This window comes from Physcomitrium patens, chromosome 11, assembly GCF_059467195.1.
Source record: "Physcomitrium patens ecotype Gransden chromosome 11, ASM5946719v1, whole genome shotgun sequence".
Classification (NCBI taxonomy): domain Eukaryota; kingdom Viridiplantae; phylum Streptophyta; class Bryopsida; order Funariales; family Funariaceae; genus Physcomitrium; species Physcomitrium patens.
This window is the reverse complement of record NC_143420.1, coordinates 4,498,695-4,570,783: the sequence shown is the minus strand read 5'-3', so window position 1 is coordinate 4,570,783 and position 72,089 is coordinate 4,498,695. Positions and strand designations below refer to the sequence as shown.

The 72,089-nt window shown below is 35.3% G+C and overlaps 3 protein-coding genes across 8 annotated transcripts in view; 1 reads left to right on the top strand and 2 right to left on the bottom strand.

The window, feature by feature from the left end:
- Positions 1 to 5,823, top strand: part of LOC112288542 (kinesin-like protein KIN-12F) — a 14,404-nt gene extending 8,581 nt beyond the window's left edge. For all 3 annotated transcript variants that reach the window (XM_090254167.1, XM_090254168.1, XM_024532804.3), the window contains 11 exons: positions 1 to 2,651; positions 2,787 to 2,861; positions 3,106 to 3,351; positions 3,680 to 3,778; positions 3,863 to 4,008; positions 4,128 to 4,239; positions 4,376 to 4,486; positions 4,594 to 4,764; positions 4,908 to 4,973; positions 5,060 to 5,179; positions 5,456 to 5,823. The exon at positions 1 to 2,651 is cut by the window's left edge and continues 712 nt beyond it. In XM_090254167.1, coding sequence (XP_090110293.1) covers positions 1 to 2,651; positions 2,787 to 2,861; positions 3,106 to 3,351; positions 3,680 to 3,778; positions 3,863 to 4,008; positions 4,128 to 4,239; positions 4,376 to 4,486; positions 4,594 to 4,764; positions 4,908 to 4,973; positions 5,060 to 5,179; positions 5,456 to 5,566 — 3,908 coding nt within the window. In that variant the 3' untranslated portion in view covers positions 5,567 to 5,823. The remainder of the gene's footprint in view (positions 2,652 to 2,786; positions 2,862 to 3,105; positions 3,352 to 3,679; positions 3,779 to 3,862; positions 4,009 to 4,127; positions 4,240 to 4,375; positions 4,487 to 4,593; positions 4,765 to 4,907; positions 4,974 to 5,059; positions 5,180 to 5,455) is intronic.
- Positions 5,824 to 27,895: 22,072 nt separating this feature from the next.
- Positions 27,896 to 32,376, bottom strand: LOC112288541 (receptor-like protein kinase HERK 1). Its single transcript, XM_024532803.3, has 4 exons — positions 31,701 to 32,376; positions 31,446 to 31,569; positions 31,238 to 31,297; positions 27,896 to 31,035 (listed from the first exon to the last, which is right to left on the bottom strand). The coding sequence occupies exons 1-4, from the start codon at positions 32,193 to 32,195 to the stop codon at positions 30,797 to 30,799; spliced, it is 918 nt and encodes a 305-aa protein (XP_024388571.1). The 5' UTR covers positions 32,196 to 32,376; the 3' UTR covers positions 27,896 to 30,796.
- On the bottom strand, positions 32,376 to 43,210 carry LOC112288540 (uncharacterized). 4 transcript variants are annotated; one of them, XM_090254164.1, is made up of 14 exons: positions 42,104 to 43,210; positions 41,376 to 41,506; positions 40,949 to 41,016; positions 40,606 to 40,756; positions 40,150 to 40,336; positions 38,142 to 39,986; positions 37,586 to 37,984; positions 36,060 to 37,378; positions 35,758 to 35,826; positions 35,272 to 35,664; positions 34,367 to 35,113; positions 33,963 to 34,082; positions 33,298 to 33,783; positions 32,376 to 32,846 (listed from the first exon to the last, which is right to left on the bottom strand). In XM_090254164.1, the coding sequence occupies exons 7-14, from the start codon at positions 37,806 to 37,808 to the stop codon at positions 32,379 to 32,381; spliced, it is 3,825 nt and encodes a 1,274-aa protein (XP_090110290.1). In that variant the 5' UTR covers positions 37,809 to 37,984; positions 38,142 to 39,986; positions 40,150 to 40,336; positions 40,606 to 40,756; positions 40,949 to 41,016; positions 41,376 to 41,506; positions 42,104 to 43,210; the 3' UTR covers positions 32,376 to 32,378. The 4 variants fall into 4 exon arrangements, with proteins under 4 accessions (XP_090110290.1, XP_024388570.1, XP_090110292.1 ...); XM_024532802.3 differs by having other exon boundaries at positions 40,610 to 40,756; XM_090254166.1 differs by having other exon boundaries at positions 40,949 to 41,035; positions 42,104 to 42,441.
- Positions 43,211 to 72,089: the final 28,879 nt, after the last annotated feature.

The window sequence follows — 72,089 nt, the reverse complement described above, 5'->3', positions numbered from 1 at the left end:
CAGCACAAGAACATCTGAATGTTCTCAGAGAGGAGCTGGCAGATGCGCTTAGAATGGTGGATGAAATGCGGAATGAAAACATTCTGTTCAACAGGAAGTATGAGACAATGATGACAGAGAAAGACGCCGAGTTAATGTCTCTGCGAAAGGGCTTGAATGTGGCTTCAGAAAAGTTGATTGATTCCGCTCAAACAGATCAGTACGTCACTGAGTTAAGCTTGTTGGCTCCGGATAACACACACATGTTACCACGAGAATCACTGAATGCTGGAAAGGCTAGTATGCTGCTCACTGATGAGAAGGTTTTAACTCAAATCCGGCTTTCCGAATGCGAGGCAGAGTTGCTTGCTATGCGGGATGATTTAACCCGTGCTGAAATGAATCTACATCAAGCAAAAGTCCGGAACCTGGAGCTTATCCAAGCACAAGAAGCACTTGAAGTCGCAAACCAAAAATATGATGTGGAGAAAGCCACACTTGTGGGTACTCTGCGTGAACTTGAGCGGCAGTATACTGATTCTCAGAACGCTTTGTCTAGTCTGCAGATTCAGGTTGAATGCGCTAAATGCCGCGAGGCGGCCCTCTTGGTGGAGTTAGAAGAACTCCGACTTTCAAAAGCGAGCTGGGATGCACAAACGGAACAATTAAAGGACGATCTCGTAGATATGTGTGTCAAGCTGGAACATGCCGAAGTTATGAAGCATGACACTTTCGAGTCTAAGGAGTCGCGAACCAGGCACAACACCCTAGAGTACGAAGAAGATAAAATGGCAGCTCTGATAACGGAGATTGAAAGCTTGCGCTATTCCAACCGAAATTTGGAACTTGAGAAGAACGAAGCTACTTATGTATCAGTGAAGCTTGCTAGTTCATTAAAGGAGAAGGAAAAAGCCCTACAGGAGACTAACGATGCCCTTGCGCAGCTCAAATTGGAACTGCAGGAAGCAGTAGAGGCTAATGATTCTCACCAACAACATAGCAGCGGTTGCATGTCTGAGAGGGGAGAGTTACTTGCGAAATGTGCGTCGTTGGAGAAATGTCTGGACGTCACCTCTCCAAACATTCGCCGGTCGGAAGAGAGAGCCAATTCCCTGGATTTGCTTGTCCAAGAGATGTATGTCGCAGAAGAGAGGTCGAGCTTGGAAATAGCCAATCTGAACGCTGAGGTTGAAGGAATGAAGAATCGTCTGGCTGACAAAGAGGCTGAGTGCGAAGGTTTAAGGGATGAAAATGATCGCCTTCATGCTGCTCTTCTCTCAGCGCAGAGGGAAGGATCTTCCGCTATCTGTGACCTCATAGCATTGAAGCAGAAAACCAGGTCAGAAGCTCACGAAAGTTATCTGCCAGAACATGAGGAACGTTCAAACTCGAAAGCGTTACTTTCAAGACAAAGGGAAGTGGAGGTGTATGAGGATGAGATTACCAAGCTCATGACGATGTTGAATCAAACAGAAGAACGGTCGATTATGTTAGAGTCCAAGTGGAGAAGAGAAAAAGAAACACTGGTAGCAGAGCGGGACATCGCGAGACTGGATGCGAACCAAAAGGGAAGCGAAGCTGCAACCTTGGCCAGGAACTTTGAAGTGAACCGTGTAACATTGAGAGAGGCTGAAATGATGGTTGATGCACTAGTTCACGCGAAGGACAGAGCCAAGAGTGATGCAGAAGGATGGAAACTAGAATACGAGAGGCTACTTATATCTCAGGAAGTTGCCGTTAAGAATTTTTATGCGGAGACCCTGGAAGTACTAGATCTTACGAAACAACAGGTTGAAAATACTAAAAGCCACTGCGAGAAAGAAATTGAAGCATTGGCGGATAATGTAAAGCAAGTGAAAAGCGAAATAATGGATGAACTCCGCACATGTTTTGCTGCTCTAAAAGATGACGTCGGGGCCGAAATCAAACTCAGTATTGACTGTTACGCAGATGCTGTAGAGAAGGCAGAAATGAAAAATTCTTTTCTGACCGAAAAGCCACGGGTTGCTGAGAAACTCCAGCAAAATCATGATGGAGAGGTTACTGAATCACTGCTAGAATTGAGCCTCCAAGCTATTCGTCAGTCTCTAGCAGAAGTATCTGCGCTGAAGTGGAACCAGACAGATGTTTGTGATGTCAATGAATTTGATCTTGAAATCAGTCAGGTGGTGCTGAACTCAGCGCAGGTAGCAGTTTCCAAACTTCAGGCTTCTGTAGCTGGTAATGATGCCGATCTCTTGGATTTACACTCCAAGCTTGATGAATGCCACGGTCATACAGGAGATATTGAGAGAAATCATCAGAATTCTGTGTCAGAGTTAGAGTCTGAACTTGCCATAAAAGTTCATGAACTAGATTTGATGAGAAAAGAAATCTACGCATTGAACATAGCGACTGCAAACGCTGAAGTAGAAAACATGGTAATGAGGGATCAGATAGAGGAGTTGAAGACCAAAGCAGCCGCATTAGAAGCAGAGTTGAAGGTGAAGGAAGCCGCCTTGAAAGCTCTAGAGCAGGAGCTTCTTCTTTCTGAAAGCAAACGAGATAGCATGCTTCAGGAAGCTGAAAACAATTTGAAGGAGGTTGAAATCGAGAGAGATTCTTTATGGTCAGATTTGTTGGCATTGAATAAGGAACTGGAGCTGGCCCAAAATGCTGATAAAGATGCTGAGGTATGTTAACCACCCAATTTTCTCTCGAATGATTCAAACATTAGTATACTTGTGAGCCGTTATCACAGTATACAGGCACTTAGGGATTCGAATCTCTGAACAACACTGCTAACTTTACTCCTCTTTTGTATGTAGCTTGAACAATGCAAGGCAAGAATATCCAACCTGATGGCAGCTGCTGAGGGACAAGCCACTGCATACCATCATAAGGTACTGACTTGTTTCAATGACTTGGACTATAGTATCACAGTTGACCACCCCTGCTGCCAATGAAAGATCTTGGTGTGAGATCTATGTTATGTAGTAATGATACTATTTTGGTTTGTGGATGATGTGCTTATATGAGACGCATTTCAAACTGTAATCCACTTTGTAAGTTCGTGAATATAATCTACCATTAAGCATGCGCCCGTAAAAATTTAACGAGTTTGTCCTGTGATTTTGGTTCGAACAGCTCAAAGAACTAACATCCATGGTGGAACAAGTAAAAGTGGAAGACCGAAGGTTTAGTTGCGGATCACCCTCAACTCCCCAAACAAGGGAGAAGTCAAAATCCCCTTTCAAAGGCTCCGGATCTCCATTTAGCTGCATGGGGAAGGGTATGGTGCATCAAAGGACAGCAGAGCTAAATGCTGAGCGCTCTGCCCAAGAGCGCCTCATTCAGGAGCTCGAGATCCTTGCTGCATCCCGGCAAAGAGAGGTAAGTAGCTCCTCTTGAAGGAGTCAATCACGAGTAGTCATGTCATCCAAGAGTCTACGATTTCTCCCCCATATACGTTTCTCGTCAGAATTTTCCACTGCTAGAAGTGAACCTTAATACAGCTTGATATCAAGGTGGTGAAGGATGGAAAACGAAGATAGAACCCTTCGTCTTCATAGTTTGTTTCAGTAAGCATCCTTATGTTTGACGTGCCTTTGAATAGTGATCCCATTTCTATATCTTTGTTATATGGTATTATCCGTCAAAATCTAACTGCTCTTGAAACTTCTGCTGGCAGCCTAGCTAATGTTGTACGCTCAATTTGCAGATATTTATGTTGAACGCGAGGCTTGCCGAGGCTGAGAGCCAGACGCATGACGTCATTCGGGAGTTACTTGGAGTGAAGTTGGAGATCTCTAATTTCACTGTACGTTCCGATCTGTGGACTTCGTATGTTGAGAAACCTCAGTAGTCTTTCACCTGCTAATATCACTTGTATGTCTCTTGCCAGGAATCTCAACAACATTCGCAGCGGCTGGCAGAAGATACCCGTCGCCGAAGCGTGACCCCTGAAAAGTCGGAAAGAAATTTGGCCCAAGTTTCAGAGATAGAAGAACTGAAGGTGCAGCTTAACGAGCTTATTGAGGAGAGAGAAAGGTTATAAACCCATCTATGTGTCGTATACAATGTGGCACTTTTTTGCAATCCTATTTACAGCATCAAGGTCGATGAAGTAGCGCTGAATGTGAACTCATGAATTGGATTCTGGTGTGCAGTTGGCTTGAGGATCTGAATAGAAGACATGCAGAGATCGTTGCCTCCAGAATTTCTGCTGACAAAATGCGACAGCGTGATCAAGAACTTTCGGCTGAAAATGACAAGCTGAAGGTAGTAGATGTTCTAGACCTTGTGACTTTGTCTTGAAGATCTTTCAGCTCTGAACGCGCGCACTGCAGAATTCAATGTTCCCGAGTATGGTTCAGTATCTTGTTGTTGTAACTTTCTGGAAACGTTTTGTACACAGTTGGAGAATACTGGATATGCTCAAAGAGTAACAGAGCTGGAAAAAGATATTAAGAAGCTATCTGGCCAGCAGAACCTCCAGCAACGGATTCATCATCACGCCAAAATTAAGGTACGATCGAGTATATATTACCTCCCCTAGAGCTGGATGTCTAATGAACTCGGCACTGCGTATTGTTTAAGTGATTTCCTTCGAAACTAATGCCGCTTGAACAACAGGAAGAGAACACCACTCTACGTCGCAAAACTGAAGATTTAAGTTCTAAATTAAGGCGAACAGAGATCTTGTTTGCTCGTGTCAATGATGAGCTTGCTAAATATCGTACAGCCGAAGGAAAGACTCCCTTTTTGAATGTTGACGAGGAGCAATGTCTCAGGAGCAAACTCCAGGTGAAGCTTCGTGCCGAAGAGGACGTGAAATTTTTTTCTGTTTCACACAATGCAAACTCAAATCAAACGAAAGTTCCGATTTGCAGAATCTGTGATTGGGTTAAAAGAGCTACACTAACAAAGCACACTGGCTCTTGACGCAGGAAGCGGAGGATGCTAAGATACAAATGGCACAAAAGATAATAACGTTGTACTCTAGCATAATGAAGGTACATAATTTTTCTTTGATTTATATCTCTAATCAAGTTCACTTTTTCTAAAGAATTGCTCTCATCTTGGATGCTATGTTTTGCAGGCAGCCGGTCTCACTCCAAATGGCGAAGAGGTTGATTACTCATCCGTTAATTCTGCCTTGGAAAAAATGAAGGAACGCATTCAGTCTTTAGAACAAGAGCTAGCCGACGTTAAATTCAAGGTATTGACACACCCTATGACCCCTTGAGATCTTATTGCAACCATAGTTTCTAGTGATGTGAGTACATTATTCAACAGTGCAGCATGGACAATTGGCAACAAATGTCCACTTGTGGCACGCAAGAGAGGTAAGCATGACAACAAGAAAGTAAAGACGTTGTAAGGAAAGGAGATTGGACCGAATATGTACGGCAAAAAATCGCCTATGAGGGCCTCCAACATTTTCTTCAACATTCTCCTCAATTGCACTGATCCTCGAAACTTGTTTAATGTGCAGTCTAAGATGAACGGAGAAAAGAGAAGGCTCAGCGATCTCCGTGCAGCTCATTCACCATTCAAAGCTGCCTTTTCAGGGCCTCAAAACTTATTTTGTGCAACTCCTAGGTGACTAAAGTAGATGGCCGATTTATTAGATGATTAACTGAGTAGAGCATTCGCCAACACATCCAGCTACACCCTTTGAGCAGGGTGACTACCATTACACTGTAAATTTTTCTTGTAGCATACGTGGCATCCACGCTGTATGAAGTATGAAGTGATTCACGCAGTTTATTTTAAATCTAGTAGTAATCTAAGGACTATATGTATCATGACAACCTCCGTGAAAATATTTCTATCAGTGAAATTCGTATCTAATTTCCTTAACGTTGAAAGACGTATTTGTTTGGAATTGAAGTCACAAGTTTTCTGATTTGGTTTCAGAAATGAAATCCAATACCAGAGTCATTAGCTTCAAAAATAAAGCCACAAAATGGCAAAAGACGAGATAGGAATTTTTTTGACTATCTAGTTGTGTGTCAGTAACAGTTCTACTGTTTGACTCAAAGAATACAAACTTGTCAAAAAAAACATGCACACATTTTTCATGTTCTAGCATTAAACATAGAATAAAATTAAAAAATAGATACACTACTACTGTTATTAGTTTTATCAAATTTATTTGTATGTGCACCACATAAAAAGAAACTATTCGAAAAGACAGAGTGATGCTTAATGTAATAGTCTTTGCACAAATGGAAAGTGTAAAATTATAAAAATTAAACATGTGATTATAATTTTAGTATTTCTTATAATATTTATGAGAAAAAATATGACTTTGTTGTATTTAATTGAAATAAATTTTTTAGTATCATATTACGTAATAATTTCTATTATGTCATAAATAATTTTATTTATTTATTTGAAATTACTAATGAAGGAATTTGGATGCATTAGACTTTGATACATCAAAAAGCTATTATAAAAATCTGGATTGGAAAATTCAAATCATGTATCTGTACTAATGAATACAAGAACCAAGTTCAAGAAAGACATGAAGTCTCCATTATGTGATGTTATTTACTACAGATTGTTGGTTGAGAGCTTAATTCATTTAATAATAATATGAGGATATATTGTCTTTATAGTGTATTGTTGATTACAATACATGGATTAGTCATAGGAAGCACATCTCACTACAATAAAACATATTCTAAGATATCTTAAAGGTAAATATTATTATGCCATATTCTTTTGAGCAAATGATAAAGAGAAATTGCATACTTTCACTAATGTAGATTTTGCTTAAGATCCCAACTCTTAAAAATTAATTACATGTAATATACAAAAATTGGAATTTTCTCCAATTCATTGGAATAATAATTTGTAAGAAACAATAGCATTATTTACATCAGAAAGAAAATATAGAGTTTTATCTAAAGCTGCAAGAGAAGTGGTTAATCTTAAAAGATTGCTAAGAGAATTATAAATTCAAAGGAAGGAGCCAACAAAAAAAATCTATAATAACATGAATTGTATCAAATTAGCAAATAATCCAGTTATGCATGCAAGAACGAAACATATTGAATTACAATATCACTATATAAGGGAGAAGATACAAGATAGAAGTATAGAAGTGAACTTTATTCCTAGTGAACATCAGCAAGCAGACATCTTGACAAAACCTCTTAACTGGTTCTATCATCAACAAAATTGAGAAATGGGAAGATTACTACAAATTCCACACAAAAAGAAGCTTAAATGTTGTTTTATAGATAGCAATGAAGACACTAAATTTAAGAAAAAGCCTGAGGTGAAGGAGTTTTGAGATAGGACTATCCTTCAAACAAAGTTTTGAAACTTCTAAACTTAGCATGAAAGAAATGTTTCACCTCAGCTTCACATACTGACCGAGACATATATATTCTTGGATGTCGGCCTTGTCTAACTGCGCAAAATTTCAATGGTTTTAAAATACTTCAAGCAGCTATGGCTTCCATTAGTATTGGAGTGCACAAAAATCCAATGTAGCTCAAAGTCGAAGCTGGACGCGAGTCGTCTTTTCCGGTATCCGGGTTCTCGGTGTGAGTGCCATATGACTTGATTCAATCAGGTGCTTCGTCTTTCCAGGGGAGTGAATGATTTCCCGATCATCTAGGAGATCTAAAATTGATCGCCATGCACGATTTGTTGTCTGATTCATGGACTTTGCCTCCGGATGGTCGACGACGCCATGTGAACCATGTTAAAAATTTCTAACAGATCACTTTCTCTTCCATTTCAGTCAAAAAATATATATACCTCTCCCTTTTACACACGCAGTAATTTTTATATACTCTTGAGTTGAACCTGTAAGGTATCTTAGAATATGTTGCAATGTGAATGCAAGTGCAACAGGAATCGAGACTGGAGATCAGAGAAACGGCCACTGGAGAGTCGGTCGAACACACTCAAACAGACTCACATACGGAGCGGAAGGGGGATGTGATCTATACATGACACCACGATCGTGCAGTTGATCATAGACCCCCCGTCAGTGGGTTCCATAATCGCTACATTCCCTGGCGACCTGGCGACCAATGACACCATCGGTACCGCCCTTTCGTCCACGGTTGTCCTATCGGCTGAACCAGAACCGATGAACGGTTCATTATTGCCCCGAGCGGACAGACCCACAGAGATCGGTACCGATTCAGACCGGATCCCGGTCCTGCATCGATTCTGCTTCAGTGGTATCACAGCATGCTAGGCGATCTGATGGTAGATCGATCGCGGATCTGGAGCGGAGACGTGGTTTCGGGACCACCCTGAAGGCATTGCTGCTAAGGTCATGGAGGCTCCGTGGACAGTCATCGCCGTAGATTCATCGCCGCAGGGAGCTGCTCCGCATCGCGTCCAGAAACAACTGCGATGTTTCTGAAGCAAATGTAAAGCTGTTTCTCCGCAACAAAGGAATCGGTGCCATTCTTGCCGATGAGGCATATGTGAGTCCGTGTCCACATATCTTTGCATATGTTTCCAATTTCCAATGTTCACGTTTCTTTCACTTCAACGAGAAAAACAAGGCTCTTCAACAATAACTTAAAAACTATTAAACATACACTTGTGCGGTCATTGTGTTTTTTTTCATGTTTTTTTTATGATTTTCTTTTTTCAAAGCCACTAACTTGTTTAAGAAATCGTTTTTTTCAAACATATACTCACAAGTTGAATGCCACTATGTCTATCCATTATAGCAACATCAACTACAAACTACAAAACTTGTATAGCTATAATTGTATTGAATATGAAAAAAAAATTGTTATAATTTTTATTTAGAAGTAGAATATTTCTAAATTTAGTTGTGTTGATGTATTCAAGTTGAGAAGTAAAGAAAGTGTAGAGAATGCTATTGAATTTGGATTATTGAATAGACTCCTATAAATATAAAAATAAACTAGTATCCAACTCTACTTAAATTAGGTTTATATTATAGAAGGAATACTTTGGAATTAGAGCCATCTCTTCAAAATATAATAACCATTAATCTTTCAATTGACAAGTTCAAAGGATCTATTCTACCACATAGACATTTTGTCCACATCCAAAGCTTTATTTTTATGTAATTTAAAAAAACTAATTTACACAACTCTTGGAAAATAATGGTAAGTTGTTTGACATGCATAGAAATAAGACATTCAATTATTTTAGAAAAGAAACAATATTTTTGTTGAAAGTACAAAATGCATATAAAACACATGTTTTGGAATGTAAATAGATCACATGCATATGCATCTCTACCATTCTTGTTTTTTTATGATTTTATTTATTTACTAAATAACATGCATCTAATGACTTTGGTATAAAAAACTCCACGTTGCAAAATCTTTTACACAAATATCTAAAGAAGATATATTAATTAATTAAGTATAAATCATAAATTTAAATATGTGTACATATAAATATATATATATATATATATATAGACCAATGAAAGTACATTAAATTAAAATTTTAAAAATAGTAATAATAATAATAAGAAAAATAAATATTTTATATTAATAATTTTTTAATAATCATAAAAATAATATTTTTATATAAAATCTATAATAGATATAGAAGTTTAATATTAAATCTAATTATTATGTATTTACTTCATAAATTAATTTTGTGGTTTATGGATTAAAAATATTTTTTTAAAAAAAATCTTCTCAAATCAAATATAAAATAGTAAAATTATTTTTCTTTTAATAATTAGAAATTTATAATTTATATATAATATTTATATTAAACTTTATATATAAATCATAAACTTCTAATGTATAAACTTTATATTAATGGCCATTTCTTACCTACACTTTTAATAGAATTTTAAGAAGTCATACCTTTATTTATTATCTTTAAATTATTAAATATCACAAAACAGAATTCAATGTGCTCAAAAATATTTTAAAAAATACATAATTAAAAAAAATTAGTATTAGCTTTATAAACAACCAAGATATAGAACTTATCATAAAATTCTTCTAAATAAAAAACAAAGGATATAAGGATGGTACATATATATATATATATATATATATATTGTAACAAGTAAAAAAAAATTGAATACCATAAAGTCTTACAACATATCTAATAAATACATGATTTTATTTAAGCATCTCAAAATACCACTAAAAATTCAAAATATTGAAGTATAAAATGAACATAGAAAATAGAGTATGAAGTATAAATCAACTATTAATAGCTTATAAATTTGTAAGTGTATTTTAAATAAAAAAATCAGGAGGGAAATTTTATATTTAATATATATATATATATATATATATATATATATATAAAATATGCTTCAATAATATTTTTCACTAATCAAATGACTATGGATATACTTAAAAGGTAAAAATATTATTATATAAAAAAATAAAAACCACGATAATTTCTTATAAGAATTAAATCAAAATGTAGCTTATATTTTAAAACATCAAACCCATGTAGCTTAGAAGTATATATATATATATATATATATATATATATATAACTAATAAAATATAATTTTGAATGTAAAAATAATTAAATAAAAATATGTGTTTGTGTTATAAATTTTAATTGTGGTATGTTTTAACTTATTTTATTCCCCTATTTAAAATTTTGAAGTCACCATTGCTAAAAAAATTCTTGACATTTAATTCATTGCAAAATCTATGATCCACAAAATATATATATATATATATATATATATATATATATATATTATAAATTACAAATATAATGAAAATTCATATAAACTTGAAGAATCAAAAAACATTAAGAATTGTTTATTTTTTAATAAATCCGTTCTACAAAAAACTATGTTATTATTTGTTTTGAGTGAGAATAAGAGAATATATTTACATTTATATATTTAATTTAATATATTTTTTATAAATAAGAAAATTATAACAAAATCGATGCATTTAAGATGTGTTTAAAAAAAACTGCTATTAAAAAAAATTATAATTTTTTTATAATAAACTTAGATTAATTTTTTACTTTAAAAATATAAAATTATTTTAATTTAAATTTTAAAAAAAAACTAAGTACAGCCTATTAAATTATTGTTAATGCATTATAATTGGGTTCTAGAGTTTTAACAATTTTATTATTTAACATACAATTTTTAAATCTTTAAGTATTTTATATTGAAAATCATTCATTTTCTTTAAAAGAATACAAAATGAGCAATCAATTGTTTTTATTCTATTATAATAATGTAAGAATGATTGTTCTACTATTAACTTGTATTGGAAGAATTTCCATAATGGTTATTTACTATGTTTAATTCTTAGAACACACATTTGTTTCCAAATGTTGTAGGAGAGTATAAAAATTATTGCAATGCCACACAACTATTGCATTGAATTTAAAATTTTATATTTAAAATTTTATATTAATATTTGTCTTTTTTTTTTTTTTTTTTTTTTTTTGGTTGGTCAGATTTTTTACAAGTCAAATGGAATTAAATGAAAACAAGAGTGATTTTGATGAAGATGCTTCACAACTTTATAAAAAATATTGGCAGTACAGGAACGTTTATTTTCCTTTGTATTTTTTTTCATCCTATTGTTCCAATAAAATCATGAGACTTTGAAATGTATGATGGTAAAAATGGATAATCAAATTGTTTTTTATAAATTAACTTATGATTTTAAAACACTAAACTAAACAATCCAAAAAAGCGAGTTTCATTTTAAATGGTTGAATTTCAAATTCATATTCATACTTTTTCAGAAAACATTGCTTATATTAAGCTACTTCAAAAATCCAACTTATTTTAAAATACAATGTAACTGTTTACTAAAATAGAATTGATCCGTATACATATAGAAGTTAAAAGAAAAAAAGAAAAAAAAAAACTCTTGATCTAAATCATAAATAAAATAAAAAAAGATTTGTGGGAATTCATCTAACTATAACTATTGTAAATCATTATCAACATTAAAATTTTAAAAATGAGATAAGGCCAAAAAAAAAACATTCTCCAATGCAAATACGTAGGAATGTACTAGAATAACTTCATATTCACTAATTTTAGTAAATAAAAATCATTGTTTGAAAAGTTCCCAAAAGTTGCCAAAAAGTCAAAAGTCGAAGCAGCTTCTAGAAACTGAAAAGAATGCCGCAACCATGTTTTCCATATACGAATACGTACAAATACATGTGAGTAGGGCCTTTCACCAAGTTCAAGTGGGGGATTCTACAGAAAAAGAAGTCCGCAGTTTCCATATGCCTTCCTCGCGGCGTATGTGTCGGTGTTTTCGTATCGTACATTGAAATTTATACACGTATGTATTTTTAATACGGAGGAGAATGTGGACATGTCAATGAAAAGAGGGGCATGACGCCTCCTTAGTCAATGTGATATGGATATTCACACTTTTTTTTTAAAAAGTATTAAAATTAAATAGAAAAAAGAAAAAGAAAAATCTTTTTGACCATAATGCTATTTTCATACAAACGTCGTTTAAAATTAATTTATTATTATTATTATTATTATTATTATTGATGCTATTATTGTAATGTGTGTAACTCATTACTTTACTGGAATTACTACAAAATCATATTAGAATGTAATGAAAGGACTTCTATGTGGCAAAGATATATATATATATAGATATATATGGGTGTGTGTGGATGCACAATATATTCTGTAATGTTTATTTTGATAATGGGTTTAGAAATCATCTAGTTTGTTATAGAATGAAATGATATCACTTACCATATTTCATGCAGATATTGTCACAACACCCTCCACAAACTTTGACATTCAGCAAGGTGGTAATAAATTTATATATAAAAAATATAAAATATTGAAGAAAAATCCTCAAAAAGGATTGAGTGTTGCGCTCCATGCTGCACAAAATCCAGACCAAGAACCAGTCAACTTAACTGAACTTGACAATGCAAAAGATCATTGCAAGATCTTCTTATATGGGTACACATTAGTGCAGTTTAGAGTATGATTTTTCTTTCTTTGTTGTGAGGAAGATCATTTTATGTGGATTTGAGGGTGCAAAAATTATGTATAGGTTTCATCACAAATATTCCATGATCCTCAAAATTTTTTTTTTTAGGGTAGTTGCATGGAAAATTGAGTATTAAATTTAGTTGATTTAGGAATTGCACTAAATGCCTTCTCAATTAGATAGATGCTTATATATATATATATATATATATATTCTTAGCTAATCTAATATGCATATCTTTTTTTGCTGTAAAGTTCAACAAGTACAACAAATTTAACTCTTCAAAATGTGAAGAAAATGGGACCCTAATTTTAACTAGATATGTATACTTTTGGCTAAATGTTCTAGAAGTTTTAAGGTTTAGAAAAGAACAATCAAATTGTTTAAATATATGGCAAAAATCCTTATATGGAAAAGGTCAATTTTATTTCTACTTGGTAGCAAAGCAAGAAGAAAATAAGAAACATATATGTTACGTTAACTAAATAAAAATGGCTAAAGAAATACCATTTGGTGTGTATTCAATCTCAACAAAAAAAAACAAAATCTAGTAAAACACTTCTCTAAATTAAACATTATGGGTCCTCACTGTAGGCACATGTTTCAAGACCATATGGCAACAATGCAACGCTTAAATTCTTAATAAAGGAAAATTATAAATGGACATCAAAGTACAATTAATTACATTAAATTTTCTTATAAATCATTGCAAAGCTAGTTGGCATACAACTCTACAGAGGACACAAAAGTACTCCCTCAAGTCTACAAAGTCATTTGACGAATTCGACAACAGTATGGATTAGCATTACCAACTGCAACAAAATTCTGCCTTTCAAAGGTTTGCATCTCTCACATTACTCCAAGTTCTTGAAAATTTTCAAAATCCAAACAAGTAAGATGTGTTTTTTTTCAGAGGCAGAACAGCGAAGGAGTCTACCTCCCTATCTACGTTCCACAACAAAATGCAAAACAAAATACAAAAACAAATACAGAAAAAAACACTCTGAAGAAACAGGCAAGAGCAAGTGAAGGCAGTTGAGAGATCCGGGTGGTCTCGGAATTGTCGAGCTCAGGTGGTCGCCGAAGACTTTGCAGGTGAGCTGCTCCTACTGCAGGGGCCTGGCAACATTCCACATTCACTGTCACGGACACAGCCCATCGCTACTCTTCTTTCCTTGTCCATCAAAGCCATAGCATAGCATAGCATAGCACAGCATAGCCTGGCACAGCCTATCACAACCTAGCACAGCGCAGTGAATGCAATTAAACTGCACACAAGTAAAGCAGCAGCAGGGTGGATATCTGCGTGGACCCAATGCGTCACCACTTGTGCATCACCCTTATCAGTCAGTTTTTTACAGGTCTAGACTCTGCTGCTGTGGGTGAGGCTGCTTCGCGCGTGGCCTCGTTCCGTCGTCACGCCTGCTTCTTTGTTTTTGTTTTTGTTTTGGTGAGTGCCGCGATTTACTCGCGCGCGGCAGTTTCACTCCTCTTCTATCTTTCCTGGTGTTTTTCCTGTGACTATATCCAGTGGATGAATCTTTAGGTCCGAGGTTTTCTTTTTTCGGTTTGCTGCGGCGAATGTGCTGACGGTGTCAATGACGTTGACGCATGCTGTAACTGAACGGTGTATAACCGTAGGATGCGAGAATCGATCGTACCGTTTCGTCTGACGAAGGACTGATTAAAGAGGCTGACTGTAGACTCATTGGTAGCCTGGTCTCCGGTACTCGGAGTTAGCGTCCAAGGACGGAGACCAAGTGTCACATTCCTAGTGGAGTGCTATAGCATGAAGGTTGTATTGGATGGACTAAATTCCACGATAATTCCATTTAGGTTAGGTTTCACTATAAAGTTAACTCCTGGTGGGGTCTCATCGAATATCATCGATCGGGCTGCTGGAGTCCCGACGATCGCTCGGCTCATTCCGCTTTTCTTAGATCTTGCTTGGCAGATCTACAATGAGAAGTATTTTGGTTGTCGGTGTGCTAGGAAAGGCTGCCGATTCGCCCAGTGTTCCTCATGGCCTCTGGGATGTCCCCACTTGCCAGCCTTGCATGTGCAGTGCAGCCCTTTTGATACTTGGGGCCTACAGTGGCAGTCGGTATTCCTTGACGGCAAAAGACAACCTGGAGGTCCGAGCATGGAAGCTGGTCTTAAGAAAGGCCCTGTCCCAAATTCCAAGGTTCGCACCCAACGTTTGCTGAGTAACCAAAGCTCTCGCCTGGGTTGATTGAATCAGAGCTTGAGGCTGATATATGCCACGATCGTAGTCTGTTCCAGCCGAGGTTATCTTTCTGGTTGAGCGGACGAAAGGAAGTTAGGTGGGCGCCGGCGCTTCGAGTTACTTGCGTTTCTGAGAAGCAATTCCACACATGTTCGAGAGTGTTGGTATAAGAGAGTCAATGGTTGAAGGTTTGGTTCACGTCTCGGAGGAAGCGTTGTCAAGATTGTGTAGTGTTCCCCCCGTGCTACTTCGGTTTGTAAGGAGAGTTTGAGAGGGCACTGCCAAGGGTTAAAGACAAAAGCAAAATGCCCGAGATGGTGGCTTCCTGTTCTTCTCAAAGATTTTCGGCTCTTCTGGCGTTTCAAAGAGATATCGATTCGACTTGTCCCACCCACATGGGGAAGACGTCGAATGCTAGAAGAGACGAGTTCAGTTTCCTTGAAAGGAAAGCTCCGGGCTACAACCAAGTGCACCATGGCGACCCCTGGCAGCAAAATTGGTCCGATACTTTTTCACAGTTTCTCCCACAGTCCTTGAGAGGGAGGTCAGAATCTCTCTCCCCATCCCGGGCGGAGGAGACTACGGCCTCGGCTTCTTGCGGCACCCTCACCCTATCCCGGGGCAGATTTTCTCCAAAAAGCTTTATCCGGAATGCGCTAAAGCGAGCATTCGCGACGGACGATTTCGCCCCGAAGGTGAAAAAAGCCAAATTTGAAGAACAATACTCTACTGCGGTACCGATGGAGTGCTGTTAGAATTTTTCCTGAGCTTTTATTTGATAAGCGAGACTATTTGTTTGATTAGCGTGTGCATGGAGCATACCTTACGTAGGATTTAGAACCAGGCAAAACTGTGCGATATATCTGTGCGATAACTGCCAGCAATCGACAAGTAGAGCAAGAGCAATCAATACGTAGTAGAAGCGTAATCAATTTGATGTGCTTGTGCTGAGAAGCCAGGAATTTATCCAAAACTTACTCGCGGCTACCGTTTGATCATATTAGACTTTAAAGCGTTTGCAAAGTATAAGCTTGAAACTACATCTTCTTCTCCTTGTCCCAAACCTCTTTCATCAATTGTGTGGCCTTAAACAGCAGTTTCCTTCACATACAAACAACTTACCATCAGTTGCCAAAACATACGTTATAAACACCATGGATGAACTGCAACTTTGGTTGCCTTGCGGCATTCTGCAGCGCACTCTGGTCATGCATGTGGCTTTGGCTGGTGAACTGCTGTCTAACATTGAGACATTCAACTAGAGACCTCCCCAATTCTTGGCCTACCCAACGGCTTTGAGAAGAGGTTTAATCTATCCTCTCACGAAATTATTCTCAGAACACCGTAGAATCACGCAAATTTGTGAGATATATTTGCCATCACGATGAATGTTTCATTGAAGCTCTAGAGTATGTGCGCACAAGAGTGTGTGTGGCATTCTTTCTTTTGAGAAAGAAATCACTTTGAGGAAGTGTTGCCTCTCTGATGGACACCGAAATGGATGTGTAGATATACAACAATCACGAGGATTTCGAAGAGTATTACTTGAAAGTTAGAACTTTGGCTTGGCATGGAGTAGAAGATGCTCATGTCAAAAAGAGAAAGAAATAAAAAATGAGATAAGCCAAGAACATGGCACAAGCAATCACTTCCCTTCCAAGGAAAAGAATGTGTTGCTAAGGAAACAAACCAAGTTATAAGGAGGTATGTTGAAAGGGAGATATATCACAATGTGTTGTTATTTTTGTTGTGGTTTTTTTTTTTAAGAATAGACTTTGGATTATTAATTTGCAAAACAAATGTTTTGAAAGGTTGAATTGTATGATATTGGAAGTCATAGTGTATATTAAAAATAGTTCACATGACTTGATACAAGTCTTATGAATTCATAGTTATAACATTTGTGTTTGTGTTTTATATGATACATAATTCACTAATTCTCTTCACAAGTCTTTTAAATCATTTTAAAGATTTTGAGATTTTATTTTGTAATAAATAATAATAATTCAATATTTTTTTAAATTAAAAATTAAGAAATGATTTTGGAACATTTTGGATCCAAAAAAATATTTGAGATGTAAAATGATGCAATAATTTTTTTAATTATATATATATATATATATATATATATATAAGAATAAAAAACAATTATTTTGAAGAAGCAAAAAAAATAACAATTATTTGGTTTGTTTTTTTCTTAAAATAATTTATTCTAATACATAGGCATTACTAAAAAAATTGCAATAGTATTATGTAATATATCTGATAGAGACGATTAAATTCAAGAAATAAATGAAATAAAAAAATTAAAGTCTAAAAAAAAAATATTTATAAAAATCAAAATTTTATAACACTACAGATTTAAGCACTAATACATGAAATAATGATTATTTATTTTATTTGAAAAATATAACATAGTTATTAGGCCAATAAAGATGCTTAATTTTTTTAAGATACTTAATTAAATCAATCCAAATAAGTTTTTAAATTCCTTCAAATAAAGTACCACTATAAAAATTAATTTTTCTTTTTAATTTTTTTGAAGTAAGATGTAAGAATTATTCATTATTAAGGTGTCTAAATATGTTCTTTAAAAAGTTCAAAATATTATTAATTATTGATATATACTACCAAAATAGATAGATGTATCATTTATATCTCATATAATTTTTAATAAATTTAATATTGTTACTAAGTAAGTAATATGTAAAATTCAAATCTCAACTACCAAATACCAATGTTAAAAAATATAATATTATTTATAGTTTCAATAAATATAGAAAAATATCATTAAATAAGTATTAAATATCAATAAAATTTGATTTATAGACTTAAACATATTAGTTAATAGATCATATTTATTGTTAAGAACCATATATAAGGATTCAAAACCAAGGAATAGAATTAATCTCGATATTAGAACAATAATTGGATACAAGACAAGAAGGTCTTGACTAGATCACAAGAAGTGAGTTATCTAGGCTAAGGATCCCCTCAGTCTTGACTCCTATATATATTAGGTCCTAGGAAGCTTCTTGAGAAGTTTTTATGAGGCTTGAGAATAAAGTAAGCCTAATATCCTTCTTAGGCAACTTCCTAAATCATCTAAAGCCTCCTAGAACCTTCTAGGACCTCCTATGTTTTTTTAGAACTTTCTTAAAATCTACTAGAACCTTGTAGAACCTTTTAGAATCTCTTAGAACCTTCAAGAGCCTTCTTAAAACCTATTGGTACCTTCTAAAACCTTTTAGAATCTTCTAGAATCTTTTGGAACCTTCTTCAGTTATATGTTCGTGACATTACTTCCTCTTTTAGCTTCGAGGTCTCCAAGAAGCAATGTTGCAGTAAGTTAGTATATACGCAAGAAGTTGAAGATCTGTCGCATGGTATTTGATATATATTCCAATTATTTTTTACAAGGTAAATGGTTTATAAGCCCTTGTAGCCATCAATAGTGCCCCAAGCTTTTTACTTGTGACCAAACATGAACTTTAGTATCTTCATTATGGAATTTTCCTGCAAACACTCTTTCAAGATGTCATTTATAGATAAGTTCTACCTCAAATACAAGTAATGGTGACCTATTACTAGGTATCCTTTGATGTCTTTGTTGTTCATGTAGTTCTTCATTTTAGGGTCATCTCTGCAAGCTATTTGGTTGAGATGGTATGACTGACAAGGCATCTATCTCTTGACTATCCATATCATATAAAGTAGGCAAGACCAAAAGAATATAAACAAATTATAGACATGAACTCAAACTACTAACTTATACTGTTCTAAACATTTGACAACAACTGCCTCTTTAGAGGTTCCTTCCTCTCCTTCTTTATGAGGCTAAGAACTAAGAATCTTCATAGTGAAGCCATCTTATCAAGCTACCATTCTTCATCTTGCCATTTCTTCACCAATAATTGATTTCTTGCAAGATATATAATGTGCCATCTTGGTCAATCGATCAAGAACTATAAAAATAGTGTTAAATAAGTTTGATGGTGGGAGATTTGTAATGAAATCTATAGAGATAGATGACCATGGTTGTCTTAAAATAGGAAGGAATTGAAGAAGTCCATATAGCCAATGTCGAGGATTCTTTGTCCTTGAACAACTATCACATGATAGTACAAATTCCTTAACGTCCTTCTACATTTTAGGCCACCAAAAGTCTGTAGGTAAAAGTTCCAAGGTCTTATTGAATCCAAAATGTATGATTGTAAAGAAGTCATGGCGTGTTTGAAGAATGCACAGGTGAGTTGGTCCTTTAGGAATGAACAAACATTCTTCAAAGAACAAGATGTTGTCTTCATATTTGAATTAAAAAGACTCTCAAGGAAGGTTGTTGGCAAGATGCTTGATTTTAAGAATAAGAGGATTTATGTTTGAAGCTTTACAAATCTGATCAAAAAATGATAAATCCACAAGCATGGATACATTGGTTATTCAAAGATGAAATTGCTCAGGTTTTAATAAGGTTGTCCGTTGTTGGTCATATTTTGCCTCGCCTTCTTTTGGTTCAAGGTAGGAACGTCTTGATAATGCATTTGATAACTCTTGTTGGCTCTCAGATTGATATGTGATGCAAAAGTCAAATTGTGATAAAGATATACTCTGACGTGTTTGGCGACATTTCAAAACTTAGGTTGGCATGAAGTATTCAAGATTCTTGTGATCTGTATATATAGTCAAATGATGAAAGGTGCCTTCAAGAAAGTGGTGCCATTCTGTCACGGCCATAATCATGTAAGCTAATAATTACATATAGAAATAAATAGAAGTAAGTAAAAGTAGATAAAAGTAAGTTAATTCTATAATATTTAATATAGAAGCTTCCTAGAAACTTCCTAGACATTGTTTTGACTTCATAGGTGTCTTTAATTGACTTTTTGGATTAGAAACGTGGTCAACAAGTTGGCCATGTGCCACACATGTTATTAACTTGAAGATCAAGCTAACTATGTGGCCCACACGTAGAAAAACTTGCCTTGTAAGTCAAGGCATGTGTCCTACAAAGTCAACACATATTGGAGGTCCTATAGAACGTCACCACGTAGCCTCTAGTTCGATAGTATATATAGAGACAAGAGTGAAGGCTTCTTCACTCTTGTCAACTCCTTTCTTGCTTCTAGTCCAGGTTCAAGAGTCTTTAGTTTCTTGTCTTGTGGCAATAGCCATTCCAGTTTCCTTTTAATATACCTACTTGTTTATATTTTGACTTATTATATCGAGATAGCCTTTTGGTGTATATTTTTCCTCATCGAGTCTTTGTCCTTGACAGATTGACAAGAGTACACTTACAAAATCATAGCTTTATTTTTTCTTGAGTAAGAGTGGATTACCCCTTTCTCTTGACAAGACATAAGCGTATTAGAAGTTTGCGGATTACCCACTTCTAAACTGATATTGTTCTTAGTATCTTCTTTGTTATCAAGTCTTTTTTTTCTTTTGTCTTGAGCAATATCAAACAAATTTTTCTTCTTAGTGTCATTATGGCAGAGCTTGTTGAAATGAAGAGTGCAATGGCACAAATGCAAGAGCAAATGAGGGAGTTAATGCTTGCGATGCATCAACTCAATTCACCAACACATGAAAGAACAAGAATAGCAGAAAGTGGAGATATAGAGATGATCGGAGCTGCTTCAACATCTACAACAAATCACGTTCCTTCTCCAATTGTACAACACCCTATAAGCACTAGAGAACCAAGAATTGCCTTACCTGAGAAATTTGATGGTACGAGATCAAAGTTTCGAGGGTTCATCAATCAAGTACAATTGGCAATTGAACTCCAACCGCAAAGCTATCCAACTCCAGGATCACAAGTCAGGTTTATTAGCACTCTACTTTCTGGTTCTGCATTATCGTGGTTTTCGTCTTTTCTTGAACAACGAAATCTAATATTGGACAATTTGGAAGCTTTTTTGGCGGAGTTTCGATCTATGTATGGTGAACACGATGCAACTCGTGTTGCAACAAATAAGATCCGAATTTTGCTACAAGGAAATTGCTCAGTAACAGTATATGCTTCACAATTTCGACAACTTGCAATTGACATCAAGTGGGATGATGCTGCACTCATCAGTCAATTTCTTTATGGATTGCAATACGAAGTAAAGAAATTGATGCTCAACTTACCTGATCCTCAAACTTTGAGTCAAGCAATCGATTTTGCGATAAAATGTGATAATCGACTTTTTGAATTTCGATCCGAGAATCATTCACGGGAACCTCAACGTTATTACTCAATGGCAACATCAACATCTTTGCCAAACGTACATTCGGAAGTAGAAGACATGTAAATCGATGGGGTATGTTTTAAACCCCTAACTGAGCAAGAAAAGATTCGTCGTCGTCAAGAAGGATTATGTTTATATTGCGGAGAACCTAAGCACACTGCTCAACATTGTCCAAAGAAATGAGGCAACTATAAAATGAGGGGTACGACGGTCAAAGAAGACAACATGTCAGAAAACGGATTCGTCCAGCTACAATAGGGACCGTGCAGCTGGAACCTTGTACAATTCCTAATGAAGGTCCTATCCTCTCCTCAGAACCCTCTCCTTGTTTTATAATAGACTTATATTTAGGACCTAAGAATTACAAAGCCTCTGCTTTATTAGATTCGGGAGCCTCAGCATGTTTTTTAGATGAACAATTTGTTAAAAGTCGTAAAATATCCTTTGTACAGAAACCTAAACCAGTACATGTAGAAGTCATAGATGGTCGTCCCTTGTCTTCTGGAGATGTCACTCATGAAACTCATCCTATAAAAGTAACAATAGATGGTCATGATAGCTACATAGCTTTTAACATCATTAAATCCCCGTCCAATCCAGTTATTTTAGGTTTATCCTGGCTAGAAAAATATAACCCTCGAATAGATTGGAATTCGCGTAAACTTGACTTTTCCCAAAGCGTTATTAATAGTTCTACCAACCAAGTAAAAAATTATAAGTCTAGTATAGTAAAACCCGTACTGATAGGTGCAAAAGCATTTATACATGCAGCAAAAGAAGGATCAACTTTTGCTATTTATGCTGCACCTATTTCTGAAAACGTAAAGACTTCAAGTGGCATTCCAAGTCAATATCAGGAGTATCAAGACGTTTTTGAGAAAAAGAATGCAGATATTCTTCTTGAGCATCGTCCATATGATTGTTCAATCGACCTCAAGGAAGGAACTCAGCCACCATTTGGACCAATTTACAGTTTATCGCAAGATGAGATGGCTGAACTCAAGACATATATTGACGAGAATTTAGCGAAGAATTTCATACGCCATTCAAAATCTCCAGCAGGAGCTCCAATTCTATTCGTAAAGAAAAAAGACGGATCTTTACGAATGTGTGTTGATTATCGAGGACTCAACAAGATCACAATCAAGAACAGGTATCTATTACCTTTGATATCAGGACTCCTTGACCAGTTGAATCAAGCTAAGATCTATACAAAAATAGATCTAAGAGGAGCATATAATCTAGTACGGATCAAAGAAGGAGATGAATGGAAGACTGCGTTTCGAACCAGGTATGGACATTTCGAATATAATGTCATGCCCTTTGGACTCACAAATGCACCAGCTGCTTTTCAACATCTCATGAATGATGTATTTCGTGAATTCTTAGACAATTTTGTCGTCTGCTATCTAGACGATATCCTGATCTATTCTAAGAACGTCGAAGAACATGAAATACATGTTCGTCAAGTATTACAAAAACTTAGAGATGCAGGATTGTACGCCATGATGGAAAAGTGTGTATTTCACACTACTCAAGTTGACTTTTTAGGATACATCATTTCAAATGATGGTCTCATGATGGATTCTAAGAAAGTCCAAACAATCATGGATTGGAAGATTCCAAGGACAGTAAGAGATGTCCAATGTTTCTTGGGATTTGCCAATTACTATCGGATCTTCATCAAAGATTTCTCACGAGTTGCAGCTCCACTTACACGCTTGACTAGTAAAGATAAATTCCAATGGAATCAAGAAGCGGAAGCAACATTTGAAGCCTTGAAGACATCGTTTGTCTCTGCACCAGTCTTATATCGTGTTGATTTTTCCAAGGCATTTTTTATGGAAACAGATGCATCAGATTTTGCCTTGGGTGCAGTTTTATCACAAATGGGAACAGATGACAAACTTCATCCGATAGCTTTTCATTCAAGAAAATTCTCAGCAGCCGAGATCAATTATGAGATCCACAATAAAGAACTTCTTGCGATCGTGGATTCCTTTCAAGAATGGCGTCATTATCTAGAAGGCGCTTCTAGACCAGTCACTGTGTATACAGATCACAAGAACCTCGAGTATTTCATGTCAGCACGCGTGTTGAATCGTCGTCAAGCTCGTTGGAGTATGTCTTTGTCAAGATTCGAGTTCATTATCACTTATCAGCCAGGAAAACAACAAGGTTTGTCCGATGAATTATCTAGACGTTCTTATTTTGCACCAAAAGAAGGAGATGCAGCTTTTGAGCAACAAAGAATGGTCTTCTTGAAACCGAAGCAATTTCATCTCCGAGCAATGAAATCAACATTGACTGTTGATTCAACTTTTCTCAAGCAAATCTAGTCCAGTATGTCCTCAGACCCTCTTGTTTATGATATCGAGAATAATTCTTCCAAGTCTCATGATCCTTCTAAGTTTGAGTTCAAGAATAATCTATTATATTTTGAAGGACGCCTATATGTTCCAGAAGGAGAAGCACGTTTACGTGTTCTTCAAGCACGTCATGACTTTCCAGCAGCAGGGCACTTTGGATATAATAAGACTTTGGAACTCATATCAAGAGATTTTTGGTGGCCACAAATGTGGAAGTCAGTCAAAGACTTTGTACAATCATGTGATATTTGTTCAAGATCAAAAATTCCTCGTCATCGACCTTACGGACTTCTTCAGCCATTACCTATACCAGAACAACCATGGTCTTCTGTTTCTATGGATTTCATCACAGATCTTCCAAGCTCAAGATCTTATGATTCTATATTTGTGATAGTAGATCATTTCACCAAGATGGCACATTTTGTGCCATGTACAAAATCTATCACAGGTGAAGAAACAGCTAAGCTTTTCATTGATAATATCTATCGCTATCATGGATTACCTAAAGATATCATATCAGATAGGGGAACTCAATTTGTGTCAAGATTTTGGAGGACCCTTTTCAAGATTTTAAAAGTGGACATAAAGCTATCTTCGGCTTTCCATCCTCAAACTGATGGACAAACAGAGCGCGTAAACCAAGTCTTGGAGCAATATTTAAGGTGTACTATCAACTACCAACAAGATGATTGGACAACCCTTCTGCCATTGGCAGAGTTTGCTTATAATAATACGGTACATTCTTCCACGCAACAAACACCTTTCTTTGCCAATTATGGCTATCATCCACGACTTGATACTTTTGATTTTTCAAAAGTTGATGATCCTGCAGCAGAAGATATGGCAAATCGGTTGTCAGAGTTACATGCAATAATGAAGACGTAATTGAAGGAAGCTCAAGAACGACAAAAGATAAACGCAGATCTATATCGTAAGGAGCAACCACAACTCAATGTGGGTGATAAGGTATGGCTACTTCGTCGCAATATCAAGACTACTCGACCTTGTGACAAGTTGGACTATCATAGGCTTGGCCCCTTTTTTGTTTCTGAACAGATCAACCCAGTTGCATATCGGTTACATCTATCGGAGTCAATGAAGATCCATCCTGTATTCCACGTGTCTCTTCTTGAACCATATAAGACAGTGGATATACAAAGAAGAAGACAAATGCCACTGCCTCCTATAGAAGTAGATAATAATGAAGAATTTGAGGTGGAAGAGATATTAGACTCAAGGCGGCGCCGAAATAAGCTAGAATATCTTGTTCATTGGCGCGGATATGATATTAGTGAACGCACATGAGAGCCATCCAGGAATCTGGGAAATGCATCAGCTAAAGTCAAAGTTTTTTATCAACAACATCCATCAAAACCAAGATGAAAATCTTTCTTATAAAAGAGACAAGATTGAGGCAAGATAACATTCAATTTCCTATCCTTGTTTGTATTTGTGACGCTAATTGGATGGAGAGCCAACAACCAGCGGATTCAACTTAAGAACCTTCGTTTGCTGACCTGCCGGACGAGACATTACGATTGTCACAACCTTCAAGACGACGCAATCGAGATGAAGATCTTCAAGAACGACATGTTCTTCCTCGAACAGATGGTGAGATACAACGCGTTTGGTATCACGATTTGGGAAGGGACTCTCGATGTTTGGTGATTTTGCTAGAGGTAGGAACAACTCCTGATGGTGTTCCGAATATTCTATTCGAAGGAAGTTACGAAGGCCTCAGCAATGATCAAATAACTGGGTGGTCTTCCCGCCCTGGTATAGGACACTACCGATGGTTGAGAGGCCCTATCAATCATCTTCGAAGAGAACAGAGATCAGAGTATGTGGCGAATACAATTCGTCGCATCATAGATTTCCTCAACATATGATGACTGCTCCTCATGGAACTCGTCTCTAGAAGGCGGGGTAATGTCACGGCTATAATCATGTAAGCTAATAATTACATATAGAAATAGGTAGAAGTAAGTAAAAGTAGATAAAAGTAAGTTAATTCTATAATATTTAATATAGAAGCTTCCTAGAAACTTCCTAGACGCTGCTTTGACTTCATAGGTGTCTTTAATTGACTTTTTGGATTAGAAACGTGGTCAACAAGTTGGCCATGTGCCACACATGTTATTAGCTTGAAGATCAAACTAACTATCTGACCCACACGTAGAAAAACTTGCCTTGTAAGTCAAGGCATGTGTCCTATAAAGTCAACACATATTGGAGGTCCTATAGAACGTTGCCACGTAGCCTCTAGTTAGATAGTATATATAGAGACAAGAGTGAAGGCTTCTTCACTCTTGTCAACTCCTTTCTTGCTTCTAGTCCAGGTTCAAGAGTCTTTAGTTTCTTGTCTTGTGGCAATAGCCATTCCAGTTTCCTTTTAATATACCTACTTGTTTATATTTTGACTTATTATATCGAGATAGCCTTTTGGTGTATATTTTCCCTCATCGAGTCTTTTTCCTTGACACATTCTTAGAAAGAATCTACAACAGCAAATAACTCTTTATTGTGGATTTTGTAGTTAATTTCTGCTGTTGAATTTTTTTTAGAATGGAATACAATTGGATGAAGTTTGCGATCTTCTCCATATTGTGATAAGACTGCTCCCAATACAAAGTCTGAGGCATCGGTCTCCATAAAATAGGGCTTGTTGAAATCTAAATGTATCAAAATTAGAGCTGTTGTGAAAGCATCTTTTAAGCTTTGAAAAGCTTTCTCTGCTTTGGGACCTAAGTCTAATTTGTCCTTGCATGTCAACCGCGTAAGTGGAGCAACAATCTTGGAATAATTCTTAACAAAAATCATGTAGGAGTTTACAAATCTAAGAAAGTATTGGACATCACATACAGTTTTTGACTTTGCTCAATCAATGATTGCTTATACCTTCTTTGGATCTATAAAAAGGCCTTTGTTGGAAATAATATATCTAAAAAATTCCACTTGCATGGAATATATACTTCTCTAATTTTTCATATAGCCTAGCACTTCATAGTTTTTCCAGTATAAGACAAAGATATTTTTTATGGTCTTCTGGATTCTTGGAAAAGATCAAAATATCATCCAAATACATCACAACAAAGTCATCAAGGTGCTAGTGAAATATGTCATTCATTAAGTGTTGGAATATGCTTGGATCATTGATAAGTACAAAAGGCATGATATTGTATTCAAAATGTCTATATCTGGTACAAAATACTGTCTTCCATTCATCTCCTTCTTTAATGCTTACCAAATTATATGTGCCTTATAAATCAATCTTTATAAAGATCTTTGATTGGCTAAGTTGATTAAGAAGTTTGGATATCAATAGCAATGGATATCGATTCTTTATTGTGATTTTATTAAGATTGCAATAATCAACACACATTCATAAGAATCCATCTTTTTTCTTCACAAATAACATTGGAGCACCAGCTCGTGACTTGGAATATTGAATAAAATTCTTAGCCAAATTTTTCTCAATGTACTCTTTTAAAGTTGCAAGTTCATTTTGGGATAAATTGTAGATGGATCCAAACAATGGTTGAGTACCTTCTTCAAGGTCAATCACACAATCGAAAGGGCAATGCTTTGCCATGTTGTCCACATTTTTCTTTTCAAATACATCTGCAAAATCCTTACACGCCTTTGGAATTGTAGTTGTAGCAACCACACGTTTTGATTGTGGATTTGCATAGACAACAAACGTAGTACCTTGTTTGACTATCTTCACAAATGTTTTAGCTCTAATAAATAATTATTATTTAAGTTTTGGCTTATCAAGATTTAGAAGCTTTTTTATAGATCTGGGGGGTCTATGATCTACTAAAAGAAATTCTAACTTTTGTGATATCCAATCTATGTATGGATTATATTTTTTAAGCCATGAGAGTCCTAAAATGATTGGACTTGATGGTGATCTAATGATGTTGAATTTTACTTAGTTGCTATGGTTGTCAAAGGTTATTTTTAATGGAATCGTTTCATGAGTGTCATCTTTAGAGGATAAAGATCGACCATCTATTACTTCTACATTTATGGCTTTGGATTTTTTGACCTATAGATTTTGTGTGATCTAAAAAATTCTTTGTCAATAAAACATGCAGAGGTTCTCGAGTTAAATAATACATGACAATCTAATTTTGTAACTCCTAACCATATATGTATAGTAAAACAACAAGAAGGACTGGTAGAGAGTACATGACCTTTTTGATTTGTGATAGTGAAGAACCCAGCCACAAGGTTCCTACTATGGCTGGATGCCCTCGTTTTCTTGCAATGCTTTGAATGATGTGGCCACATTCCTCATTTGATATGTACATTGGTGTTTCTCTAAACAATTATTAACTATATGATTAGATTTTTTTGTAATATAAGCATAGGCCAAATTTCCTTCAACACTTTTTTTCTTACTTAGAAAGAAGTTTGAAGCAAACTGTATCAATCTGCATATCTTTTGCTTCCAACTACTCATTAGAGATGGGTGGTGAAGAAGTTGCAAAATAATTGGTGTATATATGTCGCATAATTGAAGAACGTTTATCTTATCATCGTTGAAATAAATGGTTATTGTACTTCACAGCTTAACTAATGGCTTCATAGAATGTTAGACGATCTGACATTGACAAGTATAAGTCCTTGACATTGTCTCTTAATCTCCAATGAAATTGACTCATCAATGTATCTTCTCTCCAATTTATATTACATACTAATTGTTAAAAATCTGAGGCATATGTTGATACAAAGCACGTTTATTGTCAAAGGCTTTGAATTTTAGTCGTTGAAGAATGAATCTTATCATGTTCACCAAATGCTTTTGTAAATGCTACCAAAAATGCTTCAAAATTGTACAATATAGGAGATTTTTTTTCAAATAATGGAGCAAACTTAGATAAAGCTTGAACCGAGAGTAGGGTTCCAACCAAATCAACACAAGATGCTTCAGTGGAATATCATTGAGCTTGAAGTAAGGTGATTAATCAAACTTGGTTTACAAAGTCACAAAATTTTGAGAGGGTACCATTGAACTTTTTCGGAAGGCTAATCCTCAGTTCTTTTGTTCTTATTATTGTCAGATCATTGCCTTGAGTGGGTGCACTTGCCATGTTTGAAGTAGAAATAGTCGTTTGAGAATTTGGAATCTCTATTGCGATTTGATGTGGTGGTTGAGGCACTCCGGCTCTTTGACCATTATATATGGTCATATATAATTCTTCATTGTCTTTTGACAAAGTCTTTGTTGTAATCTTCAATGCTTCAAGAGCATTAATAATAGAATCTAACTTGATGACTTTTGAATCTGTCATATTAACTTTTCCACCTTTTTTCATAGAAAATTAGAAAAATTCATACCTTCAAAAGAAAAAAAAAACTTGATCTATGATGCAAAGAAAAGAAATCAAAAGAATATGAAAAAAATGAACAATATTAATCTAGAAGAGGATAATCTGTAACTTTTAGAATACTATAGTACTTCTAAGGAGAAGGATAATCCATTCTTTATCAAAAAAGATCAAGCTCCTAATATTGTTTTATGGCAATCTCGATAAACTGTTAGGGACCATATATAAGACAAAGTTTCAAGACCAAGGAATGGAATTAATCTTGATATTAGAACAATAATTAGATACAAGGCAAGAAGGTCCTAGCTAGACTATAAGAAGTGAGTTGTTGAAACTAAAGATCCTCTTAGCCTCGACTTCTATATGTACTAGGTCCTAAGAAGCTTCTTAAGAAGTTTTTATGAGGCTTGAGAACAAAGCAAGCCTAAGATCCTTCTTCGGCAACTTCTTAAATCATCTAAAGCCTCCTAGAACCATCTAGAACCTCCTATGACCTTTTAGAACTTTCTTAGAATCTATTAGAATCTTCCAGAACCTTTTGGAACCTCCTAGAACCTGTGAGAGCCTTCTTAGAATCCACTAGTACATTGTGGAACCTTTTGAAACCTTTTGGAATCTTTTAGAATCTTTTAGAATCTTCTAGAATCTTCTTCAATTGTATGTTTGTGACATTTATTGCTATAACATCTTAATTTATTAATCCATAAAATCAAAAATGGCCTCTCAACTTTAACCATGTTTAATATTTATATAATTCATATATAGAAGATGAGGTGTCATGGATATACATATTTATCCTGATAATTATCTAAATAATAAGAATAAGTAGAAATAAATCAAAGTAGATAAATATGATAATATCTTATGAAAAGCTTCCTAAATTATTCATAAATAATGCTTTGCTTTTACACATGTCTTTTGGTGACTGGTAAGTTGAAAACTTTGCCAACAAGGAGGCCATGTGTCGACATGTTGACCACTTATAGTACAAATTGGACATATGGTGCACACCTAGGAAACTTGCCTTGTAAATTAAACATGTGTCTTGCAAATTGGACATGTATTAGAAATTCTATAGTATGTCACCACATAGTTCTTAATTAAATAATATATATAGAAGCAATAGTGAGGTCTTCCTTGCTCTTGTCAACTCCTTTCTTGCTTTTAATCTAATTTCAAGAGTCTTATGTTTTCTAATCTTTGGTAATAACCATTCTAGTTCTTCCTTAAATATACATACTTTCTTCTATTTTATCACTTTCTTTTTGACATAGATTCTACAAGTTTATGTATCTTCTTCCAATTTGTGTCTTTGACATGAGGAACAATAAAACATAAGAATTGGGTAAAAGATTAAGTTTCAAAAATATAAGAACCATATACACTTTCTACATAAATCTTTAATTCCAACTATAATCAAATAATAAGAAGAAAAAAAATTAATTAAATCTTCATAAAACTGCATGTTATTAAACAATGGACTTGTGTTATTTCTAAACCCACTTTTTGTACAAGTTCATCAAAAAAATCTTTCAAAATCCATCATTTGCTCACAGTGGGTTGGACACCTGGACAACGACTAATTTGACTAACTTGATTATGTCAAATGGAGTCGTCAGAAAAGAATGCAAACTTGCGGAGCTCAACTAAAATCATCGAAATGAGCAGAATCAAGCATGAGTAGTGGTGGATTAATCTACACAAACCAGTTCACTCAGCCTGAAAACCCATCGCATTGAGTGAAGAAAACATACTCTGGATCCAAATACCCAAGAGTTCCCCTCACCATGGTAGTAACATGCGTTTTCATTAGATTGTCTTGGTCGCTGCCCAACTTTGACAGGCCAAAATCAGCGACCTTGGCAACCATGCTCTTCGTGAGAAGAATATTTTGACTCTTGATGTCCCTATGGATGATTCTAGAACTGCAGCCGGTGTGCAAATATTCAAGCCCTGATACAAAAACGCATCGTTTTAGTCGGTATGGTAGGTCCACGTGCTTAGACCTCAGCCCCAACACGATTTGTCCACACTTAATTTCCACATGCAAAGTGACAAACTGCGAATATTATAGCAATTCCAAACTGTTGGACACCCGCTCACAGGGTCTTGTGTCAAGCTCAGTATCAAACAGATGCAGCAATATCGATCATACCGCAAGCAGAGTGTAGTGCAATGTTGAGACGCTGCTTCCATTCAAGGGGCTTTCCTCCCACTGCATTTCATTGCATGCCACAGATCAATCAATGCGCCCAAGTTCAACCGCAACGACGCTCCTGCTCACACATGTTCTGTGTCTATCCCTGAAGCTGATGGTCCACAAGGCTTTGACTCTATTTGTTTCCAAGAGAAGAGTTTCTAACCTTGAAGATGGTCCCATATGCTCCCTTCTTCAGCAAATTCGTATATTAGAACCTGTCTCTTCTCATCGCAAAAGCCTAGGAGCCTCACCAGATTCACATGGTTCACTCTTTTGAGAAGATTTACCTGTTACAACGTTACCGAATTACAAACTCAAATGAGATCCAGCAGATAATGAACAATACACCTCAAGGCTTAAACAACAATGAGGGACAGAGAAATCTGAATCCAAAACTGAGACAATGCTTTCCAAATACCTCATTAAGAAATTCATTTGTTCCTTGCTGAGAAGACGCATCAAGGACTTTCACCGCCACCTCTCTTCCATCTTGCAACTTCCCCAGGAACACAGCACCAAAACCACCCTTTCCAAGTCGCTTGGATTCCCAATTATCCGTCATAGCTAGAACTTCATCCCAATGATAATTCTTAACAGGATCTTCAAAAATTGAGTCAATTGACCTGACTTGTGGCCACGAGGCACTACGAGCATTCACTGGTATCGCCTGTGGACTATCAGCAGTCGTCGCAGATCTATGTAACCTGGGCGAACCACGACCCTTAAGTTCCATGTCTCCTGAGGTTTGCTCTGATCCATCGCCTCGAAGCGTCCCAGAGAATTCCTCAGAGCTTATGTCTGAGGTCGAACTTGATCTATAAGATGTTGAACGTTCATAAGCTTCGTGATGCCCACTCTCTGAGGCGTTGCTCGACTTACAGGCCGGGACCAATTCGGCAGAGTCACGCCGCATACTCCCTGAGGCGCTGCCTGATCCATAATGTGTGGGTGATATTTCAGAAACTTCGTATGGCCTGTATGCTTGTAGTGGCTCTGAGAATTCATGTGCGCTGCCCTCTAAATCGTTATGAGATCCCTGTGATGGTGGTGGATCAGACAGTCCCTGGAATTTGCCTTCAACGACGATGCTCGATTCCTATGATGTTAGTGACTCCGAAGCCTCATGTGGCTTGCTTCCAAGCGTCTGGCTGAGTCTGTCAGGTCGTTTGTTATAAAAAGGGGTCAATGAATTGCTCTTTAATTCGTCGCTTGAGCTTTGCGCTGGTAATCTTTCAGGGAGACCTTGTAAACTCCTTTCCATATAGTTGCTTGCGTCATATAATTGTGGTCGAGGAACTTCCTGAGCAGCGCTTCTTGAACCGGTCCTTGCTGGATATGCATGTGGGAGTTCAGAAAATTCCTGTGGCCTGCTCTTGAAGACTTTATTTAATCCAAATATCGCTTGTGATGAATCTGAAACTTCATCTGGCAGGTTCAATTCAATGTTTCTTGATCCATATACTACTGGAGGTTCTAAAATTTCCCGTGACTTACTTTCACTTGTATTGTCCACTCCATATGACTGTGGTGGTTTGAAGTGATCATGCGATCTGGTCTCCATACCCTGAAGAAGGAAGCAGAGCAAAGTGAGCACCTAAAGTGAGATATATTGAACATTTGAAAACGAAATCTACAAGCATAAAGCTTCCCAATCCTCTTCTGAAAGAAAAAACATACAAGATTGCATAGGACCAGGGTGGAAATGAAGCATTGAACTATTTAAGATAATGAACAATTAATTCCTCAAAACTTCGGAAAGAATGCTGGAAGATGAGTTTTTAACAATTCTAGGGGAATATATAAAGAAAAAAAGAACTGCGAATGTTCAGTTGGTCCCAAAATAAGATATGTGCTAGAAATATTCTTAGTATGGGATCTTTTCAATTATAATCCTATAATAGAAATTCAGGAACTAAGGAATATTTGAAGAAATACATGTATATGTTAACTTGCGACATTCACAGGAGTAAATAGATATACACACAAAGAATTAGAAATATAAGCGCTCCAATAACCTGAGAGGAAACACTAAGGACAAGGTTGCTTTGTTCCAGAGAATTAGGAAATTTGGAACCAATTAGGAAGTTTTTCGCTCCTTCTCCTGTCCCAGCTGCAGATGTAGGTTGCGTGATGGTATTATCTGCAACAATACTCTGTTCTTTTAAGTTTTCCACTTCAGAGACATCATGCTCTTGGTTTTCTTGTGGAAAGAGAATCTTCAAATCATTAAGCAGTTCTAAGATTTGCTCCAATCCTCGCTCGTTACTAAAAACATCATCCAGAGCCGGTGCCGTTTCCATTTTCAGATCATGTAGGACTTGTGCTTCTTTCATCAGCATTCCTGCAGTATCAAACTTGAATAACCCAGCAAGTCTTTCGAGTTGATTTTTTGAGCGTTCATGTGACCCTTCCAAAGCTGAAATTAATTCAACATTCAACTCCGTATCAGAAGGATCTTCCACCACTTTTGACCTTTTGAATTGATTTTGTACCATTTGAACCTGGAACATTTCAAAGATGAAAATGGTGTTTACGGATACTTTAGTAGAAACTTTGCCATCTTACGACATGCTAGAACACACTCCTCTTTACAGCAAATAAGGATAATTAATAAAATTTCAGATGTATAAATAAAAATAAATGCTCGAATGCACTGAATTAACTAGCTGTCGGAATCAACCTGCTCCTTGACTTCTTTAGCAATATCAAGAGAGTCCAATGCTGGCAACATTTGTAAAGCAAGTGACATTTCTGTGTTCAGCACCAAGAACTTATCTGCCACTTTTTGTAGCTCTAAGATCTGGAAAACAAAGTGGTTAGTAGGTTCAGCTAACTATATTACTAGCAAACCCAGGTCCATGAAGAAGAATATGACTGTATTTCCATGTCGTAAAATCCGCAAATGACTACCAATTAAAAGACAATTTTGCAGCGAACTAGAAAACAAAGGAAAAGCAAATTTCTTTAATAGTTTGCAAGACACAAAGATGGGTCTAAGCCAAAAGGAAAAACATGGATAATTGAGAAAACCTTGGGATTGAGTGTTTTCATTAATTAAGCTTCAAAAGTGAGACAAAAACTCACCAGATAAAGTTTACTTCCGTCATGGCACAGGAGAAGCAAAGATTTGGCTTTGTTTAATTCTGTGTCCAAAAAGTTAAAGCATCCAAAGACTTCTTCAGACAGAGACAATCCATTGTCCTTGAATTCGTCGAAGAGTAGAGCAAGGGCCTTTACACGTCTTATGAGAGTATAACACTCCTTTTTATGAGCTTTGAAATCTTTAATTGAAGTTACAACAGTGACAGTATCAATTATCTTCTCCAATAGAGAGACTTGCGATCTGCTCTCCTTGGTGTGGCTCAATTCCGATTCTTGTGGTGGTGCAGCAATTTCCTGAAGCTCACATTCTAGTGAGTTGCTAGATCCTTGTAATTCAGCCATCTCAGGAAATTCCTGTGTCCTCTCCATCGGGATGCTTAATCCAGATGATTCTGGTAGTTCAGGAAATTCCCGTGACACGCCCTCAACTGCGTCGACTGTTTTAAGCGCATCTCTTAGTTCAGAAAATCCTTGTGATCTTTCCTCAGCAATGATTGAGCCATATACTTGAGGTGGATCACAAAATTCTTCTGACATGATCTCCAAAGCAATGCATGATTCAAATACTTCCGGTGGATCAAACGATTTCATTGACTTGTCTTCTACGATATTGCTTGAGCCATATGCATGTGATACACAAAATTCTTGCGACCTATTCTCCTTGGCACTAACAATACCCTCAACTGGAGCTGCGGCCCCTACACTTCTCTCGTCGACGGAACGAGCACTCTGTTTAAGCACATATTTCGAATAAGCCCAACAACAATTTCTACAGATCGGCTGCATTACCTACGCTACGTCAATGACAAGCTGACCAAATATGCAATAAAAGACGTTCAAAGACATTTGGCACTGCAAATGGCGACGAATTACAAGTGGTGTTGTACCTCTGAATTTTCTTCTTGACTTTCCTCAAAGCTATGATGTTCTAGATCCAGTCCTAGTTCTTGAAAATATTCACCTGGCTCACCAAACTCATCAACTGCTTGAGCTACATTAGTGAATCCCTCTGAACTGTTCTCCAGAATGTTGCTTGGTTCATCTGGTCGTGATGATTCCGAAATAATCTGTGACCTGCTCTTTATGGTGGCGCTTGATTCATTTGTCTGAACTTGTTCAGTAAATTCCTGTGACAAGCTCTTCGTGGTGATTCTTGATTCATCTGATTGCGGGGATTCAGAAGCTTCATGCGAACTATCCTTTGCGGTGATACTTAACTCGCCCGCTTGTAGGTGTTTAGACAGCTCCTCTGACCTGATCTCCTGGGGGGGATGATACACCTAGAAGAAAAAGAAGAATTAGAAGACATATCATCAACAAACTCAATGCAGTGAAGACCTACAAGATGGATCTTTGATGTTGATATTTCAAACCTGGATTGGAAGCCTTCGACAGTGCTCATTGTCGTGATTCACCTCACTGTTGGCAATATCAACCTCCTCCTGCATGTGGAATTATACACAGAACCACAAGCAAAAACAGCGGCTTTGCACTTGAGTAAAATCGTATTAACTGCACCTTGTTTTCACTTAGTTGCCATTCAAAGTCCAAAAATAAAACAAAAAAACACCTGTAGCAAAATATTTAACAACAATTAGCAAGAGTAATGTTTAGATAGGTTTACGTAGATCTTTACATCAATAAGACAGGGCTTTTACATGTCTGTAAATCTTACGATACAAAGCTCCACCTTTTGTCCACCGGTTGTCTTATCTTTTACTGTAGCCGTTAAGATACCACATGCATCGATGTCAAAACGCACGAGGATCTGAGGTACACCATATGGGGCAGGGAGGATCCCAGACAACTCAAATGTGGCAATCAATATGTTGTAACGTGTTCGAGTACTTTCACCTTCATAAACTTGGATGCATATGCTGTCCTGGTCATCATGAACTGTTGTAAAAAGTTGCTCACTGCTCTTGGGAATGCTGGTATTTCGAGGATGCATCACATGCATCACACTTCCGACTGTCTCCAACCCCAAGGAAAATGGAGTGACATCGACCACAAGATAGTCCGAAAATGCTCTAAAACAATAGGAAATTCCACATCGAGCAGCAGCCCCAATAACAACACCTTCATCAGGATTGGTGAACTTGTTCAATTTTGTTTCGTCATTAAAGAATTCAGCCAACATTGATCGCAATTTCGGAATATGGCTGGAGCCACCAATCAACAGAACCTCATTAACATCGGCTTTGTCCACTTGCGCATATTGTAGACAATCTTCTACACACTTAATGCATTTTTTGAAGAGATCCATATTCATCTCCTCGAAGCAGGCACGTGAGATACTAGAGTGGAAATCAAAATCTTCAAGCAAAGAATCGATCTGAATGGTGGTCTCCATCTCGGAGGAAAGAGCTATTTTGACCCGCTTTGCTTCATTTTTCAATCTCCTCACAACACGTGGATGACTTGTGATGTCTCTCTCGTGCTTTTGCTCGATTTCATGAATAAAATGATAAATCAGCCTCAAGTCAAAATCCTCTCCTCCCAATTGGCCGTCTCCGCTTGTTGCCTTAACTTCAATAACCCCCTCTTCGATGTTGACCAAAGTGACGTCCAACGAACCACCTCCAAGATCGAAAACCACTATCTTCTTCTCACCAACTGATTGGAGACCGTTTTCCAACGTGTAAGCAAGAGCGGCACAAATTGATTCACTGACAAGAGTCACGGTTTCTAAACCAGCTACGCTACAGGCATACCGGATAGCTTGTCTCTGTGCAGAGTTGAAGCAATATGGAACGCTGACAGAAGCTCTATCCACAACAGACCCCAAATACACCTCTACCAGATCTTTCATCTTCCCCAAGACCATGGAGTACACTTCGTCTGCAGAAAAAACCTTCTCTTTTCCCTTGTACTCAACATGTATCATGGGCTTGTCATCCAGACCACAAGCCACTCTATATGGCCACTGGATGCGCATTTCATCAGAACTCATGCCTAATTCGCTGAATTTTCTCTCAACTAACCTCTTAGCATCTGCAGCACACAATTGCGGTTACATTTTGATTGAAATATGATTCATTTTCGTTCAAACTTCGGACGAAATCAAAGGCTTCAACCTCAAAACATGTGTTGTTCAATGCACCTATTTCAAGATTACAGCTGAAAACGAATTTCAGTTACTCTGAGTTTTGGCTCATGTCTAGAGTAATGATCACAACCAACCAGTGACCAGAAACTTACCAAACACTGTATGTGCAGGGTTTTTCGACACTTGATCCTTGGCAGCATCTCCAATGAGACGCTCTGTTTCGGTGAACGCGACATAGCTGGGCGTGGACCGTTTGCCATGGTCATTGGAAATGACTTCGAAACGATGTTCCTCATCCAGCCAGATCCCAACACGACTGTTAGAGGTTCCTAAATCTATGCCGATAGCTGCTCTTATACGCTTCGATTCAGCCATCGCATGGGCAGGCTCTAAGCGGGCTGTCGAACACTTTTGGCCAGGACCAGAAGAAATGCAGTGAAAGCTATGTTTCTTCCCTCAGTTCACATAAAGTAACTCGTCACCTTCACCAAAAATCCTTGCTGGAATCCCCGGTTAAACTCTGGAAGCATCTCGCGATAATTTAGCTACTCCTGGACACCAAAGAACACATCCACTCCCAGACTTAGTGATTAAAAAGACAAACTTAAACCCTGCAAAGTATCTCCCAGCAATTGTCACATTCTTTCGAATTTTATGGCACTAGAAAAAAGAGGAATTGGTACTAGAAAATGGTGTTTGACTACCTACCTTCCGAAAAAACCTGTCACAGCTCCCATCCACCCTTCAGCGTACCGACTCCCATATTGTAAAACAATCATGAACATCTACTAATTCAGGGTATCGGGGCTAATTTGGAGACGGATCTTCCCATCAACGATCTGATCCAGCTTGCCCGCTTCCTTATACTTCATCGTCCACTCACCCAAATTAATCAGCTCATGTGGGAGTTCAGGGTTGATTGCACACAGCATTTCCATGAGGACTATACCAAAGGAATACACGTCTGACTTCTGCGTCACCTGTTGCCTGCGAAAGTACTCGGGATCCAAGTAGCCAAAACTACCCTTCACAGTCATGCATTCACCAATTTACCAATATGGGATATTGACATGAGAAGTTGACATTTCACATTCCACAGTTTAACACATACTTCATCAAACTCCGTAAACTCAGGTTGTCCAGGACCCACAAGCTGTTGCAAACGTGCAGAGGCAGGAGAGTCGAATACCGACTCGCCACCGAGTTAGGTCAGCAAGGTAAAACATCTAGAGATGAGTGCAGAGGTCGAGGAGCAGCACAGCGAGTGGAAGCGGAGGGGGGGGGAAGTCGCGACCAAACCCTGAGATCGTTGGCGTTGCATGTGGTAGATGCTGCAACCCAGACTGTGCGCGACTGTGTCTGGAGTGCAGAGGCTGGACCAGCTCGACGCCGGAAAGTCGAGATGCAACTTTTGCCGAATCATGGAACGAGCGCTTCCGATGGATGGAGGGAGTGGATGCGAACATCCACCATGGGGAGCAAGTGATAGGAGCTGCTTCCAATCAGCCCTACCCTGGTTTGGCTTAGCCCCAGCGGGTTGCCGTCTGTCGTGTTGTCTCATTTAGAATTGTTTTATTGATCGGAGCAGAACTAAATAAAAGAAACAAAGACCACAACGAATGTTTCAACTGTTGAACACACTAAGTAGAGATTCCCTCATCAATCTACGCCAAAAAAAACTCACCAAAATTCCAAATTGAGAAACATGGATGTATAGAACAAAAAGAAAAAAGAAAATACTGGATTGAAGCCAATATTACTGAGAACAAAAAGCCAATGGTTGTTACAAATACTAACATCCTAACAAACCACTCATCAAAAATCCAAACCAAACAAGATAAAGTAGAGGATAAGAAAACTACTATCCTAATAGAAACCATTATATCTTGAGAGTAAACTGCAATCAGCAACGCAAGAAAAAATATTTCTTGAAACAAGACAATCAAGATGGACCATCACAATGTGGTTTTAAAGAAGGATGTTTCTTTCCTCTTTCCTCCAATCTCTTCAAAGTAGAGTTAATCACCACTTTAAACAACACAAACCTTAAGAAAATAGCGATTCTATACTGTCAAAATGTTACACTCAATCTAAATATATCTAGAAGAGCAGTACACCTCAGGCAAGCCCGTTGCAACAGATCGTCCAACCCATATATCATGATACAAGTTGAAGTCCCAATTATCCAAATAGTTGTCTAACGTGCTTCCTCCAATGCGAACCTGCCCAGAGTGACACCGCTGTGGCGATTGAATGAACTCAAGGGGTCGAGACCCCACTCTGGAAATACCACATCCTCATCGCAAGAGGCGACAAGGAGGCCTCCGACGCCCTTAACGACACTGGCAAATTGTCGCTTCCTGTCCCAAAGCTATTATCCGGCACCGAAACGAGTCGACATCTCCTCGTTCAGCTCATGCAACGACAAGGTTATTTCAAAGCTGTGCGGGATCATTCAATCGCCATCACTGTGTCAGTGAGGTGGGGTGGGGCCTAGCGTTGCATGATGCACCGCACTCAGCCTCCACAATTCATCTCTCCGGAGTGAACAGCCTGCCATATGTCAGCATTTGATAAGACTACGACACTTATCGAACTACGATGCATATCTAATTTGCAGCTCATACTGTTTCGGACAATTTTGCTTACGTTCTTGAGAATCACTATTCGGTAGAATTCATAGAAAGAAATATAGTAACAATTTGTTTCTGCATACCTTCTAAGTTCTCAAATAGTTCGTGAGCTCCTCTAATAAGAACATACTTTTGGTGGGGTCTCAGGTTAGGTTCTGAGCAGATTTGACGCTCATAGCTCCGCATGCGTTCTTGGGCGACTACATTGACTTTCAGGGTTTTCCAGCACACATCCAGGTTGAAACCATTCTGAATGTGATCCAGAAGCGCCTGCAACCACAGTGGTTGGTGACCATCTTGTCATTAGAATCAGAATATCACTTGGATATTGTAATAACTTGAGCTCTCTTCCATGGGAAAATTGCGGGAAGGCATAATTAATTTCCTTTCCGTAAGGTAGAATGTAAATCTACTACGTTGAAAGTGAACACAAGATAAATTGCATATCTTGACCTAGCACAAGAATTACTCTTAATAAACAAGGGCCATCCTTGCGGCTCTCTGCGTAAATGAGAACTTAAAAGAGATGAATATGTCACCTACTCAGACCAAGCGTGCAACGTAGTAACAAATTCGACAGTTGCGGGAGACTATTATTAGCTGGAAAATGATCACAACACACGGGCTGGTGTTCTTGTGAAGCTTCTGGTGCTACTCTTCGATCATACATCCCGCATCATCGTCATTGCACTGCAGGTTAACACCAAACCAGCAAAATCTTTAAGATTCTCAGCAGAAAAATGCAAGATCAGTGGTTGTCAATGATATCATCATTCTTCTGTTTTACTGAAACTCTAATTCTTCGAGTCCAAATCTATCATATTCTTGAATTCATATCAGGTCATTCTCCCTTGCTCCGGACTGCGGGTAAAAAACTCTCACCTGAACAACAAGAATTTCATCACGGATACGTTGACCCACACCACCTTGTCCTCCACGACCTCCAGTACCTATAATAAGACGGACCATCTGTGTTCTCAGGCTATTTAGAGTATATCTCTCGAAGCAGGTTGGTAAGTTTGTCTTGAGCTGAGCTGATTTCTCGGCACCAATATATTTCTTTGTAAATAACATGCACGTTTGGAAGTAGAGATGAAGTTTGGAATGCCCACTAGATAAAAGACGATCAACTTCGGCTACAGGAAATGAACCCACATCCCAAGAACAAGAATTTGAGATATAAATATAAAACTAAAAAAGATAATTATTTCACCCTGTCCGCCCAACCACTATCGGTTTGAGGAAAATGTAGCCGGAGGCAAATCCCTTCTTTCCCTCTTTCCCTCTTTTCCTCTTTTAATCAACTAACCTGAGTTTGTTGTAATTTTGTTTCAAGGTAACTGGCTGGTGGCCATGGACCGCAACCAGACCGAAATTCCAGCCAGAGCAAGCCCTCCTTGCACCTTGGCCTGTTCAGTCAACCCCGTAGCAAAATTGTATCTGCACACCACCACAAAAATTGAAACTACATGACCATTTATTTTTGTGAGAAATTAGACATATAAATTCAGCCAATACAAATGTTGACGATATAAAAAAGAATTAACATGCCACTAAGAACCTGACTCTCTGCTAAGATCCAGAACGTGCACAAATAAACAACTTTGGGAAGATATCATGAAAACATATTTAATTTAAATGAAATGCAAGGGTACAACGTTTCTGATCAACCACCAACACCCGGACGTTACACCCTGCTCCACAAAGAGATGTGGCTATTTTAAAACCTAACTTGATACTATCAAAGCATCGCTAAATCATGTGCAACGTTTTCTATGAACACAGCCCACACATGGTACAAACGAAGGGGATCATTTCAATGATCAGAAGAGATACAAAGCCAATAAGTCTGCTTGTAAGGAGAGAAAAACCAAAAAATACTTCCCGACTCTTTTAACTCCAGATGACACCTTCCAAGTCAGCAAATAAGCAAATAGACACTCGGACAATCCCAATCTGGATGGTCATAAGTTAGAGCCTCATATCGGTATATTAATTATCCTTTGAATCAAGACTTAAAATGGCAGTGAGCCATACCTTCCACAAGGATTGCTAAGCTGTGAGGATTACGCCTAGCCGATTTCTCCTCAGAAGTCTCCTTCAGTATTCTTCATTCTAACGATACCCTCGATGAATCGTCGAAAAGCTTCAGCACATCAATTCGCATGGACACTATCTGACGATGGTTGTCGGCGTCGGTGCCCAAAATTCCTTGTTCAAAGCTTAAAATAGTAACCTACGATTATGTTGCTTCGTTTAGCCGCACGCAGTCCTCCAAGGTCGAGATGGCTTCAACCATGCCAGGTCTTACATCCCCCTGCTCTTCCAAACACTGATCTGATCAACTTGCCAGCTTTCTTTAACTGCATCGCCCAGTCACCCAAGTTGACCTGCGCACGTGGAAGTGCAGAGTCGATTGCACAGCACTTCCTTGAGGACTACACCGAAGGAGTACATGTCAGACTTTTGCGTCAACTGTTGACTGTGGAGGTATCCGGGCTCCAAGTAGCCGAAACGACCCTTCACAGTGGTGCACACGAAAGTTTGCTCCATGACAGGTTCAACCATCGCCAATCCAAAGTCAGCAACCTTAGCAACAGGATTCTCGTCAAGCAGGATGTTGCTTGTCTTGACGCCCCTGTGAATGATACCCTGGCCGGTTCCGGTGTGAAGGGAATGCAAGCCCGTGTCGCACCAGTTCAGATCTCCAGTCGCTGCTTCCGTAAAGGTGGCTTATAAGAGGTCAATTGGCCATGTAATCATACACCAAGATAGTCTCACTACCCTCCCCGCAATACCCGATCAGCGAAACAAGGGGGGCGACGTCGAAGCTTTGACATAGTCGCAATCTCGGTTTCGAACTCATGCACACCTTGCTCGGATTGACGGTGTCCCTGTTTCACCGCCACCTGCGACCCATCTTCCAACTTGCCATGGTAGACATCGCCAAAGCCTCCTCTTCCTATCACTATTTTGAAGTACTCCTTTGCAGCAGCTATCTCCGCAAGTGAGAATTCTCTTGCACCTGGCAGTCGTGGAATGAAAAATACATCCTTGATCAGGTTGAATATTTTGCACATTCTATCATCCAATTGTCCGTGGCTATATGCATCCAGGCCAAACTTTTCTGGATAAGGAATCAATGAAATTCAAGATGACCTCCAGGCTTGGCAGCATTCACGCAGTTATCAATCCGAGGTACCTGACTGAATTCTGCTTTGAACACCACTGTCCCTTCAAGCCCGCTAGAGTTTCCTTGCTCAGGGCTTGGAACATCAACATACCCCTGAGATACTTCATGTAGGTGCAAGCAGTACTCCAAGTTTGACAGGACCTCAACCATGCTAGGTCTATTAACACCCTGCTTTTCCACACACTTCAAAGCAGTGTCGACAAACTTATTCAGGGTATCGGGGCTGATTTGGTGTCGGATCTTCTCATCAACGATCTGATCCAGCTTGCCAGCTTTTTTTAACAACATCGCCCACTCACCCAAGTTTACTTGCTCACGTGGAAGTGCAGGGTGGATTGCCCGGCGCGCACACAGCACTTCCATGAGGACTACACCGAAGGAGTACATGTCAGACTTCTGCGTCAAATGTCCACTGAACAAGTACTCGGGATCCAAGGCGTCGCTGCCAATACTCCTAACAGCCGTGGTCACATAAGTTTGCCCCATGGCAGGTCCAGTCTTCGCTATTCCAAAGCCACCAACCTTAGCAACAAGATTCTCGTCAAGCAGGATGTGCCTTGACTGGACGCCCCTGTGAATGATACCCTGGTCGGTTCCGGTGTGAAGGTAATGCAAGCCCCGTGCCGCACCAATGCAGATCTCCAGTCGCTGCTTCCACGCCAAAGGGGCCCTGTTTGTTCCGTAAAGGTGGTCCACAAGAGGTCCATTGGCCATGTAATCATACACCAAGATAGTCTCACCACCCTCCTCGCAATACCCGATCAGTGAAACAAGGTGGCGATGTCGAAGCTTTGACAAAATAGCAATCTCGGTTTCGAAAAAATTTATACGTTGCGGAGTTTGACGCTTTCCTCGTTTCACCGCCACCGGCGACCCATCTTCCAACTTGCCAAAGTAGACATCGCCAGTGAATCCTCTCCCTATAATTCTTTTGAATTGCTCCGTTGCAGCAGCTATCTCCGCAAGTGAGTAGTCTCTTAGATCTGATGGTTGGAAATGAATGAGAACCTCTGTGGAGATTTCGTATTCTGGATTTTTGATCAATCAACCGTCGTTTGTTTTGGATTTGCATGCCAAACCTTTTTGAACAACGAATGAAATGAGAACTACCTCCAAGCCTAACTAATGTGAACAATGAATAAATAAAACTGCAGCGTACCTGCAGACCGAGCAACATTCTCGACTTTACTCAAATTGGGTCGAGACTTGACAGTTTGACATTTCACATTCCGCAATTCAACACATATTTCATCAAATCGAGGCCGTGCACTAGCATCTTGGCTCCAACACCTCCTTATCAATCGCTCCAATGAAGTTGGACAATCTTTTGGTAGCCCAGGACGATCACCCTTCAATACCTTCTTCTTCACCTCATTATGTTGTGCTATGTCATAAAAGGGCACATCTCCAGTCAAAATCTCATAACACACCATTGCGAAACTATACACGTCACCACCAAAAGGATACTTTGCTGTCATACCGACATTTGTCACTTCTTCTTGCCCTCCATTTACACTTTCTTTTATCATCTCAGGAGGCATCCATCGTGTTGTCCCCGTATTCAGAGTCTGGTTGCTGTAAGTTACACTCCTTTCTTTCGTCTTTGACAACCCAAAGTCTGCCACCTTTGCCCATATATACCAACTTCTACCGTCTTTTCCTTTCACCTGTTTCACAAGGATGTTCATCGCCTTCAAATCTCGGTGAACAATCCTCATTTCGTGCAAGTACTCCATGCCTCTTCCAACTTGAAGCATGAGGTCAACTGCTTCCAACATGCTAAATGGACAACTGCGACTCTCGTCCTCTGCCATGATCTTCCGCATTAACCCGCAAAGGTCACCATCCATCAACTCCATTACCATGCAGCTCTCCCGCTTACCTTCTGCATAACAAAGCAAGGACACGATATTGGGATGAGACAGCCGTGCTAGGATTGATACTTCCTTCTCAAAATCTGGGGAACTTGGTGCATAGAACGTCTTCTTGGCAACCTCAACTCCTAGCCACATTGCTTTGAACACAGTAGCAAAGGAACCTTTTCCCAACTGCTCCATCTCTTTCAAACTCTCCATGTCCACGCAATATGCCCCTGATGAACTGCCTCCCAAGTTCTGCCTTTGGGGATCAAGCCTCTCCAGTAGAAGAGAAGCCAGCCGGTACGTTTCTGTGCTCACATTTTCTCTTCTCTGGAGCAATGCATTCAAATCCCCTACCAACGACTCTCTATCATGTGATGCCTTCTCGTTGACAATTGCAACTTCAGCTTTGAAAATGCTCTCAAGTACTTCCGTCGATCTCAAGCTTCCAGAAAAGAAATGTGCTAACATCTCCAAGTCAAAACTTGTTGACAGAATATGCTCCGGCACATTTGTCATCAGAAAGGCGGCTTGAATCCATTCCTCTTGGCAACAACTTCGGATGACCTTCACTGCCATGTAAGCTAAAGCATAAAACAGCTTGAAAACATCGATATACTTTGCCTTGTCCTCAAGGGAAAGAAACCTTCTGTGGAGGAACGACTGTGCACTCTCGACAGCAGACTTCAGCTTATCAGCTAGATGTTTGCACAGTTCAGAGTTGACTTTAGGTGGGCTGGAAAACGCACTTGGCGTAGTCATCTTTTGAGCTCGTTCCCTGCATTCTTTGGTGAGCTTCAGGAACTGCTCGAGAGTGTTGGCTGCATAAAGAGCACAATCAACACGTCATTCGGCACATTGTACCAGCGTTAGGTCTTCCGATCTTGTAAATACACACAGAAAAAAGGAAATTATAACTTGAGTTCGTACTCAGTAAAGGAAAAGAGAACTGAATATGAAATTGAACGTCACGACATTTGTACACATAGTGTGAGTGCAAGCACGCAACACGGATGCTCAAACTACACCTAGCTGCACGGATCCTTCACTAAATGAGCGGAACTTACCATATTCCGCAGTAAACTTCAGATTGGACGTACTCTTGTACAAAGACTTTGTCATCTTGCAAGCACCCAATACTCATGGAAACCTACTTGGAACTAGGCAGGGCCATGCTCCGCTCTTATAAAAATGTGAACATTCAATGTATTACCTGCACCTTGATTCTTTAAGCTGCTTTCAATAACAATATACCCTAGGAACGAAAAGACGCAGAGTTTCCTATGCACTTGAATTCGACTTACATCGTAATCTGGAGGTAGATTTTGAGGTGAGGGACACTCTTTGACTGTGCTATGTGCTTCATTACCAATTACATACCATCTAACTTCACAGGCCTTGAACGACGAAGAATAGATACTCTCTATTTGCAAGAATGACCTTATTATTCGCTATTCTCACTAGCAAACTCCGCAACCCACGCTGTCCAGGACCGACAAGCTGTTGCGATCGTGCAGAGGCGTATACCGACTCGCCACTGAGTTCGGTCGGAAAGGTAAAACATCTGGAGGAGAGTGCAGAGGCCGAGGAGCAGCACATCGAGTGGAAGCCGGGAGAGAGTCGCGACCAAACCCTGAGATCGTTGGCGCTGCAAAGTGGCAGATGCTGCAAAACACAGAGTGTGCGCGATTGTGTCCGGAGTGCAGAGGCTGGATCAGCTCGACGCGGTCAAAGTTGAGATGTTTATTGTGCAGTGGCGTAGACCAAGCACGACGGCAGAACATCCCCCGGAATGGCTGAACTGCCGATGGATGAAGGAAGTGGATGCGAACATCCATCAGGGGGAGCAGGTGATGGGAGCTTCTCCCTGTCAGCCGTGCCCAGGTTTGGCCTGCCCCCACCGGGTTGCCCTCTGTCGAATTGTCCCATTTAGAACATATTTTGTACAATGGCAGATTTGTCTTGTTTGAGTTGGAAGGCTAGTTTCATATTCAATCACAAACTTTGAGATTTTTATTTACAAATGAATTTATAGAACTCCAATAGATGAAGATTGATATATATATATATATATATATATTTATGTAGGTTTTTGATGAAAATATTTTTTACTTTGTAGAGCCATAAATAGGACAAGATAAGATAAAATACATATAAAATTAGTATCATTATTCTAAGATAAAATTAAAGTGGCCAACATGTGCTTATATACTTCTATCAAGTTTCATCTATTTTATTTCTATTTATATAGCTAATGTATGTATTTGTTACATTATCTTCATCTCCTTTTTTTGACAATAAGTTCTATGAAGAGGAGTTGAATTGTTTCATAAGTTGATGAAGCTGAAAATCTATTGAATGGTATTAGCAACAAGCTTTAATGTTATAACCCTAAACCTAAACAAGTTTAGTAGCCTCTTTTAGACATCTATATATAATACTTATGAATCTTGGTGATGCTCAAACTTTTGACTTCTTAAATAAGTTATCCTTGGTCTTAAACATATTTACTTAACTTTTTTATTTTTACCTCTTATCTTTGAACTATTATAACTTATTCATATTAACTCAGATATACATATTTGTTACATCTTAAGAAGGATAAAAATTATCTATCCAAAAAGACATATTTTAATTTGTACTTTATTTTTTACTTAATGATATTTCACTAAAAATACTACAACTAGTTTTAGGAGTGTGTGATTGTTTTATTGAACTTCTTTCACTTATTTTATGTTTTTTTACTATTATTTCTTTTAACAGTATATTTAAATTTCCATCACCAATTAAAAGCAATTCTTAAGTAAGTCTATCTTATAATTTAGGTTGAAAACAAATATTATTTTTACACCTTTATATATTTTACAACAAACATAGTATTGTTATATTTATAAAAATTCATCTCTTTTAAATAAAGATAGAAATGTGGAAAACAAGTTCAAAAGGTGACTACATTAAGTTTTGAATCAATCTAAATTCAACTCTTAAATATGCAAAATCTTGCTAATAAGTTGAAGTTAGTTGGTGAGAGTGCATAATTGATCTTCCACAAAAAGGTTTCTTTTTCTAAAAGACATGGCAAAATATTTCAATGTATCTCAATATAAATAATGATATAAAAAATCATAAACGTATTTCAATATAAATAATCATATTTCAACTATTTTTATTACTATTGCTTGTTTATTTGTAATAGGTTTTAAAAATATTTCTCAATATTAATTTGTGGGATTGAAAAAGAATAAAGAATACTATACAAATAAAAGCATTTAGATGTCATTCTTTTTGTTCACACATGATATATAGAAGTGCATGCATTTTTATAAGTGCATATTACACTTAAATAACTCAAATAGCTCATTAACATCCCAAGTTAAATAGTGAAATAAAATAAAAATAAAAATCTTATACAACAAACTCAAAACCTGACTCCAAATTATACACAATAAAGATAGTAATAATATTTGTGGTTAGCTCTATACATAAGGTTTGAAATTAAATCAAAATAAACATCTAGCATTGATTGTAATAAGGATCCAAACTTAGACTTGATTTGGCTTGTAGTTTTTTTTTTTTTTTTTTTTTTTTTTTTTACCAATTTATTCAAATAACACATTTATAATCAAATAACTTGTATCTACAAAATGCAAGATACAGCACTGTTATATATATAGATATATATATATATATATATATAATCCTTGACAGTGTAATGAAATAACATGGAGATTAATCAATACAAAAAAGAAGGCATTTAAAAATCATGAAAGTTTGAATTTTTAATCAAGTTAAATCAATTTTGAATCCTTGTTTATAAAATATCTATGTTGGAAAAAAGTTTTTAAGATTTTTTTTTTTTTTTTTTTTTTCAGTTGTAAAAATTCTTTGAGGAAACAAAGGTATTGTGTACATTGACTGTTGTTAAGTGTGACAAAAATAAAAAAAAATATAAATATAAATATAAAAAACTTTGAAGCAAGAGTGATGGTTGTTTTGGGGCTTGTTTTGTTCTTTTATGCAATAAAAATCAATAAAAAAATTATATATATATATATATATATATATATATATGCATATATTTATATCAGTAATTTGGATAAAGTTTTACTTAGAAATTGTTTTTTATTAAAAGATTGTCCCAAGTTTTGCTACTTCTATTTGATATATTACAACATATCATAGAATTCATAAAATTTGGATTCATATTTTAAGTATAATTTTTGTATTTCTTGCTAGCCAATGGTGATAAACAATGATTGATTCTTAATTTTGAAGTTGTGGACTTGGTGATTTAAAAAATAATAGCAAATATCTACATAAAAGGATAAAAGATAGATCCATGTGAAATTTGATGATTATAGCTGAATTTATATTTATTTTATTAATAGAAAAAATCTTCCAACTCTCCCCTTCACATCTCTTGAGATAAGCAAGTATTCAACTTGTATTTGACTTGTCCTAAAAGACCTAAACTCATCTATTTAGTTAATTTATTAAGATTAAAAAGATGTTATTTTAACATAAATTATTCTATTATAATCTATAGTAAAATAAAATAAAATAAAATAAAATATCTATTAGCTTCTACTATATTATTATATTCATGCTCTTACTTTCAAATACTATTGTAATAAGTAATAATGAGAATAAAAGAAGAAATAATATATATATATATATATATATATATAGAATAAAAATATCCAAGTCTTAATTATAAATGCTTAATTGGCATTCCATAATCTTATTAACTGATATAATAATAGAATACTAAAGAACTTTTTCTTCAAGGATGAGCCAACATGACAGCCATTAATATTCTAATAAGCATTATAAAATTCAACAAACTTAGTATTTGATTGCAAAACTCATTCACAACATTACAAGAAGCAAACTTAAAAAAACATGTGAAGTATTGGATGGTCTAAAAGAGAGCAATTTTTCATATTGAATATAATTGATCTATCCACAAATTTCATGGATCAAGTATTATAATATATTTCGTAAAAAGAGTCTTTGTTTACTAATTCCATGATACGAACTTAAAAAATCTCATAAGACAACACCATGAGTATAATAATATAAGCTTTATTTGATTGTAAATTATTACAAATTTGATATATGAATACTAAAGATTCAAAATATCTAAATCTATATATTTTTATCTATGGTACTACTTCATTCATTTATATGATGACTAAGTAGTGAATAAAAAATAATTTTAACATCCTTCCTTACTACAAAGTTGTCTAAGTGAAGAAAAGACTGTATAAAGAAGATTTGAAAGTTGTGCTTTTGTTTGATAATAGAGTATTACTTTAAGAGATTATTTTATAGATGGAATTTATATAATTTTCCATAATTGTATTGCCATTGGCTTTTGTAAGTTCTTTTTTGCGATGGTTGTCATGTTCTTAAATAGATATTCTTAACTAATTGATTTTGTCTTCTTTGCTAAGCTAAATCTTAGATTTTGAGATTTACCTCATCTTAAATATTTTTGATTGTGACAATATTGTATTATAAGTCTTCTTGTTTGGAAATACATTGGGCACCTGGCTATAGAAGATGAAGTTGTATGTTGTAATTACCTAAAAAATCTTAATAGATTTCAACTATTAAAAATGAAGTAATTATAATTCCAATGCAAAAGAATTTAAAGCCAATTAAAAGTGCTCAAAAAAATTCTTTTTAATTACTTCAAGTGCAAACAAATCCAAATTGTCTTATTATTTGCTCTTTTTTTGTAAGTTCTAATTTTCTCTCCAAACTCTAACACTAGATAATAAGCTTCAATTAACTATAATTCTTGTTTTAAATGTCAAATTGGTACAAAATTTTGCATACTAATGAAACAATATGTCTTTTATATGTTAAAAAATTTCAATCCAATTTAATTTACAGATTATGAGAAAAATGCAAAAGAACCACATTAGTGACCCTTAGCCACTAATTTGAAGGTTGATGATGAAATTTGAGCAATAATTTCTCCGTCTCTAATTGTTAACTTTAGCTCTAAATTAGTATATATCTTTATATATTAGTCTATTAAAATTATGCTAATTTTTTTTTATTCCATAAGTAAATCTTTAGATATTACAAAAATCCTACCTAATCCTACATTTTCAACTTCCAGTATCTTCTTGCACCAATAACTAAATATCTTTCAATCACATTGTTAAAATAATACAAAAATTTATACACAATTAATACATCTATTTAACTATGCTTTAACAAAATTTGAATTATAGATGTTATACACATCTTATGAACCAATCGACAGTGCTAGCGTTAATTTTATTGCATAAATCCAAAGTCACCAATACAAACTTTGGTTTTGCAAAGAAATTATAAAGTTATCTCAAAATCTATGAAAACAATCTTTACAATTTTGGAAGAAGCTTAAAGTTAGCTCTTTGATCTCCAACATCTCCTTTACTTTTCTCTAAATGACTATTTTAGTAGTTGGAGGTTTAATTTCAATCCTAATCTATAAATGGTCATCTCCTAGATATCAATCTAATCTTTTCTAGGAATTTTTTAGCATGTTCCTATCTTTAGTTTCATCTTAGAGTTTATTATACCAAATATTTATCTAATCTATTTTAATTTTTTTATTAATTGACGGCTTTTTTAAGATACTAGAAGAGTTTTTTTATAATCTAGAAGATAAATTTACTAATCAATTTTTAATCTATTAGCTATTAAAATAAAAAATAAAATAAGAAGCTTTCATAAAAGCCTTATTTAAATATCTAAAGTTATTACTGAATTAAGATAATATAGTATAAATTATAATATCATTTTTATTTTTATTTTCACTATATATTCATGTTATAACATGACAACAATGAGTGTAATAAGAATGAAGAGTTTGGAAATGTTAAAAAAGACTTGGATAAGTTATTTAATTTGAGATCCTAAGAATCATGTTTGATAGCAAATTTATAAGTTGAAGTGAGTTTATTCTTGAAAGAGGATTTTTTTTGATCTTGAAGGTATCAATTCTAAAGATATTGAAGATATTAGTATATTTTATTAATTATTATCTTAAAATTTGCTCGTTAAATTTAATTCTCATGTCGGTAGATTAGAATAATATCTAAGCTAGTGAAACAAAGTATAACATGTTGATGCTATGTTGTATTATAGAGACTACTTCAAAATAGAATTGGGTGATTGAAACTTATATATTGCAACAATACTTGGATATAAAGGAAGATTGATAGAAATAATGCAAAGTATTAAATAGTTGTAAGAGTGTAGGTTATGGTGATGATAATAAAAAGAATATGAAATAGGATTTTGAATTTTTTAAAGAAGGCTTTTTCTAAAAATTTTGTAAATATATCAACAATATGTTCTAAAGATAGAACTGATTGTAAACTAATGGCTTTAGCTCAAATTTTTCTAATATAAAATATTAATATGTAGCTATGTATTTGATTAGGAGATTTATGTTTGGATTGTCTACCATTTGAATGGCACTGTTATTATTACAATAGATGATATTAGACAAGATTTGTGTGTGAAAAAAATCTTAGCCAAGTTTTTATAGCCACACAGCTTTTTGAGTGGCTATGTAAAGATCTATATATTTGTCTTTGAAAAAGCTCATTGTAATAATGGCTATTTTTTTAATATCTTGATAATAGAACTAGAGCTTGTCATGAACATAAATCCTTGAATTGATGTATTATCCCTAGTTTCTTCAACCTAATCAATGTCATTATAGTTATAGATTATTAAATCATAGTTGATTGTATAAAAAGTATATTAGTTCAAAATCTCTTTAAGATAGTATCAAGGACAAGAACTCAAAGAAGGTATGTAAACAAGTAAGATATGTATCAAAGAGAGATAAAAAAATAAAAATAAAAATATATATATAAAAGAAAAAATAGAATAGCTATTGTTATAGAGTAGAAATCGAAAGACTCTTAAAACTAGAATAAAAGCAAAAAAAAAAAAAAATGACAAAAATGAAAAATGCTTTATATTTACTTCTATATATACTATCTAACTAAGAGCTATATAATGACACTTTATAGGACCTCTAACACATGTCTATGTCATGAACATATACATTTAATCTAATAGTTACTTATAAGATTAGATAGAAGTAGGTAAATATAGATTAATTTTATAAAGTCTTCTAGAGAAGCTTCCTAGAAGCTTCCTAAAAGCTTCATAGATGAGGTTTTGACTTTCGATGTATTTGTAGGATAGAAACTTGGCCAATAAGTTAACTACGTGTTGGTAGCTTGTAAAATAACTTAACTCTATGTGGTAGCTTGCGGAATAAGCTAACTATGTAGTACATACATAGATAACCTGCCTTATAAGTTAAGTCATGTGGCTAAAAAATCAACACATGTTAGAAGTCCTATAGAATATTGCCACATTACTCTTAATTAGAGAGTATATATGGAAGCAAGAGTGAAGCCTTCTTCACTCTTGTCAATGCCTTTCTAATCCTTAGTCTTGTTTCAAAACTTTTTAGTTTTCTTGTTTTTAGCAAAAGCTATTTCAGTTCAATATTATATCATCTTTGGGTGACATTCTAGTTCCTTTTAGTGACACAAGAGTGTATTGAGGATTTTCTTTCTTTGAGATACTTATCCTTGACAGTTTGATAAGAATGTTAACATACTGTTTTTGTATAGGTTTTAGAAGTGAGTGGATTAGCCTACTTCTATTGTTGTATTTTGAAGGTTGTGGACTACCTACCTTTAAACAAAAAATCTTGTTTTCTAACACTCATCTTTTTCTTAAAGAGAGTGGATTATCTCTCTTTGTAGAAATTTTTATTAGAGGTTGTGAATTACTTTGTTCTAATTTAATTTTTTGAATTTGTTTGAGTTTTCTATGGAAGGAAAGATTATGGATGCTACTCCTAGCAGAAGTGAAAATAGATTTATAACTATTGCAGATCTTCATGAGCTTGTTAATACTCTTAAGGTAGAAATTTCATGCATCACCAATGTCAATCATGGGAACACTACTTCTATACCTGTGGAAGAAGTCTAGAGTCTACATCAAGAAGTCGTGCAGTTGAGGGAAACAAGTCGATCAACCTCACAACCAAATTCAGGAGATCTTGCTTCTATAAGCTCAAGATAGGCAAGAATTAATATGCTTGAGAAGTTTGATGGAATAAGATCAAAATTTTGAGGATTTTTACAATAAGTTAAGCTCTACTTAAGTTTACATCCTTTCCAATACGCAGATGGATTTACTCAAGTCGGCTTTATAGGCGCACTTTTATGTGAAAGTGCTCTTTGGATCTAGATCCAGATTCGATAAAATACACATGCACCCAAAAACCTGCGAACCTCTGTTAAAGAACCACAATCCTCTTTCATCCTTCTAATTGTATCAACTTTAGTCGGATGTGGTTTTCTTCCGTAAGATCCACATAAATGTCTAACAATTACAACCTCTCGCACTCCAAATACGGACTTCATACCCAATAATGTAAGATGAACTTCTCCAAGCCGAGTTAAAATCTTTTCACAATCCTGTATATGATCAATAACATATTTGCGACACCCCCTCGTATCTAAAATTTCATCCTTATGTCCTTCTCTGCACCCTTTTATAGGAACATCATCCAAAAAAGGCATAGTCTTTTCCGGAATAAAATCTCTCAATACCTTATTCATCCCATTCATCATATGCGCAACTGAGTTGGTCGCGCCTTGAGGAAGAGTGCACATTCTAACCAATCCAAGCGGTGTCCTCATCGTTGTCATATCTCTACTTCCTTCGGCAAGTTGAAATTGATCATAACTTGAATACAAATCACCCATTGAATAGATCGCCCTTCCAGCAAACGCCTCAGCAAATTCATCCACAATAGGTCCAATTCCTGCATTCCTAACAGTTACAGCATTCACCGGCTGCATATCTTGAATAAACCGTAGTGACCCATTCTTCTTAGGTACCGTAAACCATCGACAAGAATATGGTGTAAATGAAGGTTCCAATATTTTCATCTTTATCTTTTCTTTCAATAGTTCCACCAATTTAGGTAAATGTGCCCTCGATACTGGAATCGGTCTTAGATTCCAAGGTACATGCGGTACAGTGAAGATAACCATAGGTGTTATAATATTTGGATCCACACACCCAATTTCATGAGATTCGAAGGCAAACGATCTACCTTGTTTAGCCAACATCTTTTTGAAGCAAGTAATTTCCTCTGGCAATAAAGAACCATCAGCACCAATCTTCAATTCTTCAAAAGTCTCTTTAGTAAACTGATGTCCAATACCCATTGGATCTCTTAAACTTGCTTCTTTTGATGCTTCTCCCATTTGTTCTTTAGAATCCTCTGGTAGTGGTCCGGCAACAGGCTTTACCTTCTTATCTGCCGTTTTATATCTCGTCTCTACTGTGACCTCTGATGCTTGAAAAGATTCAAGCATGGTATAAACCTCTCTCGAATGAATCTCAACAATCTTATCATTATCCCCTAACCCAATAGATGTAATCAATTCCAATGAATCTTTCAGTCCATTTTCTTAATAAACACCCAAAATCCTCTCATCATCTTGCAATGTACCTATCTTGCGTAACTCTCCTTCAATATCATATAATCTTTTTCTTTCTTTTCTTTTAAAATCATCAACTTTCTTATACATAATATTTCCATTCTCCAATATACCAATAAAACTCGCATCAAAGGCACCTTCATCTCGCGAGAGTACCTCCTCTTTTGTACCTCCATAATCTCGCTTTACAGTGGTACCTCCCCAAAATCCTTAAATCCTTCAACAATCTTTGGCAATGGTTTCTCCCTCAACCTATCTCGATTCCGTTCATGGTTAGGAGGTACTGTTAGAAATTATACAGCTTTCCTCCCATCTTCGCTCTATACCCTTGCATAAGCAGAACCATCGTCAAGTACTTTTGTTTCCATCCGTGTTGCCGTGATATAAGGTCGTCCTAAAATCAACGGATAAGACGTTGTATCTTGAACGAAGAAATGTTGCTCCATCGCAACATCCCCAATCCGAATTTTGACATCTGGACAAGCTCCATATAATTCGCCCCGTGTATTATTAGTTGCTCGTATTGCCCATCCATGTTCCATATCAATTGGCCATTTTTGCTTCTTATAAAGATCTTTAGACATGAGATTTATTTCAGAACCATGGTCCACCAAAGCAACTATTGGTTCTTCTATATCTCCTACCTTCACCAATACCTTAGTAGTTGCCCTTGTCCAATGCTTTCGAGTATAATGGCTCAAAGTTTCCATTTCCTTGTCACTAGAATCTTTGAAACGTACTCGCTGATTATACCCATTCTTTTCATTTGTTGGTTGCTTGTAACCAATATCAACCTCTTCTTCATTTCTACATATTCTTGCATCAATAGCATGAATCATTCCAGTTTCGCCCATTAATTGCCTGTTTCGCTTAATGCTGTCAATGATAACATCATGAAACTCCTTCTTTGTAATTTCCAAGACTTCTTTCAATGTGAATTCCACCTTAGCATTTAATATATGTTCTTCCAATACCCCTTTCAAATTTGTTGCCGCTTCAATGTCAGAAAGTAGCTTATAAGCAATTGATTTGTTCTTATCTTTTGTCTCCCTTGTTTTTTCTTCCTATGATGATGAGGTATCCTTTACAGGCAATTCTTGTGAAGCAGCCTCCCGAGCCTTGTCTCTTCGAGTTTGCCTCTTAAAAGAATTTCCTTCTCTAGTATCATCAAAATTTCCTCGTCTTTTTTCTTCCATCAAAGCTTCATGTTGGCTCTTAGCAATATATGCATGAACTGAAAGAGACTCAACAGGATCCTCCCAACTTGTTCTACCTCGTATTGTAGCTGCAGTTCTCAATAACGCTTCTCGAGGTAATTTCCCTTCTTGCATTGTAGAAACGGTAGAAGCCCAAAACTCACTAGTTTCCGTACTTCCACCAATTTCATCATCTACTCTAGTACCATAACTTGTACTTTCTCGTGCTATTGTTTCATGCTCTTTTAAGTAATCTTGAACCAATGCTCTCATTCCTCCCTTGCCAAAATTGGTTTGAAGAAGATCCTCTCTATTTTTCAATGCTATCTTCCTATCTTTCCAGCAAATAATTCCCTGCCATATCATATTATTAAATTCATTGCAATCTTTTCTAGTGTGTGAAGCATCATCACACCAAATGCATCTTTGTACATATCCTTGTTTTGAAACATTCTTCGAATTATTTATAGAAGTATTCTCTTCAAGTCTTGCCAATTTGATTTGAAGATCTCGCATTCCTCATATAATTTCTTCCATACCCATATCTGCTTTCTTTGACAAGGATGTCGAAGGTTGAACTGTAGGCATTGTTGGTGGTGTTGTACATACTGGAGCTTTGGGTGCTTGTACTGTTTTCGGAATATTGCTCCTATCCTTCCTCCTTTCTTTTTTTGTAAGCAACCCCACCGCATCTTCAACGTTCTTCCACTTCATTGTCAATCCTTCATCTTCTTCTTTGTCTTCAAAAAGGGGTTCTAATTTCTCTTGCAATTCTCCATCAGTAACTTGAAGAAATAGATCAATTTTGTTCGGCTCCAATGTCAATTTTTCTACCTTCGATAATTGAGAGTACTGCCTCTCAAATTCCCTTAGTAGCTCTGTTCCTTGCAAATTCTTATTGGGCCGTTCAATCCATCCCAGAAACAGCTTCTTAGTAACGCGATCAGCATCTTCCAAGAAATATTTGTCTTTTAATGCATGTGAAAAATCCTCCCATGAATTCCCATAATGATCCGTAATCGATGTAATGTGGTCCCTTATCTCCGGTATCGTGGCAAGTCTAAATAGTGCAACCATTTTCTTCTCAGAAACCCGATTTAATTCCATTTCACAAACATAACATCTTAAATACCTTGAAATATTCCTCCCATCAAATTGATCAATTTTATTGACCACTGCTTGCAATGCTTTGGTTGCCAAAGCTTCCTTTCGATCATTGCTTTGCTGTTGCTGCATTGACAATGAGAAGGCTTGAAACAAACTAGCAATAGACAGATCCATGTGCATACCTTGTCCTTTAGAAGACTCTCCACCAGAAAGTCCTTCCAAAAATCCTTCAAAATTTTTATTTTCGTTTTTCATAAAAATAAAGATAAAATCAACCGAAATCCAATACCTTCCACCTCAAGCTTTCATGTCGGGTTCCCCACTTTTTGTCGTATTACGTGCTTTCCTGCTCGAGAACGCGCCGGGCGTCTGGTTGTAGAAGGTAGTATGGAGATTCACCGATAGTCAAGCAGTCTATTAGTTTTGACTGCTGGAATATAAACGACTGCAATAATGTACCGTAAATCTATACGGATACTCTTTGACTGCTTGTCGAAGTCCTTTTTGCCCGAGCCGGTAGGTCTCTAGACGTTACAGAGAACCCCGAACAACCCAAACTGTTAATCTTCAATACCGCTTTGTACTTACGATCTTGTATCCACTGACTGTCTTGTTAGATTAACCCAATAAATTTCATTCACTCCGCATACTCAATCCTATAGACACCCTTTTAATCCTTCAATCACAGACGTAACTCGATTTTACAAAACAGTCAAGAGTATTCAAACCCACTTCATTAAAAATCCCGATTCACCATTACAATACTGACTTCAGCAGCGATTGCCTCAGTCTTCCCAAAACTCTACGAAGAAGAAAAATCCAAATTCTATGTCTTTCTTTCCTCGACCGGAAGCATGAAGCTCCTCTTCTCTAATCCCCTTGATCTTCAAAAACCTCCAATGAAAACCGAACTAGTAACCTTGCAAAAGCTTGAAACTAGCTCCCTCCGATTTCCAGAGAAAATAAAAACCCCCCATGATCTCTGATCTGAAAAAAAAAAAAACCCCTAAAAACTGATTCCCCTTCAAACTTATTCTCCCCCTAACCTTATCCTCTTGAATTCCTTCAATCTTTCGTCTTGGATCCGAAATTGGCTCTTACCGTGAGAGCTTAGATCCAAAATTGGCTCACGTCATCAAGGCCTTCTCCTCCGTTTTTACCTTTAAGAGATCCATTTACCGCAAACAACGTTCCCTGAAACGGCACAGAGAACAGGACAGCTTGAAACAAAATCTAAACCCCGTACTCGGGTCCACATTGAGTCGCTCGACCAATTCAGGTCCCATATTGGGAAAGATGTCCGTAGTAACCTGGATGTTTGCATAATTGGGTCAAATTGGTCCTCACGTCAGATTGGTTAAGACCCGTAGTAAGACCTGGATTTCCCGTAATTAGATTGCATTGGGTTGACCGGCCAATTTAGGTCTCATATTGGGTAAGAGGACCCGGATTGGATTCTCAAAATTGGATCCAATTGGCTATTCAAATCCGTTGTGTCAATTGGTCCTTCTCTTCCTACTGACTCCTGTTATTGGAATTGAACGGAGCATTTCAGTATGCCCCGGCTGACTGTAACGGGGTGACTGAACCTGGCCACTCAGTATTTGTACAGGAGTTGGTCGTTGCTCCCAATATTCGAGGTAACTGAATATTAATAAAATTCCCCTTTCTTTTTATTTTCACTGTATACTCGTGTTACAACACGACAACGGGGTGACTGACCCTGGCCTCTCAGTATTTGCACTGGAATTGGTCGTTGCTCCCTATATTCGAGGTAATTGAACATTAATAAAAGTCCCCTTTTTTTATATTTTCACGGTATACTCATGTTACAACACGACACCGTATTCTAGTTGATGGTTTATAGTGCCTAAGAAAAATGAATTATTGAATTTCATTTTTTTATTATAAAAAATTGCTTAATTCTTCATATTTCTTTTGATTAATGTTGTTAATAAAAAAAACTTTGATTTTTTTTGCTATATTTGTAAAATTCTTGATTAGTTGTCAAGGATACAAATCTAAAAGAACATACATAAATAAATGAAATAAATATCAAAGAGAGATGATAAAATGATAGTAAAAAAGTATATATATTCAAGAAAAAATTGGAATTGAAATGACTATTGCCAAAGACTAGAAGTTTAGGGACACTTGAAATTAGATTATAATCAAAAAAAAAATTGATAAGAGTGAAGAAGACTTCACTCTTGCCTTAATATATAATATCTACCTAAGAGTTACATAATAATATTTTATAGAACCTCCAATATGTGTCTAATTTATAAGATACATGTTTTAATTTATAAGATAAGTTTCTTATATGTATGGCATATTGTTAGCTTATATCACAAGCAATCAATATGAGTGACACAAGATTAAATTATTAACCAAGTTTCTAACCTATTAATCACCTAAAAAAATATATAAAGGTAAAACCATATCTGTAAAGCTTCTAAGAAGCTATTCTACAAGATATGATTAAATTAATCTACTTTTATCTACTTCTATTTATTTATATTATTTAAATTATTATTAGAATAAATATGTCTTTGCCATTATTTCTCCTTTTAAGAATAAGTTTCATAAGGAATAGTGATCACATGTTGATGGAGTCTAAGATATGACAAATTATATTTATAACATACTCTGATTGTTATTTTTTTTAAGATAGTTAATAGATCCTCTAAGCCACCAATAATATTCTATTCAAAGGCAAAAATACTACTATATTATTTGATCATTATTGAGGCCTTTATAACTTCCTTCAAACAAAACATGTAAAATACCTTCAAGAATCATTCCTATCTCTAATAAATCACCAAACATCAAGAGTCTCTTCGTAGGTCATGATACCAAATGTGTTGAATCTTATCATTCATTTGAAACATAATATCTTATTTTTAAAGGTCTTCATCTCAATTACGTCATCTTAAAGGCTATGATAATAGAAATATATTATTCAGTAACTTAACAAATGATGGCTCTTGTGATGAATATGGTAGGTATTAATTTTTTATCTTTTTAGGACTAAAAATATACAAAAGTTACAAATAAAGAAAAGGTTGAATATAATTTTTTTTAACTACAATTCTTTTATAGCAAAGATTTAATATCCTTTACCTTAATTTTGATTGATGTCATCAATGAAAAGTATCAATCTTCTTTGCTATATTTACAAGATTCATGATTGGATCTTTTGTATATTCACTAATATCATATCTCCACCAATGAATAAGATATTTTAACCTATTTCAACATTGCATTGAATCTAAGACTTTAATGTTAAATTCTTCATTATTGTTTATTTCAATAAGAAGAAGTGACACTTATTATCTTTTTGGTATATCTATTGTCTTATATGAATTAAAAAAAGATATATGGAATATTAGATGGATCTTTATTGACTTTGATAGGTATTATTAATAAGCAATAGAATTGATTTATTCACAAATAATAAAAATTTTAAACTTATAATAATCCAATTTGTTACAAGAACAAATAGTCTTGATATTGCAACAAAGTAATCATATCTTGTCACTTATATTGTTCCTTGCAATAGGCATTTGCATTGATATTTTGTCGTTCTTGAGTTTCCTTTATTATTGTATGTAGTTCTGACAAATAATTTGTCAAATCTTTTACTACAGGATTATCAACTTTTAAAAAGTTAAAAGTATCAAATTATAGATGATAATCATAATTGGCAAGGAAAGGTGTTTATTGAATAGAAGAATTTAGAAAATTATTGTATGTAAAATTTGCTAATGGCAAAAGAATTGTCCAATCATATTAATAATAGTTAATGGTACACCTCAAATATTGCTCTAAAATTTATTTTATTTTATTTTTTTTTCCATTAGTTTGAAGATGAAAAGCCAAAGTCAATTTTATATCTACCTTCAATATCTTAAAAATGATTCTCTAAAATCTTGATATAAATTATATTTTTTTATTAATATAATAGCTTTTAGTAATCCATAATAGTTATAGATATTATCAACAAAAAGCTTAGATGTTTCTTTCTTTGAAATAGATTTCATATATAGTATAAAATGTGCCATGTTAGTGAAGTAATCTAAATTCAAAAATATAGATTTATATAAACTTAAATTTATAAGATCTATGATAAAATCTATAGAACTAAAAGACCATAGTTGTTCTTTTAAGAAATGATTAAAAAAGTCCATAAAGTCAATGTCAAGGAATTTTTAACTTAAAAAAATGTCACATGATTGTACAAAGTCTTTTGCATCCTTTTGTATTTGTGGCTATCAAAAATCTTCAGATAATAGTTTTAAAATCTTATTATATGCAAAATGTCATATTGCTAGAAAGTTGTGATGATCTTGAAGAATACATAAATGTACTTCTCTTTTTGAAACACACAGACAACCTTTAAAATAGAATAGGTTATTCTTGAATTTAAACTTAGAAATATCATGAGAATTAAAATAAATATCTTTAATATAATAAATAAGAGGATCAAAATACATAATTGAAAGAATTTTCTTAAAAAAAGATGAATCCATAGTCAATGTTGATTTTTTTGCTTGAAAATGAAATTGCTTGGACTTCAAGATGACCATTCTTTATTGATCAAAAGTTGCATTTTCATCTTTTGATGCAAGATTAAAACATCTAGAAAGTGAATTTGATAAACCTTATTATTTTTTGAATCGATATGTGATCTTAAAATCAAATCTTGATAATGACATATTCTAATAAGCCTAGCAATGATTCAACATGCATATTGACATGAAATACTTGAGATTCTTGTGATCCATATATATAGTGAGTGGGTTAAAAGCACCTTCTAGATAGTGATGCCATTTTTAGAATGAATCTATAATTATAAGATATTTTTTATTATAGATTTTATAGTTAATCTTTACTGCTGAAATATTTTTAGAATAGAAAGCTATTGAGTGGAATTTGTTATTTACTTCCATTTGTGACAATACTATATCCAAAGCAAAGTCCAATGCATCTATTTCTATAAAAAATACCTTAAAAAAATCAATATTATATGAAATTGGTATAAAAATAGATTCTTTTTTTAAAATATCAAATGATATTTGGACTTTTTTACTCCATCCAAGTTTGTTTTTACAAGTGAAACATGTAAGTGGAGCTGCAATTTGAAAAAAATTCTTAATGAAAATCTAGTACTAATTGGCAAATCTCAAAAATCATTGTACATCTTTTATTAATTTTAAGTTCTTCCAATGTATGATAGTTTGGACCTTTTTAGAATCCATCGTAAGGCTTTTGTTGAAAATAATGTATTCTAAAAAGTGAACTTGAGTAGTGTGAAATATACACTTTAGAATTAATCTTTTATTAATTTTCATCATAGTATATAATCTTATATCTCTAAGTTTTAGTAATATACAACAAATATAAAGTTCATGTTCCTTTGAGTTCTTAGAATAGATTAGAATGTCATCTAAATAGTAGACAATAAAATTATCAAGAAATTCATGAAAAATGTCATTGATAAGATGCTAAAAAGTTGCTATTGCATTTTGAATCCAAAAGGCATGAAATTATATTCAAAATTTCTATACTTAATTCAAAAAAGAGTCTTCCATTCATCTCCTTCTTTGATGTGAACTAGATTGTATGCTCATAATAGATCCATTTTTGTGTAATCTTAGTTTATTGAAATGGTCAAGAAATTTTGAAATTAAAGATAAAATATACATATTTTTGATAGTGATCTTGATAGTTCTCAATAGTCTATACACATCCATAGAGATGCATCTTTTTTCTTCACAAATAAGATTAGAGCTGTTGTTGGAGATTTTGAATGGATGTCATGAATATATACCTATTGTAATCATTATCTAAGTAATATGAACATGTAGAATTAGGTAAAAGTAAATTAATTTCATAATACCTTTTAGAGAAGCTTTTTAGAAGCTTCTTGGATGTTGTTTTGACTTTATATATGTTTGTAGTTGATTGATAGGTTAAAAACTTGATCAACAAACTATCTATGTGCCACATGTATTGATAGTTTATAAAACAAGCTAACTATGTGGTACTTACATAGAAAACTTGCTTTATAAGTCAAAATATGTGTCTTGCAAAGTCAATATGTTTTTAGAGGTCCAATAGAATGTTGCCACAAAGATCCTAAGTAGATAGTATATATAATGGCAAGAGTGAAGCCTTCTTCATTCTTGTCAATTCTTTTCTTGCTTCTAGTCTAGATTCAAGAGTCTCTAGTTTTCTTATCTTTTAGCAATAGTAATTCTAGTTTCTTTTTAATATACATATTTTTATTTTTTTTTTATTTATTTTTCTTTTAACACAGATTTTTCAGATTTATGCATCTTTTTGAGTTCATTTCTTTGATAGATTAAAAAGAGTATACTTACAATATTAGACCTTTATCTTCTTTTGATTAAGAGTGGATTATCTCTTTTTCTTAATAAGATATAAGCATATTAGAAGTTGTAAATTACTCTCTTCTAAATTAATATTATTATTAGTATTTCATTCTTCTAAAGTCTTCTTTTCTACTTGTCTCGAGCAATATTAGACATTTTTTTTAAGTATTATTATGCCAAAGCTTCTTGAAATAAAGAATGCAATGGCACAAATGCAAGAACAATTGAAGGAATTAATGCTTGTAATGCATGAATTCAATTTATTGCCACCAAGAGCAATAAAAATAACAAGAATTGAAGATACAGACATGATTGGAACCGCTTCAAAATCTACACCAAATCACATCTTTTTTTTTATATTAGAATATTCTTCTAGTATTAGAAAACTCAGAGTTGCCTTATCCAAGAAGTTTGATGGCACAAGATCCAAGTTTTGAAGATTTATTAATCAAGTATAGATTGTGATTGAACTTTGATTCTAAAGCTATCCATCATTAGAATTACAAGTTACATTCATTGGTACACTTCTTTCAAGTTTAGAATTATCATAGTTTTCATCTTTTTTTGAATGATAAGATCTAATATTAGAGATTTTTTTAGTAGAATTTCAATCTAAATATGAAGAACATGATGCAATTTGTGTTGCAACCAATAAGATTTGTATCTTTTATCAAGGCAATTGATCAATGAAATCATACACTTCATAATTTTAATAACTAGCAACTGATGTCAAGTGGGATGATGCTGCCATTATCAACCAATTTTTCTACAGATTAGAATATGAGGTAAAAAAATTGATGTTCAACTTACTTGATCTTCAAACATTGAGTCAAGGAATTGACTTTCTTTTAAAATATGATAGTTGGATTTTTTAATTTCAATTTGAGAATCATGCAAGAGAACCTCCGTATTATTATACTTTAATGACAATACCGATAATCTCTCAATCTAAAAATTTGTAAGTAAAAGACATGCAAATTGATAAGGTATATTTTAAACATCTTACTAAATAAGAAGAGACTTATAGTTGTCAAGAGGAACTATATTTATATCATGGAGAAGCTAAGAGCACTTCTCAATATTATCCAAAGAAACAAGATAATTAAAAAATAAGTAGTACAATTGTCTAAGATGAAAAAATATCAAAAAATAAATTTGTCTAGCTTTAATAGGGACCATGCAAGTAGAATCTTATATAAATAAAGGACCTATCCTTTCTTTAGAATCCTCTCCTTATTTTATAATAGATGTGTATTTAGGACTTAATAATCACAAAGCCTCTGCCTTGATAGATTCAAAAGCCTCTGCCTTGATAGATTCAAAAGCCTCTACCTTGATAGATTCAAAAGCCTCAACTTATTTTTTAGATAAAGACTTTATTAAAAACCATAGAATATAATTAGTACAAAAAACTAAATCCATATATGTAGAAGTCATAGATGGCCATCCATTATCTTCTAGAAATATTATTCATAAAATACTTCCTATAGATATAGTAATAAATATTCATAATAGTTGCATAATTTTTAATATAATTAGGTCTCCCTCTAATCTAGTTATTTTAAGTTAATTGCAACTAAAAAATTATAATCTTCTAATAGATTAGATTTTTAATAAATTTAACTTTTTATAGACTATTATTAAAAGTTTTATAGAAGGCCATGAGTCTAGTATAGCCAAACCCATATTTGTAGGTACAAAAGCTTTCTTGCATGTTGCAAAAGAAGAATCACATTTTTTTTTATTTATGCCACATCCATTTTTAATGATAGAAAGACTTCAAGTAATATTTCAAGTTAATATTAAGACTTTTAAGATATTTTTGAGAAGAAGAATACAAATATCCTCTTAGAGCATCATCCGTATGATATATCAATCAATCTTAAAGAAGGAAGTCATCCACCATTTGGTCCAATCTGTAATTTATGACAAAATGAGTTGCCTGAACTCAAAAAGTATAATTATGAGAACTTAGCAAAGAATTTTATATATCAATCAAAATCTCCTATAAAAGCTCCTATCTTATTTGTGAAGAAAAAAGATGGATCATTGCAAATGTGCATAGATTATCAAGGACTCAGTAAAATTGCCATTAAGAATAGATATCCTTTATTCTTGATATCTAAACTTCTTGATTAATTAAATGAAACTAAGATTTATTCAAAAATAAATCTACAAAGTGTATACAACTTGGTCTGCATTAAAAAAGGAGATGAATAGAAGACTGTATTTCAAATAAGGTATAGACACTTTAAATATAATATCATGTTTTTTGGACTCAGGAATGCATCAACTGCTTTTTGATATCTTATGAATGATATTTTTTGTAAGTTTCTAGATAATGTTGTCTACGATTTAAACAACATTTTAATCTATACTAAAAATATAAAAGAGCATAAAATTCATATTTATCATGTATTACAAAAACTTAGAGATACGAGATTATATGCTAAATTAGAAAAATATATATTCTTCACTAAAGTTGACTTTCTAAGATATATCATTTCCAACGAAGGACTTATGATGGATTTGAAGAAGGTTCAAACTGTTATAAATTGAAAGATTTCAAGAATAATAAGAGATGTACAATAATTTTTAGAATTTGTCAATTACTATTGGATCTTCATTAAGATTTTTTTTTTAAATTGCAACTCCTATTATACGTTTCACATGCAAAGAAAAACTTGATTAGAACAAAGAAGCTAAAGTATCTTTTGAAGCTTTGAAGTTGACATTTATTTTTACACCAATCTTGTATTGTATTGTCATGTTGTGATTTGGCTACCATGTGAAAATAATGGATTTATATATTTAATATACAATATACTAGACAATATAGTGAAAGCCATGTTAGTAGATTTTTGTTAGTTATAGGATGTGGATAGATTACTAATTCAAAAAGAGGTTGTTTAAAAGGGCTTCTATTAGAATTTAGATAACTTTATTTTCTTTTGATAATGACCTTGAAGTTGATCTTATTAGTAGTAACTTTTAAATATTTAGAATCACCTTTGTTAGATATTAATGACCCTTAAAGTCTTATTTTATTTCTTTTATATGGAGTTTAGGGAATATATTATGAAATCTTATAAAGAAAAGAATTGGAGAGGGATTTTGGTAGAAAAAAGAGAGTTAATGGCATCTATATGGATGAATGGAGATGGATGATAAAATATCCATTCCTTTTGGCTAAAAATCATGCCCAATGGGCTTCAAAGAGGCTTTTCAAGGCCGTATTAGAGATTAGGATTATACTTTCAAGCCATTCAAGCTTTTGGAGGCTAAGATTAGCAAGTTTAGATTTTTGGTTATGATTTTGGTATAAATTTTGTATGATTTGGAGTTTATATGAAAGAAATATGGGTGCTCAAAGTTAAGGTGTTGATTTTGTACCTATTGTCACTTTTTTGGATATAACTCATTCATATAGAAAACAACAGAGGATCGGCGACTGAGATTGAAGAGAGCACTTTTTCAGCTATACTATATGCATATTTTTTAATGAATTCTAAGCTAGATTAAAGGAGATATTAGAAGTTGAAATTGGTACTTGGAATCTAATGAGTAGTAAGTGACTTGAATTGCTAATGGTTATATTTTAAGCTATATCTTGTACAATTTGATAAGATTTTAGCTAAAATTTTTTAAGAATTTGTATTTTCATGTTATTAAACTTAATGTATAAGTTTTGTGGTATTTGGATTTTGGATTTTTGGGATATAAGGAAAATAATTTTTGGATCCTTATAGATTAAGGTTTGGAGCACCTACTAGGATTTTAAAGATGCCAAAAGATTAGTAATAGATTTATAATTAATTTTTTTTGTAGTAAAACTTAAAGATAGAATCTATAGAAATTTGAAAAAAATTGAACAGTTGGATCAAGAGATATGAATTTCGAAAGTTCAAAGTAAAAATATTTTTTACAAAAAGAAAATATTTTGAAGGATTATATTGTAATTTGAGCTTTTGTACAAGATAAAGGGATTTTTGGGAGGTAAGACATTATATATAAGCCAAAGCTAAACTCTCTACAACTAAGTACCTAGTGTATTCTCAGATTGTAAAACATGCCATATGATAACGTTAATTTTTTCAAGGCATTTTTTATAGAAACATATGCATTGAATTTTACAATAGGTGTATTTTGTCACAAATAGGAAAAAATGATAAGCTTCACATAATAGCTTTCTATTTTATAAATTTTTTAGTAGTCAAGATTAACTATGAGATCTATAAAAAAATACTTATAATTGTAGATTTTTTTAAGATTGGGGTCATTATCTAGAAGGCTCTTCCAATCTAATCATCATATATATATATATATATATATATAGATATATTTTATAAGAACCTTAAGTATTTTATATTAGCATGTATTTTGAATTGTCACTAAACTCGTTGAAGCATGTTTTTGTCAAAATTCAAGTTCAATATCACTTATGGATTAGAAAAACAACAAGATTTGTGTGATGCTCTTTTTAAACGTTCCTATCTTGTATCAAAAGAAGAAAATGCAGCTTTTGATCAACAAAGGCGAATTTTATTAAAGCTAGAATAATTTCATCTTTGAGCAGTGAAATCAACATTAACTATTGATTCAACATTTTCTAAGTAAATTCAATCAAGTATATCTTCTGGTCCTCTTATTTGTGATATCAAGAATACTTCTTCTAAGTCTTATCATACTTTCAAATTTGAGTTCAAGAACAACCTACTTTATTTCTAAGGATGCCTATATGTTCTAGAAGGAGAAGCATGTTTACGTGTTCTTCAAGCACATCACGACTTTCTAGGGGCAGAATATTTTGGATACAACAAGACTTTGTAACTAATATCTAAAGATTTTTGATGGCCGCAAATATGAAAAGCTATGAAAGACTTTGTTTAATCATGTAATATTTATTCAAGGTTAAAAATTCCTTATCATTGACCTTATGGACTATTTTAGCCATTACCTATTCTAGAACAATTATGGTCTTTTATTTCTATAGATTTTATTATGGATCTTTCAGTCTTAGATTTGTGTGATTCTATATTTGTGATAGTAGATCGTTATACCAAATGATACATTTTGTACTATGCACAAAATCTATCATAAGTGAAGAAAATATCAAGCTTTTTTCTGACAATATCTATTAATATCACAGATTGTTAAAAAATATTACATTAGATAGGAGGACTCAATTTGTATCAAGATTTTAGAGAACCTTTTTTAAGATTTTAAAAGTAGATATAAAGCTCTCTTTGGCCTTTCATCCTCAAATTGATGTACAAACATAGCATGTAAATCAAGTTTTGGAGCAATACTTAAAATATATCATCAATTATCAACAAGATGATTAGAAAATTATTTTTCCATTGGTTGAGTTTGCTTATAATAATACAATATATTCTTCTATGCAACAAATATTTATCTTTGTTAATTATGGTTACCATCTATGATTTGATACTCTTGACTTTTTATAACTTGATAATCCTGTGATAGAAAATTTGGCAAATCGTTTATCAGAGCTACATTGTCACGGACACAAAATACAGACTTGAAATCTAACAAGAAGTTCAAGAAGAAGTGGCAGAACTAGATTAAACAGATGAGTACAAGAACAACACCAGAAAGGTGAGCTAGAACTCCAAGAGATGTGTTGTCAAGACTGAAGAACTCTTCAGCCTCGACTCCTATATATACTACTGGCCTATGGTTCTAAGGAAGCGCATCAAGAAGCTTCCCAAGAACTATGAAGCTTCTCGAGCAACTACCCAAGAGCAAGGAAGCTTCTCAAGTAACTTCCTAGAATCTATTAGAATATTCTAAGAATCTTCTAGAGCCTTCTAAAGGAATCTTTAGGGAATCTTCAAAGAATCTTTAAAGAATCTTTGAAGAATATTCTAAGAGAATATTCAAGGAATCTTCTAGAAGTTTCTAAAGACTTCTTTCTAGAAGGTTCTAGAAACTTGTCTCTAGAAAGGTCTAAGGACTATGTCCCTAACATCACCTCCTCTTTTAGCTTCGAGGTCTCCGAGAAGCAATGTTATCGTCAGTCAATACCAAAGCAAGAAAATGAAGATCTGTCGCATAACCTCTGCTATGAACTCCAATTGTTGTTCACGAGGCAAGTGATTCAATGGTCCTTGAAGCCAACGGTAGTGGCCCACGCCTTCAACTTCTGACCAAGCATGAACCTCCGTGTCTTCATTGTGAAATTGTCCTGCAAACACTCCTTCTGGTTGACCATTGTAGGCAGGCTCGACCTCAAATACAATCACCAGCGATCTGTTGCTCGGAATCCTTCGACGTCGTCGTGGTGCAGGCGGTTCTTCATCTCACGATCGTCTTCGTGAGCTAGTTGCTTGAGATGACATGACAAGTGTAGTATCTTGGCTATCCATATTCAAAGGCTTAAACAATAAGAACAAACTTGGGCTACTAACAAAGTTCTACGCTATCTTGGAGAGAATGACTACATCAACTATGGATTTTGGTGGTGCTCTCTCCTCTTTTCTGTTTTCTAGATGAGCAAGCTTCAGTAAGAAGCTATCGTCGAACCGGCTTGGGTTTCTCAGGATATCGTCGATGAAACTCCTGTACCTTTTACGGCGCATTCGTGAGATTTTCGGCCGGCTCCCATGTTCGTTCATTAATATCGTAACCGCTCCAATGCACAAAGTATTCTAATTTACCCTATCTTTGCCATCAATCCAGGACCTTTTCCACCTCGTATTCTTTGTGGTTCTCTATTTCTATGCTAGGTGGTGGACATTGTACTCTTCCAGAAAAAGACGATTCTCGATAAGGCTCCAACAAAGAAACATGAAAGACATGATGTACCTTCATAGTAGCTGGTAAATCCAGACGATACGCTATAGGATTGATCTGCTTCTGGATAACAAATGGTCCCAATCTCCGATAGTCCAATTTGTCACATGGCCGCTTGGTCTTAATATTTTGTCGAAGCAGCCAAACTTTGTCTCCAATCGTGAATTTAGGTGCCTGATTCTGAAATTTGTCCGCGGATGCCTTGTAAGATTCTTGGGAAGTTTGCAATTGAAGCTTCAATGTAGTTTGAAGCTGCAAAAGCTCCTTCACCAATCCTTCAGCTGCCGAATTGTTAATCATTGACGAACTCCATAAGTCAAGCTTTAGATGGTATCCATAATTAGAAAAGAATGGCGTTTGTTGAGTTGACACATGAAGGGTGTTGTTATATGCGAACTCGACTAGCGGTAGATATGTGGCCCAATCATCTTGTTGATAGTTGATGGTGCAACGTAAATATTGCTCTAAAACTTGATTCACCCGTTCTGTTTGGCCGTCCGTTTGAGGATGAAATGCCGAAGAAAGCTTAATATCCACCTTCAATATCTCAAAAAGAGATTTCCAAAACTTTGACACAAACTGGGTTCCTCGATCCGATACGATATCATCTGGTAGACCATGATATCGATACACATTATCAAAAAAGAGTCTTGCTGTGTCTTCGCTTGACGATGTCTTCTTGCAAGGGACAAAATGCGCCATATTTGTAAGCCGATCTACGACAACAAAAATGCTGTCAAATGAATTCGATGGTGGTAGATCCGTAATAAAGTCCATGGAAACCGAAGACCATGGTCGGCGCGGAATAGCCAATGGCTGTAGAAGTCCATAAGGCCGATGTCGAGGGTTTTTGGATCTTGAACAAATGTCACAAGATACAACAAAATCTTTCACATCCTTC

Excerpts from the sequence above, each read along its gene's own strand:
- LOC112288541 (XM_024532803.3), bottom strand. The coding sequence starts at position 32,195 with ATGCGGCGTGACTCTGCCGAATTGGTCCCGGCCTGTAAGTCGAGCAAC. Across the intron at positions 31,570-31,700 it reads CAAATGAATTTCTTAATGAG|GTAAATCTTCTCAAAAGAGT; the intron begins GTATTTGGAAAG and ends ACGTTGTAACAG. Across the intron at positions 31,298-31,445 it reads CATATGGGACCATCTTCAAG|TGGGAGGAAAGCCCCTTGAA; the intron begins GTTAGAAACTCT and ends AATGAAATGCAG.
- LOC112288540 (XM_090254164.1), bottom strand. The coding sequence starts at position 37,808 with ATGGCTGAATCGAAGCGTATAAGAGCAGCTATCGGCATAGATTTAGGA. Across the intron at positions 37,379-37,585 it reads CCCTGCACATACAGTGTTTG|ATGCTAAGAGGTTAGTTGAG; the intron begins GTAAGTTTCTGG and ends TGTGTGCTGCAG. Across the intron at positions 35,114-35,271 it reads GTCAAGAAGAAAATTCAGAG|AGTGCTCGTTCCGTCGACGA; the intron begins GTACAACACCAC and ends GTGCTTAAACAG.